This window comes from Hyla sarda, chromosome 7, assembly GCF_029499605.1.
Source record: "Hyla sarda isolate aHylSar1 chromosome 7, aHylSar1.hap1, whole genome shotgun sequence".
Classification (NCBI taxonomy): domain Eukaryota; kingdom Metazoa; phylum Chordata; class Amphibia; order Anura; family Hylidae; genus Hyla; species Hyla sarda.
The window spans coordinates 1,868,878-1,929,825 of NC_079195.1; the positions used below are offsets into that span (position 1 = coordinate 1,868,878).

General features: G+C 44.1%; 2 protein-coding genes across 3 annotated transcripts in view; one reads left to right on the forward strand and one right to left on the reverse strand.

The window, feature by feature from the left end:
• The window catches only part of LOC130282626 (oocyte zinc finger protein XlCOF7.1-like), a 20,047-nt gene extending 6,741 nt beyond the window's left edge, over nucleotides 1–13,306 (forward strand). The window contains exons 2-5 of the mRNA XM_056531065.1: nucleotides 4,779–4,876; nucleotides 6,891–7,019; nucleotides 9,858–9,969; nucleotides 11,998–13,306. Coding sequence (XP_056387040.1) covers nucleotides 4,784–4,876; nucleotides 6,891–7,019; nucleotides 9,858–9,969; nucleotides 11,998–13,112 — 1,449 coding nt within the window. The 5' untranslated portion in view covers nucleotides 4,779–4,783 and the 3' untranslated portion in view covers nucleotides 13,113–13,306. The remainder of the gene's footprint in view (nucleotides 1–4,778; nucleotides 4,877–6,890; nucleotides 7,020–9,857; nucleotides 9,970–11,997) is intronic.
• Nucleotides 13,307–27,719: 14,413 nt separating this feature from the next.
• Nucleotides 27,720–53,611, reverse strand: LOC130282617 (zinc finger protein 211-like). Of its 2 annotated transcripts, none has more exons than XM_056531043.1 (5): nucleotides 53,420–53,611; nucleotides 37,080–37,248; nucleotides 35,257–35,415; nucleotides 30,663–30,783; nucleotides 27,720–29,592 (listed from the first exon to the last, which is right to left on the reverse strand). In XM_056531043.1, the coding sequence occupies exons 2-5, from the start codon at nucleotides 37,137–37,139 to the stop codon at nucleotides 28,112–28,114; spliced, it is 1,821 nt and encodes a 606-aa protein (XP_056387018.1). In that variant the 5' UTR covers nucleotides 37,140–37,248; nucleotides 53,420–53,611; the 3' UTR covers nucleotides 27,720–28,111. The 2 variants fall into 2 exon arrangements, with proteins under 2 accessions (XP_056387018.1, XP_056387019.1); XM_056531044.1 differs by lacking the exon at nucleotides 53,420–53,611 and adding an exon at nucleotides 42,951–43,057.
• Between the last annotated feature and the right edge of the window lie 7,337 nt (nucleotides 53,612–60,948).

The window sequence follows — 60,948 nt, forward strand, 5'->3', positions numbered from 1 at the left end:
TATATCTGTATACTGTCCTGACTGCTGGTATATATAGCTGTATACTGTCCTGACTGCTGGTATATATAGCTGTATACTGCTCTGACTGCTGGTATGTATAGCTGTATACTGCTCTGACTGCTGGTGTATATATAGCTGTATACTGTCCTGACTGCTGATATATATAGCTGTATACTGCTCTGACTGCTGGTATGTATAGCTGTATACTGCTCTGACTGCTGGTGTATATATAGCTGTATACTGCTCTGACTGCTGGTGTATATATAGCTGTATACTGTCCTGACTGCTGGTATATATAGCTGTATACTGCTCTGACTGCTGGTATGTATAGCTGTATACTGCTCTGACTGCTGGTGTATATATAGCTGTATACTGCTCTGACTGCTGGTATATAGCTGTATACTGCCCTGACTGCTGGTGTATATATAGCTGTATACTGCTCTGACTGCTGGTATGTATAGCTGTATACTGCCCTGACTGCTGGTGTATATATAGCTGTATACTGCCCTGACTGCTGGTATGTATAGCTGTATACTGCCCTGACTGCTGGTGTATATATAACTGTATACTGCTCTGACTGCTGGTGTATATAGCTGTATACTGCCCTGACTGCTGGTGTATATATAGCTTTATACTGCCCTGACTGCTGGTATATATAGCTGTATACTGTCCTGACTGCTGGTATATATAGCTGTATACTGCCCTGACTGCTGGTATATATAGCTGTATACTGTCCTGACTGCTGGTATATATAGCTGTATACTGCCCTGACTGCTGGTGTATATATAGCTGTATACTGCCCTGACTGCTGGTATATATAGCTGTATACTGCCCTGACTGCTGGTGTATATATAGCTGTATACTGTCCTGACTGCTGGTGTATATATAGCTGTATACTGTCCTGACTGCTGGTATATATAGCTGTATACTGCCCTGACTGCTGGTATATATAGCTTTATACTGCCCTGACTGCTGGTATATATAGCTGTATACTGCCCTGACTGCTGGTGTATATATAGCTGTATACTGCCCTGACTGCTGGTATATATAGCTGTATACTGTCCTGACTGCTGGTATATATAGCTGTATACTGCCCTGACTGCTGGTGTATATATAGCTGTATACTGTCCTGACTGCTGGTGTATATATAGCTGTATACTGTCCTGACTGCTGGTATATATAGCTGTATACTGTCCTGACTGCTGGTATATATAGCTGTATACTGCCTTGACTGCTGGTGTATATATAGCTGTATACTGCTCTGACTGCTGGTGTATATATAGCTGTATACTGTCCTGACTGCTGGTGTATATATAGCTGTATACTGTCCTGACTGCTGGTATATATAGCTGTATACTGCCCTGACTGCTGGTGTATATATAGCTGTATACTGCCCTGACTGCTGGTGTATATATAGCTGTATACTGCCCTGACTGCTGGTATATATAGCTGTATACTGCCCTGACTGCTGGTGTATATATAGCTGTATACTGCCCTGACTGCTGGTATATATAGCTGTATACTGCCCTGACTGCTGGTGTATATATAGCTGTATACTGCCCTGACTGCTGGTGTATATATAGCTGTATACTGTCCTGACTGCTGGTATATATAGCTGTATACTGCCCTGACTGCTGGTGTATATATAGCTGTATACTGCCCTGACTGCTGGTGTATATATAGCTGTATACTGTCCTGACTGCTGGTATATATAGCTGTATACTGTCCTGACTGCTGGTATGTATAGCTGTATACTGCCCTGACTGCTGGTGTATATATAGCTGTATACTGTCCTGACTGCTGGTGTATATATAGCTGTATACTGTCCTGACTGCTGGTATGTATAGCTGTATACTGCCCTGACTGCTGGTGTATATATAGCTGTATACTGTCCTGACTGCTGGTATATATAGCTGTATACTGTCCTGACTGCTGGTATGTATAGCTGTATACTGCCCTGACTGCTGGTGTATATATAGCTGTATACTGTCCTGACTGCTGGTATGTATAGCTGTATACTGCCCTGACTGCTGGTGTATATATAGCTGTATACTGTCCTGACTGCTGGTATATATAGCTGTATACTGCCCTGACTGCTGGTGTATATATAGCTGTATACTGCCCTGACTGCTGGTATATATAGCTGTATACTGTCCTGACTGCTGATATATATAGCTGTATACTGCCCTGACTGCTGGTGTATATATAGCTGTATACTGCCCTGACTGCTGGTGTATATATAGCTGTATACTGCCCTGACTGCTGGTATATATAGCTGTATACTGTCCTGACTGCTGGTGTATATATAGCTGTATACTGTCCTGACTGCTGGTATATATAGCTGTATACTGCCCTGACTGCTGGTATATATAGCTGTATACTGTCCTGACTGCTGGTATATATAGCTGTATACTGTCCTGACTGCTGGTGTATATATAGCTGTATACTGTCCTGACTGCTGGTATATATAGCTGTATACTGCCCTGACTGCTGGTGTATATATAGCTGTATACTGTCCTGACTGCTGGTGTATATATAGCTGTATACTGTCCTGACTGCTGGTATATATAGCTGTATACTGCCCTGACTGCTGGTGTATATATAGCTGTATACTGCCCTGACTGCTGGTATATATAGCTGTATACTGCCCTGACTGCTGGTATGTATAGCTGTATACTGCCCTGACTGCTGGTGTATATATAGCTGTATACTGTCCTGACTGCTGATATATATAGCTGTATACTGTCCTGACTGCTGGTATATATAGCTGTATACTGCCCTGACTGCTGGTGTATATATAGCTGTATACTGTCCTGACTGCTGGTATATATAGCTGTATACTGCTCTGACTGCTGGTGTATATATAGCTGTATACTGCTCTGACTGCTGGTGTATATATAGCTGTATACTGCCCTGACTGCTGGTATATATAGCTGTATACTGTCCTGACTGCTGGTATATATAGCTGTATACTGTCCTGACTGCTGGTATGTATAGCTGTATACTGTCCTGACTGCTGATATATATAGCTGTATACTGCTCTGACTGCTGGTATATATTGCTGTATACTGCTCTGACTGTTGGTATATAGCTGTATACTGCTCTGACTGCTGGTATATAGCTGTATACTGCCCTGTAGTACCCTTACTGCTGGTATATATACTGTCCTGTAGTGCCCTTACTGCTGGTATATATACTGCCCTGTAGTGACCTTACTGCTGGTATATATACTGCCCTGTAGTGACCTTACTGCTGGTATATATACTGCCCTGTAGTGACCTTACTGCTGGTATATATACTGCCCTGTAGTGACCTTACTGCTGGTATATATACTGCCCTGTAGTGACCTTACTGCTGGTATATATACTGCCCTGTAGTGACCTTACTGCTGGTATATATACTGCCCTGTAGTGACCTTACTGCTGGTATATATACTGCCCTGTAGTGACCTTACTGCTGGTATATATACTGCCCTGTAGTACCCTTACTGCTGGTATATATACTGTCCTGTAGTGCCCTTACTGCTGGTATATATACTGCCCTGTAGTGACCTTACTGCTGGTATATATACTGCCCTGTAGTGACCTTACTGCTGGTATATATACTGCCCTGTAGTGACCTTACTGCTGGTATATATACTGCCCTGTAGTGACCTTACTGCTGGTATATATACTGCCCTGTAGTGACCTTACTGCTGGTATATATACTGCCCTGTAGTGACCTTACTGCTGGTATATATACTGCCCTGTAGTGACCTTACTGCTGGTATATATACTGCCCTGTAGTGACCTTACTGCTGGTATATATACTGCCCTGTAGTGACCTTACTGCTGGTATATATACTGCCCTGTAGTGACCTTACTGCTGGTATATATACTGCCCTGTAGTGACCTTACTGCTGGTATATATACTGCCCTGTAGTACCCTTACTGCTGGTATATATACTGCCCTGTAGTGACCTTACTGCTGGTATATATACTGCCCTGTAGTGCCCTTACTGCTGGTATATATACTGCCCTGTAGTGCCCTTACTGCTGGTATATATACTGTCCTGTAGTGCTCTTACTGCTGGTATATATACTGCCCTGTAGTGCCCTTACTGCTGGTATATATACTGCCCTGTAGTGCCCTTACTGCTGGTATATATACTGCCCTGTAGTACCCTTACTGCTGGTATATATACTGCCCTGTAGTGCCCTTACTGCTGGTATATATACTGCCCTGTAGTGACCTTACTGCTGGTATATATACTGCCCTGTAGTGCCCTTACTGCTGGTATATATACTGCCCTGTAGTGACCTTACTGCTGGTATATATACTGCCCTGTAGTGACCTTACTGCTGGTATATATACTGCCCTGTAGTGACCTTACTGCTGGTATATATACTGCCCTGTAGTGACCTTACTGCTGGTATATATACTGCCCTGTAGTACCCTTACTGCTGGTATATATACTGCCCTGTAGTGACCTTACTGCTGGTATATATACTGCCCTGTAGTGCCCTTACTGCTGGTATATATACTGCCCTGTAGTGCCCTTACTGCTGGTATATATACTGCCCTGTAGTGCCCTTACTGCTGGTATATATACTGCCCTGTAGTGCCCTTACTGCTGGTATATATACTGCCCTGTAGTTTACTGTTATTATTACTGTGTGCTCAGTGTCAGGCGGCTGTCCAGCAGATGACTATAACATTATGGTAGCTGTATGCACCGGACCATTATGACACCATCAGTACCGTACAGCGGGTTATGGCGCTTCATGTTTATTCTCCAGGTCCTATGGTGACGTCCAGTACGACCCCCGAGCGCCCTGTGGTGGTGGAGAAGATCCTGAGGGTGACCTTGGACATCATCCACTTGTTGACCGGCCAGGTGAGACCTTTGGGGATTGTTCTCTACTCTCCATTACCTCTGGCGGTGCTGCAGTGTAAATCATGGGGGACGGTGTCTAATAGGCTCCAGTAGATGATGCAGCTGGTTATATGTAATATTGTGAAGCTATAAACCCTGAAGAAGGTGAGCGGCGGCCGCGGCTGATACTTTGTTCGTTGCGCCGTGAGATTTTTATGGTAAAATGAAGATGTCAATACAAAGATTATTGGTGGCGCAAAAATAAAATTAACAAGCCCCATATGTTTTCCATCTGTGGATGGGAAAAATAACAGTAGGGGTAGGGTCACAAGAGCGAGCGTCGGGTGCAGCGCCGGAGTCTCGTGACATCACGGCCACGCCCCCTCAATGTAAGTCTATGGGAGGGGGCGTGACAGCTGTCACGCCCCCTCCCATAGACTTGCATTGAGGGGGCGTGGCCGTGACGTCTTGAGTGGGGCGTGACCGTGATGTCAGGAGCCTCCCCCTCGCATCGGCAGTCATGCGTCACGGAGCTAAGTTCACTCTGTGCACCGGATGTCTGGGGTGCCGCAGCCAAGATCGCAGGGGTGCTCTGCAATCAGACATCTTATCCCCTATCCTTTGGATAGAGATAAGATGTCTAGGGACGGAGTACCCCTTTAAAACACTGGTACATGACCAAAATGTGCAACTCTAGGGGGCGCTCCACGATATTTTGCAGCAATCCAGAACGTCACATATTCAGACAAATAGAAGAACATGCGGCACTCACCCCTTTATGTCGCTTTTCTTCAACTTTATTCCGTTACCAAGTTACGGGCGTGATGTAGGGGAGACAGGCAAGTGCGGAGGCAACAGACGTTTCGTGCTGGAAAGTGCTTCAGTCTCCAGACAACTTTTTAATGGAATAAAGTTGAAGAAAAGCTCCATAGGGTATGTTCACACTGCGGAATTCGGCGAGTAGAATTCCACGCAGTGAACATTCCAGTCAGCGTGAACGGGTCTTCCGCGAGACCCGATCACACTGTGGAATTTCAGCGCAAAGAAAGAACATGTTCATTCTTTGCGCGGAATTCTGCGAGTACTGCATAGCGGTCAATGGTGACGGTGCAGTGCCCCGCGGTCCTACCGCCGAAGTATCTTTGACGGCGGAGCCCCCCTGACGGAATTTGTTAGGCTGGGTTCACATCACGTTTTTGCTATACTGTTTTCGATCCGTTTTTCTAAAGAAATCCGTATGGCAAAAAAAACGATGGAACAGTATGGAAAAAGTAAGCCGTATGCGTTTTTAAAAATGTATACTGTTTTTAAAAGTGCATACAGTTCCGTCAGTTTTTATAAAAAAAAAAAAAAAAAAACATAAGTTTTTGAAAATGTTGTCCATTTTTAATGGGAGGGGTCTTGGGTGGGGACTTTAGGATTCAAATACGCATGTGCCAAGTAAAAACTTATACGTTTTTCCCATATGGATCCGTATACATGTGCGTTTCCCATTGACGTCCATGTTATAAAAAAACTTATGCGGTTGCAGTACCGTGGTTAACCACGATTTTGTCTCCGGTTTAAAAACCATACTGCAACCGCATACGTTTTTTTTTAACATGGACGTCAATGGGAAACACACATGTATACGGTTCCATACGGGAAAAATGTATACGATTTTACTTTGCACATGCGCATTTGAATCCTAAAGTCCCCACCCAAGACCCCTCCCATTAAAAATGGACAAAATTTTCAAAAACTTATGTTTTTTTTTTAATAAAAACTGACGGAACTGTATGCACTTTTAAAAACAGTATACTGTTTAAAAACCCATACGGTTTACTTTTTCCCATACTGTTCCATCCGTTTTTTTGCCATACCGTTTTCTTTAGAAAAACGGATTGAAAACAGTATGGCAAAAACGTGATGTGAACCCAGCCTTATTTGGAACGCATGGGGGGGGGGGGGGGGAGGCGGTACTGTCCATGTAGAAGCAAATACAATTTTATGTACATTTGGAACAACAGGTGAGTTGTCGTCTTCTTCTGCACAGGACGATGTTGTAGTGAAAAGGTCCGGTGGCTGCGTCGTCATCGATCCGCCGCCACCAGCACCGACGAGAAATGACAAAGAGAAGATCCTGGATCTCATCCACAAGATGGTGGAGCTGCTGTCGGGAGAGGTGAGAACTGCTGGGACATAATACACGGAGAGGAGGGGGTCGGGATCAGTGTGGTCAGGACATGTAAAAAGTTCTGATCAGTCGGGGTCTGAGTCCTGAGACCTCCATTGGTCGGCAGAATGGGCCAGGATAAGCGCACACTGCCCCTAGACATCTTATCCCCTATCCAAAGGATAAGATGTCTGATCGGCGCTGGCGACCCTCATGATCTCTGCTGCGACAGCCCAGACACGGATGACATGAGATTCTGGGCGGAGGCTTGAAACATCACGCCCCGCTCGTAAGGTCACGACCATGCCAGCTCAATGCAAGTCTATGGGAGGGGGCGTGACGACAGTCACGCCCCCTCCCATAGACTTGCATTGAGGGGGCGTGACCTCACGAGCGGGGCATGGCCGTGACGCCACGAGTCTCCAGCACTGCACCCGACGCTCTAAACGAACACCGGGTGCAGCAGGGAGATCCCGGGGGTCCCCAGCAGGACCCCTGCCATCAGACATTTTATCTAGTCTAGGGGCAAAGTATCCCTTTAAAGGGGTACTCTAGTGAAAATTTTTTTTTTATTTTTTTTTTTTTTATCAACTGGTGCCAGAAAGTTAAACAGATTTGTAAATGACTTCTATTAAAAATATTAATCCTTCCACTACTTATTAGCTGCTGAATACTACAGAGGAAATGATTTTCTTTTTGAAACATAGAGCTCTCTGCTGACATCACGAGTACAGTGCTCTCTGCTGACATCTCTGTCCATTTTAGGAACTGTCCAGAGCAGCATATGTTTGCTATGGGGATTTTCTCCTGCTCTGGACAGTTCCTAAAATGGACAGAGATGTCAGCAGAGAGCACTGTACTCGTGATGTCAGCAGAGAGCTCTGTGTTCCAAAAAGAAAACCATTTCCTCTGTAGTATTCAGCAGCAAATAAGTACTGGAAGGATAAAGATTTTTTAATAGAAGTCATTTACAAATCTGTTTAACTTTCTGGCACCAGTTGATAAAAAAAAAAAAAAAAAGTTTTCCACCGGAGTACCCCTTTAACCCCTTAAGGACCAAGGACGTATCGGTACGTCATTGGTCCTTCTCTCCTGATATAACGTGGGGTTACACAGTAACCCCGCGTCATATCATGGCGGGCCCGGCGTCATAGTGAAGCCGGGACCCGCCTCTAATAGCGCGCAGCGCCGATCGCGGCGCCGCGCGCTATTAACCCTTTAGCCGCGCGCTCAAAGCTGAGCCGCGCGGCTAAAAGTGAAAGTGAAAGTTCCCGGCTAGCTCAGTCGAGCTGTTCGGGATAGCCACGGCTAATCGCGGCATCCCGAACAGCTGACAGGACAGCGGGAGGGTCCCTACCTGCCTCCTCTCTGTCCGATCGCCCAATGACTGCTCAGTGCCTGAGATCCAGGCATGAGCAGTCATGCGGCAGAATCGTTGATCACTGGTTTCTTATGAGAAACCAGTGATCAACATAGAAGATCAGTGTGTGCAGTGTTATAGGTCCCTATGGGATAACAATGATCAGTATATGAGATCAGTGTGTGCAGTGTTATAGGTCCCTATGGGATAACAATGATCAGTATAAGAGATCAGTGTGTGCAGTGTTATAGGTCCCTATGGGATAATAATGATCAGTATAAGAGATCAGTGTGTGCAGTGTTATAGGTCCCTATGGGAGCTATAACACTGCAAAAAAAAAGTGAAAAAAAAAAGTGAATAAAGATCATTTAACTCCTCCCCTATTAAAAGTTTGAATCACCCCCCTTTTCCAATAAAAAAAAAAACACAGTGTAAATAAAAATAAAAATAAACATATGTGGTATCACCGCGTGCGGAAATGTCCGAATTATAAAAATATATCATTAATTAAACCGCTCGGTCAATGGCGTGCGCGCAAAAAAAATTCCAAAGTCCAAAATAGTGCATTTTTGGTCACTTTTTATATCATTTAAAAATGAATAAAAAGTGATCAATAAGTCCTATCAATGCAAAAATGGTACCGTTAAAAACTTCAGATCACGGCGCAAAAAATGAGCCCTCATACCGCCCCATACACGGAAAAATAAAAAAGTTATAGGGGTCAGAAGATGACAATTTTAAACGTATTAATTTTCCTGCATGTAGTTATGATTTTTTCCAAAAGTCCGACAAAATCAAACCTATATAAGTAGGGTATCATTTTAATCGTATGGACCTACAGAATACATATCAGGTGTCATTTTTACCGAAAAATTTACTACGTAGAAACGGAAGCCCCCAAAAGTTACAAAACAGCGTTTTTTTTTCAATTTTGTCGCACAATGATTTTTTTTCCCGCTTCACCATAGATTTTTGGGCAAAATGACTGACGTCATTACAAAGTAGAATTGGTGGCGCAAAAAATAAGCCATCATATGGATTTTTAGGTGTAAATTTGAAAGAGTTATGATTTTTTAAAGGCAAGGAGCAAAAAACGAAAATGCAAAAACGGAAAAACCTCCGGTCCTTAAGGGGTTAAGTATTTTAATCCCTGGCTCACAGCGATCTCTGTCCCATCATAAGTCTCTACGGGGCCGTAGAGAGGAGATCAGTGGAGTTTCTGACTAATCAAAACTTTTGACGTGTCCAAACTTTTATTTGTTTATTTGTTTTTTGTTTTATGATAGGTGCACGATAAACCTGAGCGACTTATTTATTTATTTGTATTTATTTAGATATTTATTTATTTAACACACATATATATACATTTATTTTATTTTTATTTTTTACTATTTTTTATTTATTAATTTATTTTTCTTATAGCTTTCTACGTAATTGTGTGTCTGTTCTCCTTGTCACATGGTGTCACCATCTTTCCATTTGTGTAGAGGTCGGTGGATACGAGAAAAGATATTTTGGAGGACGTAGCGCAGAATGATCGTCAGACCGTCCGCTCCTCGATCGGTAAGAAGCCATTTCTAGAGCGCGGCTCATCTCCAGGTCTTATAAATCTGCATTGTCCTTCTTACTCATCTTCCTTTCTAACATCCCGTAACAATGATAGAAGCCGTCATGTCACTAAAACAGCGATTTCCCACCAAGTGTTCCTCCAGCTGTTGCAAAACTACAAATGAAAAAAGTACTGGTCACAGGTGTGGGGCTTAAAGGGGTACTCCATTGGAAAACATTTTTTTTTTTTTTAAATCAACTAATGCCAGAAAGTTAAACAGATTTGTATATTACTTCTATTAAAAAATCTTAATCCTTCCAGCACTTATTGGCTGCTGAATACTACAGAGGAAATTATTATTTTCAGTCTGACCACAGTGCTCTCTGCTGACACCTCTGTCCATTTTAGGAACTGTCCAGAGCAGGAGAAAATCCCCAAAGCAAACCTCTCCTGATCTGGACAGTTCCTGACATGGACAGAGGTGTCAGCAGAGAGCACGGTGTTCGTGACAGAAAAGAGTTCCAAAAAGAAAATAATTTCCTCTGTAGTATTCAGCAACTAAGTACTGGAAGGATTAAGATTTTTTAATAGAAGTAATTTACAAATCTTTGTAAATTTTCTGGCACCAGTTGATTCGAAAAAATTGCACCAAAAACAGTGTAAGGCTGGGTTCACACTACGGTTTGCAACTACGGTTCCTGTATACGGCTGGGAGGAGGGGGGGTGGGGCTTAATCGCGGCGCCCGCACTCAGCCGTATAAGGGAACCGTAGTTAATGTATGTCTATGAGCCGACTGGAGTGAACCGCAGCCTCCGGTAAGCTGCGTTTTCGGCCGTATGCGGTTTCCCGACCGCAGGCAAAAACGTGGTTGAAAACGTGGCCAAAAAAAGCAGCCGACCGGAGGCTGCGGTTCACTCCGGTCGGCTCATAGACATGCATTAAATACGGTCCCCGAATACGGCTGAGTGCGGGCGCCACAATTAAGCCCGACCCCCCTCCTCCCAGCCGTATACGGGAACCATAGTTACAAATCGTAGTGTGAACCCAGTCTAAGATGTGCCAGATTTTCAAACAGCCTCTGTTAAAAAAAGAAGAAAAAAAAAAAAAAAAAGGACATTCCGATCTCGGGCACCCCTGCCCAACTCTCCTCCTCACCTTCCAAAATGGACTTGTCTTGGCAGGGGCGTCCGCTCAGCCAATCGCCAATTGAGGTGGGACACCGCTGTGGCTAGATGTTGATGAAGCGGCCCGTCGCTGTTGAGGCAGGTCTGGGTCTGTCTCAAAAGGTGGGAGCTCCTCAGCAGTTTAGAGAGAGATCCCAGGGATCCCAGTGGTTGGGCCCCCTTGTGATCAGACTCTTATCTCCTATCCAGTGGATGGCGGGGGGGGGGGTATTTTTTTGTAAGCTGGAATACCCCTTTATTGACATGACAAGTCCTCTTTAAAGGGGACCCCCTCAGCGCAAAACACTGTCCGAGCCACCTCAACAACATGAACACCCAGTGTGTACGGTTTTCCCGACCACTGTGCTCTCAGCTGTTGCAAAACTACAACTCCCAGCATGCCCGGACAGCCAACGGCTGTCCGGGCATGCTGGAAGTTGTTGTTTTGCAACAGCTGGAGGCACGATGCTTAGGATACACAGTAATAGAGACCCACAACATCCATGACTGCGGAGCAGTGACCCCAACAGCTCCCTTGCCAGGGCTTCATTTGTGGCGTTACGAGCAGGATACATGTTTCACGTGCTGGTTCCTAGAGAGCAGTGCATTGTGGGCGCTAAGGTTATACTGGAACTACTAGATTTGCAACAGCTGGAGGCACAATTCTTTGGATACACTGTCATAGAGAAACACAACATCCATGACAGCAGAGTAGTGAACCCAACAACTCCATGGCCAGGGCTTCATTTGTGGCGTTACGAGCAGGATACATGTTTCACGTGCTGGTTCCTAGAGAGCAATGCATTGTGGGAGCTGAGGTTATACTGGGAGTTGTAGTTTTGCAACAGCTGTAGGCCCAATGGTTAAGGAAACCCTTATCTAACATCAATTCTATTTCCATTTTGGTCCATCAGATGAGCCGGACATCACTTCTAGGTGCCCTGGAGATGTTAAGAGCGAGAAGAAATCTTCTTGGAACATAACGGTGACGCTGAATTCCTGCGGCGAAGGAAACCTCCAAGATGGTCTTACGGACAGATCTGCGGAATATACACAGGTTCGTGTTAAGGTAGGACAAGATGCGAACGATGGGGGTCACATCCCTACCACGTATGAAACGGAAGAACTATCGTCGCTCAACATTAAGGAAGAACCTGTGTCCGGGGACGAGGCTGAGGTCTCCTCCGCTCCGGCGGATCATTTTCGGCACATAACTAGTCAGATTAAGGAAGAATCTTTCTCGGATGAAGAGGAATCTGTCCTAAGGAACGTAAAGGAGGAAGAAATCCTTAGAGATACGGATAATTATTCATCCACGTCCCACGTTAAGGTCAAACCGGACCCCAGCGAAGAAGACGACCTACGTGACGTGGACAATGATGCCCCCCCGACACACGCGCTGAGCGAAGGTAGAAGACTGAACGTATCTGAGATGGTTCACCCCAACGCAGATGATGCGGATCAAGATGGTACAAAATGTTCCCCTAATGGGTTAAAACAGGCTCGGCACCAGACGGCACAGAAAGTGTTTACAAGCTCGGAGCGCGGTAAGCGCGTGTCATCGAAACCACCCGTCCTGGTCCACCAGAAGATCCAGAAGCCGCTGGTATGTTCGCAGTGCGGGCAACAATTCGTCTTCAAGTCTCAGCTCATCAGCCATCAGATGAACCACACGGGAAGGAAGACGTTCTCCTGTCAGGAATGTGGGAAATCTTTCGGCAGCGAGGCCGCCATCCTGGCGCACATGAAACTACACGCTGGAAAGGCTTCTTATTCGTGTGCCGAGTGCGGGAAATCTTTCGGGCAAAAGAACAATCTCCAGCGGCACCTCAGCATTCACACGGGAGAGAAACCCCACGCCTGCCCCGAGTGCGGGAAACGTTTTATGTCTAAGAGTAATCTCACGCAGCACTTGAGAGTCCACCGGCCGAAGACGAAGGAAACGTTCTGCTGCGCGGAGTGCGGGAAATGCTACAAGCGAGGGGCGGATTATAGGTGGCACATGTTAATACATCTCGGGGAGAAATGATCTCAGACCGGACTATAAGCCGTAATCTTCAGGACTAGACCTTTGTGGGGACACCGAATGTCATATCAGGACCCCCAACAGTCAAACCAGTTTTCAAGAAGCTCTCTGGGAAATGTTGTTGTTTTTCTTTTTTGTTTATTATTATTATTATTATTATTAGAGAATAATGTAGAGCAGTGGTTTCCAACCTGCGGACCTCCAGATGTTGCAAAACTACAACTCCCAGCATGCCCGGACAGCCAACGGCTGTCCGGGCATGCTGGGAGTTGTAGTTTTGCAACATCTGGAGGTCCGCAGGTTGAAGACCAGTGATGTAGACGTTCTTGTGTATGCCTTGTGCTTACCTGTTTTAGCTGAAGTGGCAGGCATGGAGTTTTCAGCCATACTGATTCCTATTCCTTTATGAAATAATTGTAGTAGTGTATAACTATATATCCTGATCCCATATAGATAGCAGCAGTATACAGATAGAGCTGGAGGGGAGGTGTATAACTACTATATATCCAGATCCCATAGAGATAGTAGCAGTATACAGATAGAGCTGGAGGGAGGTGTATAACTACTCGATATCCTGATCCCATACAGATAGCAGCAGTATACAGATAGAGCTGGAGGGGAGGTGTATAACTACTATATATCCTGATCCCATATAGATAGCAGTATACAGATAGAGCTGGAGGGGAGGTGTATAACTACTATATATCCAGATCCCATAGAGATAGCAGTATACAGATAGAGCTGGAGGGAGGTGTATAACTACTATATATCCTGATCCCATATAGATAGCAGCAGTATACAGATAGAGCTGGAGGGGAGGTGTATAACTACTATATATCCTGATCCCATATAGATAGCAGCAGTATACAGATAGAGCTGGAGGGGAGGTGTATAACTACTATATATCCTGATCCCATATAGATAGCAGCAGTATACAGATAGAGCTGGAGGGGAGGTGTATAACTACTATATATCCTGATCCCATATAGATAGCAGCAGTATACAGACAGAGCTGGAGGGGAGGTGTATAACTACTATATATCCTGATCCCATTGAGATAGTAGCAGTATACAGACAGAGCTGGAGGGGAGGTGTAGAACTACTATATATCCTGATCCCATAGAGGTAGCAGCAGTATACAGATAGAGCTGGAGGAGAGGTGTATAACTACTATATATCCTGATCCCATACAGATAGCAGCAGTATACAGATAGAGCTGGAGGGAGGTGTATAACTACTATATATCCTGATCCCATAGAGATAGCAGCAGTATACAGATAGAGCTGGAGGGAGGTGTATAACTACTATATATCCTGATCCCATACAGATAGCAGCAGTATACAGATAGAGCTGGAGGGGAGGTGTATAACTACTATATAAGAGAGAGAAAATAGTAGAACTAGGGTGCGTTCACACTATGGAGTTCCCCGAGTGTAATTCCGCGGTGTGAACTTAACATTAGTGTGAATGGGTTTCCACGAGACCCGTTCACACTGCAGAATTTCAGCGGCGGACAATTCCGCCGTTGAAATTGTTCCGCGCAAAGAAAGAACATGTTCGTTCTTTGCGCGGATTCCGCGAGCACTGCATAGCTGTCAATGGTGACGGCTCAGTGCCCCGCGGCTTTAGCGCCAAAGTAACCTCGTTGGCCGCCAGATGGAATCTCTGCTCGCGGAATTCAGCAGTGTGAACGCATCCTCAGAAAAAAATGAGAGAATCTTGGCCCAATCCTCATAAGATCCTGCTCTAGCTTTTCTCAGGTGTAAAGGTGTCTTCTCCAGACTATTGCTAAACTACAACTCCCAGCATGCCCTGACCGCCAAAGGCTGGAAGTTGTAGTTTTGCAACAGCTGGAGGCACACTGCTTTACATGCTGCAGTTTGACTTTGTCCTAGGCCGGAAGCCCAATAAGGTCGTAGGGTGAAGCTATGGGGCCCCTGTAGGGAATGCTGGGAGTTGTAGTTTGCACTAAACACGTCTCTATAGTCACATGACTTCCCATCTTCATCATGTGTCCAGGACATGTTCTCAGTAAATATTTATTATTATTGTTACTTTTCTGGGTTTCGGGTTATTTCAGGAGCTTTTTGTTTTTCGTCTTTAATGGAAGATTCCAACAATATTCTGTGCGTCTTTGACATATTTTGTACTGGACGTTGTGTGATACAGGACGCACCACAGGGATTTTAGTTTTTTTTTTTTATGCTGATGTTGTTTTAATGTTATTTATTATGTAATAAAAAAACAAACAAAACTTTAAGTAAAAAAAAAAAAAAAACTAGTAAATCGATTTGCAGCTGGAAAACGCGCAGAGCGCACAAACATATTTGCGTTTTGTAGGGTGTTTGTCTCCTTTTATATTACGTTCCTGGTGAATTATCGATGTGTTAATGCGGATTAACTGGCATAAAAAGCATCAGAATGTACCAAGTTCAAACATTATGGGGATGGGGGGGGATTGATCGTTGGTCCGAGGTCGTTTTCGTATAACTTATTTTTGGACTCAGGAATACGTCGCAAATAGTGGGCTTCTCGGCATAATTTAAAAAACTATCAGGTTCTTATACATTTTGATCAAAAAGTACAAGCCCACTCGCCACGTCAAGGCCACCTAGTCAGAGTGGGTCCCTAACCTAACATTGGCGTAGTGCTGGGCGGCGACCACTGCCTCCGAGACACCATGTCCAGCGGGGGAACGACCCAGTGGCCAGGCAGCCCCACTGCTGCCCGAACAAGCCCCTGGCTCCGGGCCGCACCACCTCACAGACAAAGCAGTGGATGTGCGGCTGTATTTCTCTTTGTGTTGTACATTTGTAGTCTCTCCCTTCTTCCATGGCCAGCGCTCCACTCCACCCATTCGGCCTAGGTGTTTTTAAAGGGGTACAACCGTGCTGACAACTTATCCCCTGGGGGCCCCCCGCGATCTCGCACGCAGCACCCCGCTCTCATCAGGCCCCAGAGCAAACATCACTCCGGGTCTGATGAATGCCGATCACGGGGACGGAGTATCGTGACGTCACGGCTCCGCCCCCATGTGCCATCATGGCTCCACCCCCTCAATGTAAGTCTATAGCAGGGGGCGAGACAGCTGTCTCGCCCCCTGCCATAGACTTGCATTGAGGGGCGGAGCTGTGACATCACGATCACCGGCCCTGTCATCAGACCGGGAGCGGATGTTCTCTCCGGGGCCTGATGAGTGCGGGGTGCTGCGTGCAAGATCGCGGGGGTCCCCAAAGGCGGGACCCCGCGCGATCAGGCAACTTATCCCCTATACTTTAGATAGGGGATAAGTTTCCAGCACGGTAGTACCCCTTTAATAAGCAGGAGATGCATAAGGGTTTCATCCTTATTTTGAACATTTGGGGGGGTTAAACCCACATTGCGTTCCTATTTGCATGTGTTTTTTTTATCTTTTTCAATCCCATAGATATTCATTGGATAAAATAAAACGCCAATTGAAAAAAAAAATACATAGTCTTAGCAGGCTGCAGTTTTTGAAATCTCTGCCAAAAAATAAAAAACGCCATTGAAGATTTAAAAAACATAACTAAATAAAAAAAAAAAAGCCAAGGGTGTTTAGCGTTTCACAGCTAACACTAGATGCTGGGTGCTTTTTTTTATTTTTTCTCCTCCTGCCCAAAAAAGCCATGCAGTGATTTCAGAGTTTTCACCTTTTAAGCTAAAAATAAATAACCTTACCCTGTTCTTTTGTTTTGTTTTGTTTAATTGCAGCACATTTTTTTCTGAATTGTGCAAACATTTGGCGACTTTTATGGGTACGTAAAAAGTAGTATCATTGAAATCCAAAGAGCTTTTACTGATGCAGCCTTAGCTGATTTATCGTTTGCCACAATTAACATTTTGCAAATTTTTGGCGCAATCTAAATCCAGCCCGGACCTCACTTTTATCATGCTTGGTTGGAAAATGTTAACGAAGCACTCCGGGAAGTGTGTGTTTTTGTCCTTTTATAAAGTGCAGCACATTCTATTATTAAATAATGTTGAGGTTCTTGTGCATGACTTGTACGTTCCTGTCTTAACTGATGTGGCAGGCACGGGAGTTTTCAACTTACGGTAACTGCAATTCCGTCACTGAAATGATTTCCTAATGCTGGCTAGATTTTCCATGAATCCTCTGGCTTTGCAAAGAGAGGGAGGTGGAGTCTGATCACTGCACCTGGTCATCTATTTAGGCTGCTTGAGATCACGCAGGGACACTTGAGTTGGTTGGGATCAGTTCACATTATGTGCAGTTTTAATGTATTTTCTTATTTAAAGTGTTGTTGTTAACAGCATACAAAATGAGTGTCGTCTCCCCAGGTAGCAGTGTGGGCCGAGACATTACATCACTAATCAGGTGATCAATGGAAGCTTGCCTGCTTTAACTGCTTGATTGACCGCTGGGTGGGAGCAAGATTATTCTGCAATGAAGTGTAGTTATGCAACAGCTGGAGGCACCCTGGTTAGAAAATACTGGTCTATTGTTCACAGCGCACATGGAAAGCAGCTCAGGTGTGCTTTAATGAGTGGGGTGGCTGATATGTGGGAGGGAGAAAAGTGACCTCACACTTACAAACAAGGAATCCTGGGACTTGCAGTTGGAGGGAGCGAACTCTAACAAGAACTAGCCTTTTCACAAAAAGATAACCTCAGCGTTATGGTAATAGCACAACATAGCCATATAACCCCAGGACAACTGCAGATTCGATCTAAGAATGTCCATTACTGTCTGGCAGGTAAGTACTAAGATCACTTTATGGTGGAGAACCCCTTTAATTATCTATTAGGCCATGTTCACACAGCATCAAAAGTTTGGAATGCCCACAAAGAAAATTCCACACATTTGAATAATCCGGCGGGTCCTAGGACTGCTAGGAAATGCGCCTTATAAGCAACAACGCATTCCTGAGCGAAATCCACAAAAACCAAGCCCATTCTTTTTGTGTATGTCAGAATCTGTATTTCCAAAGCATAAATTCCACCGTGTGAATAGTGCAGCAGACACCTATTGCTGCAGCGGAATGTCCGTGTGGAATATTCCGGCAGAATTCCGCACAGACGTTCTGCCGTGTGAACATAGCCTTAGTCTTTTTATTTATTTCCTATGTTTCGTTTACTTTAGTTGCCACCAATTAGTGTCTTTTATGCACAATTTACCAATATGTCGCTTGAAGGTTTAGCGCACGATTGTCAGGTAGATGTAATTTCTCAGCTGCTCATATCGGCCATGATACATCACTTGTGGTTTCCATCTATCTGATGGTTTTTATGTAGTGAGGATAAAGGTGGCACCACCTATCACGATCCTCTCGATTCTGCCGTTGTACGAGGCTTAGATGATGCGGTGACAGTTGTCGGTGGTTTTCTTTACACGGAGGATTATGTCCAATTCACCAGAGGTCCCTAACCAAGACCTCCAGGCTACACCGAGAATCCACCGTCATAATTCTTCTCTGTTCTTTTCCAGTTGAGTGACTGAAAAGAATCTAAGTGTTGGAAGCCTTGAGGACTGGGTTGGGGACCACTACTGATACCATTTTTAAACTAATAAAACTATAGGACTAGAACATCTAATACACTTTGTATAATCAAGTAGCAGCCGCCACGGTAGATGTTCTGTCCTGCACGTTCCATAATGATGCGTTTTGTAGACTGAACGCAACACAAGGTTGTGTGTGTCCAATATGGCATTTGTTGTCCTTACAATTTTATTAAACTTCATAGTCATTGTCAGAAGTTTGTATCAGGGGGTCTGGGTGCTGAGACCCCCCTTCACCATAATAAAGGGGCTATTTGTGCCGCTCACCAGATGTCTCATAGACTTTGTATTGTGGTTATTGTATTTCTGTACCCTGCTCCCTTTAGTCACCTGAAGTGTGGCGAGAAAGGGGCACAGCGCATGCCGCTTCATTCTAGCAATTGGTGGGGGTCTCGGCTTCCAGATACAAAGCTTCTACGTCAGTAGAATGTGTAGAAGTTTGTTGAATTGATAGAAACATTTTAAAGGGGTACTCCGCCCCTAGAAATTTTATCCTCTATCCAAGATGTCTGATCGCGGGGTCCCGCAGCTGGGGACCCCCGCGATCTCCCTGCTGCACCCTGCATTCTTTTAGAGTGTCGGGTGCAGCGCCGGAGGCTCGTGACGTCACGGCCACACCCCCTCAATGCAAGTGTATGGGAGGGGGCGTGATGGCAGCCACGCCCCCTCCCATACACTTGCATTGAGGGGGTGTGGCCGTGACATAACGAGCCTCCACCCTGCATCCCCATTCATCTGGGACAGAGCGAATGATGCAGTAGGGACCCCCGCGATCTCCTTGCTGCACCCTGCATTCTTTTAGAGCGTCAGGTGCAGCGCCGGAGGCTCCTGACGTCGCGGCCACACACCCTCAATGCAAGTATATGGGAGGGGGCGTGATGGCTGTCCCACCCCCTCCCATACACTTGCATCAAGTGGGTGTGGCCGTGACGTCAGGAGCCTGCACCCTGCATCCCCACTCATCTGAGATGGAGCGAAGTTCGCTCCCTGCACCGGATGTCTGGGGTGCCGCAGATAGGGGATAAGATGTCTAGGGGCGGAGTACCCCTTTTAAGATAGTTGTATTAGGATTGTAACAGATAAATAATCTATATAAATGTACATTATCGGTATTCGAGGATCTTCTGTGATCAGTCACCTCGGAGGTTGATGTAGGGTCCTCACCTTTCTGGCGGGATACCAGGTTTGGGATCTTCGTTAGTTAGTAAAAAGATGATCTTCCATGTTGAATACACAGGTAATTAGGAATGACGCTGCCATGTCTCTGCCTCAGCCTGTGTGTCTGGCAGTTGATAGTTCTGTCCACACGACCATCAGAGGGTCCTGCAGATTACGACCCTGCACTATTCTTCCTGTCAGAACAGTGGCCAGCTCAACAGACTCTAATGGACCCTACTGGGAACTGGGTCCTGTAGGGCAGATATTGTCAGTGGGCAGGTCAGGAGCTGCCATAGTGGTTTGGATGTAATAGAGGCCATGACAATAAAGACTTCTACACTAGGAAGAGGCTGCACTACATCTAACATACGTCTACCGCTACCCAGGGAGTGAAGATGGGTTCGCACTAGCCTAATGTGGGCAGATATTTATGTCCTTAAAGGGCTACTACGCTGCTCAGCATTCGGAACAAACTCGTGATGTCCTAGCCCTGCCCCCTCAATGCAAGTCTATGGGAGGGGGCATAACATCACGCCCCCTCCCTTAGACTTGCATTGAGGGGGCATGGCTATGACGTCACGAGTTCCCGTCGCCGGCTCCAGCGTTCAGAACAGTTTGCTCCAAACGCTGAGCAGCGGAGTACACCTTTAGGTCCTGACCCAACCAAGGGTCTTTGGATGGGTCTAGCAGCTGTTTGTGTGGGTCACCACCCCTTTGGGGTTCTTCTGTGCTTAAACATCTTATCCCCTATCCTATCCCCTATTTCTGCAAACTGCATCAATGGGACGGTAAGTTTCTTGGCAAAGGTATAAGTGTTCTTCGCAGGACAACAATTCCATACTGCGAGGTGAAACAGGAACTGTAAAGGTCTAAAATCTACATTATAAAATTATGAATGATGCCTTGGTCACGTGATTCTCCCAGAAAATGGTTTTGGTAGAAGATCCTAGTCAAACCTCCTCTACCAGGAGAAAGAGTGGACCCACACCTGTTAGTCTGGGACTGGCCCTGGCCATAACAACATCTCCAAGTCCTGCACCTTGCCGGGTATCCAGATAGTTAGTAAAGTGTACATGTTTTCTAGCCCTGCTATTGCTAATCATACCAACACCGAGGCCACATAGTTTTGGGCATTGGTTCACTTACTACCTGTCCGCTTTCAAATTGCATTGATTTATTCCTCCAAGAAAGGACTCTTGCAGCCCCATAAAGCATTGTCGCATTTCACCTGGGAACCCAATTTTATTTTCCTTACCCTTGAGGTTACATTATTGTACTCTAATATTGACTTGGCTTGTTTAAGCATTTCCTAAACAGTGACAACAGATTAAAAGATTAAGAAATACAATTCCTTCTAGATGGATTAGAATTCATCCTCACGCACAACATCTTATGATGGTGACCACCATTAAAAAAAGGTACAGCCATGGGGACTTAAAAGGGGTACTCTGCTGCTCAGTGTTTGGAACAAACTGTTCTGAACGCTGGAGCCGGCCACAGAAGCTCGTGACGTCATAGCCATGCCCACTTATATCACACCTTGTCCCCTCAGCCGTCACGCCCCCTCATATAGACTTGCATTGAGGGGGCGGGGCTGGGACGTCACGACGTCCAAACGCTGAGCAGTGGAGTATCCCTTTAAGCAGCTCCTAGTTATACTAATCTTTTTATGAGTGGTTTCAAATCTGAATTCATCACAGGGTCCCCTACATTCAGCCACCGCATCACCTACTACGAACAATACATCGACGACTTGTTGAGTATTCGTGCAACATCATTAAGCCGTTAGCATCTGTTAATTGACCCGTTATTAAACGTCCGCTAACAATACATTATAACGTCTGTTTATTAACGGGTGAACTTTATAGTGTGAAAGCAGCCTTTAAAGGAACAGTTGGGGCCTTGAGTTCAAGCCAATGTTGCATTCTATAGTCTTTTTGGACCTAAATGTCAGCCATACAATATGATCACCACTTACGCCCATTTAAAAAAAGTGGATACAAACCGCTTCCTCGATTTCAGGAGCGCGTATCATAAAAAGTGACTGAACAACATCCTGTTCGGCCAATACAGAAGTATCCGAAGGAACTAAACAAAAACCTCTGATTATAGATCACAATCCAAAATCTTCAAAAAATAAATTCCAACAAAAAGGGCCGTTCCACTGCAATTCTAAAAGAAGCCTTCACGGCAAAACCGGACGGCACATCTGAATCACCATACAAGGTGACAGAAGGAAATGCTCATAATTACAACCTCGTTACAACCTATAACCAGGAACACGGCCAAATGAGTAAAATACTCAATTACTTTGTGTTATCAAATAGTCCATTTTGGTTCGGTGAAAGAGTTTTTGAAAAGATAAAATCACTATTGAGAGATATAGAAGGGAAGAAGACGACCAAGGATTAAGTTGGAACAGCTAATGAAAGATGACAATTACGGAGGAAATGGAGTATTTAAAGAAAGAGGTGGATTATAGTGGTAAAAATTGTAAAAACATATGGGAATGGTTGGAAAGGGGTCCAACAAACACACAAGAAGGTAAAAGGGTCATCACTAATACAATTAACACACAAACTTTGGGCACAAAAATGGGCAACACGGTTCAGTCCACCATTTGATAACAAAAGATTTAGTTAAATTAGTAAAAGTCAATTTAAAGAATTTTGGTTTAAATATAATATATAAGATTAGTGGCACTAATATTTGAGGAGGGAAAATTGAAGTCATTTCAAAATATATGTAGGGGAATATAGGGTACCCCAAAATCAAGTTTTTCGTTATTGGCAATTAAAACACGCAGTGAGAGCAGTGGGGGGAATAAAGAATTATTTATGATACAGGAGGAATCTATAGTGAATGTATTAATGGAGAGGGATATAAAGAATTAAGAAAGGCAGAAGATGATGAAGGACATCTGCAGCAAAAGACAACTTATCCCCATCCACAGGATAAGAAATAAGTATCTGATCGCGGGGGGTCCGACCAATGGGACCCCCCTCGATATCCTGCACGGGCACCCACATTGCCGCTCTATGTGAGCGGCTAATGCGCGTAGCGTCAACCTCTCTGAGACCGACGGTACGCGCCCCCCCCCGTATACAGTTCTATGGGAGAGGCAGGAACGCTGCCTCCCTGCCTTTCCGATAGAGATACATGGAGGAGGAGTGTGGGCCGCGGCGTCATGCTGTGACTGGCACATTTCCTGCATGGGAGAGCTGCGACCCTGTTCAGGAGATCGCGGCGGGTCCCAGCAGTCGGACCCCCGCAATCAAACACTTATCCCCTATCCTGTGGATAAGTTGTCTTTTGCTGCAGATGTCCTTGAAAGGGTTACTCCACCCCTAGACATCTTATCCCCTATCCAAAGGATAGGGGATAAGATGTCTGATCGCGGGTGTCCCGCCGCTGGGGACCCCCGCAATATAGCATGCGGCACCCACCTGTTTCTTGTCCGGAAGTGCTGGAGGGTCTGTGTCCCGTCCACGGGGATGGGGCGTGACGTCACACGGGGGCGGAGTCGTGACATCACGCCCCGTCCCCTCAATGCAAGTCTATGGGAAGGGTCGTGACATCACAGACTTCCGTTCTCGTTGTCGGGACCAAGACCCTCCAGCGCTTCCGGACAAGAAACAGGTGGGTGCAGCATGCTATATTGCAGGGGTCCCCAGCGGCGGGACCCCCGCGATCAGACATCTTATCCCCTATCCTTTGGAGAGGGGATAAGATGTCTAGGGGTGGAGTAACCCTTTAAGGGAATTCACGTGAGTAGAAGACAATGGGGTTAAGAGAAATAAGTGAAGAAGAGTGGAAAGTTATTTGGAGATAGGGAAAAATGGGATAAGGAATAGGACTCACCGAATGACACAATTGTTTATTAATTATAGGTTGTACTATATACCCAATAAACTAACCCAAATAGCAAAAGGTAAAGAATATAGCTGTCCTAAATGTGGAGAAATAGATGCCAATTTTGTCCATATGTATTATAAATGCCCACGGGTCCAAAAGGCGCCAGGTGATAAAGGAAATAGAAAAAAGACTGAAAATTTAATTGATAGAAAACCCTAAAATATTGTTATTGGGCATGGTGGATGAATGAAGGCCTATAACCTTTCTGAATTCTATTCCAGGAAAAAACTTTTTTTTTACATATCAACTGGCTCCAGAAAGTTAAACAGATTTGTAAATGACTTCTATTAAAAAATCTTAATCCTTTCAGTACTTATGAGCTTCTTAAGTTAAGGTTGTTCTTTTCTGTCTAAGTGCTCTCTGATGACACCTGTCTCGGGAAACGCCCAGTTTGGAAGCAAATTCCCATAGCAAACCTCTTCTAAGCTGAGCGGTTCCCGAGAAATGTGTCATCAGAGAGCACTTAGAAAAGAATAACCTTAACTTCAGAAGCTCATAAGTACTGAAAGGATTAAGATTTTTTAATAGAAGTAATTTACAAATCTGTTTAACTTTCTGGAGCCAGTTGAGATATATATATATATATATATATATATATATAAATATATATATAAAAGTTTTTTCTTGGATAACCCCTTTAATTATATACAGTCGGAGGGAAGGGGATGTGGTACTGGGAGAGAGGTTGTTTTTTCTTTTTTTTTCTTGTTTGGCTGGAGTTGAAGGACAGAACAGATGAGAAGAGAAATTATATAAAATAAAGATATAAGAAGTGGGAAAAAAGGTGGGAAAAAGTAACTAAATCATGCCAGATTCCTCGCACCACTGACAGCCTTGGATGAGTTGAGCGCCATCTTTGAAGGTCAGAGGAGAGTCAGTCAATGACTGGAACCCTAATAGGTACGGCCTGGGGCTGGGACGTCAGGGTGAGGCAATAATGAAAGTGTAAAAATGAGAAACGATAAAGGAAAATAAAAAGATAAAAGTGAATGTTTAAGAGTGAGTGTATGGAAGAATGAGGGTTTTATTTCTTCTCCTCTCCGCTGTCTCTTCTCCCTGTTCCATCTTCTCCTCCCCATTTTGGCCCCAGCCTTTTGTCGCAGTTATAATGATAATAAAATAATTGTAGAATATTGAGTTATACATCATTAAAGAACAAAAGAAAATCAGATTGTAAGTAGAGGATGCTAGAAGTAGGCCCCAGGTAAAAACTACTGTATTACGTAAAAGGGAAGGGTTAAAAAATCAGGAATGGTTATGGGCTGGTAAGATTGAAGCTTTGGTGAATGGTTATATATTTCTTTTAGTTTTTTTGTATTGCAAGATTATATAAAATAAAAATACTTAAACATTGGGGAATACTACTCCACGACCCCATTCTTAAGTCTAATTTCCAAGAAACCAAACCTTCCGAAGACCCAAAACTTTGTAGAACGTCTTGGGCCCCAGTCACCTAATGAGAAAGAGACTACAACAGTCAAGTACATCTACTCCGGGCACCTATAAATGTGGTCATACAAGCTGCTTGTGTTGCCTTACAGGGGTACTACCATGCTGGAAACTTATCCCCTATCTAAAGGATAGGGGATAAGTTGCCTGATCGCGCGGGTTCCCGCCGCTGGGGACCCCCGCGATCTCGCACGCAACACCCCGCACTCATCAGGCCCCGGAGCGAACATCCACTCCGGGTCTGATGACGGGGCCGGTGATCGTGACGTCTCAGCTCCGCCCCTCAATGCAAGTCTATGGCAGGGCGCGAGACAGCTGTCTCGCCCCCTGCCATAAACTTACATTGAGGGGACGGAGCGTGACGTCACATGGGGGCGGAGCCATGATGTCACGAAACTCCGGCCCTGTAATTGGCAGTCATGAGACCCGGAGCGGATGTTCGCTCCGCGGCTGATGAGGGGGGGGGGGGGGGTGCTGCGTGCGAGATCGCGGGGGTCCCCATCGGCGGGACCCCGCGCGATCAGGCAATTTATCCCCTATCCTTTAGATAGGAGATAAGTTGTCAGCACGGTAGTACCCCTTTAATATCCAACATCATACATAGAAAGACAAAAAGGTAACCGCACTCACAGCGAGGAAAGAGCAGACTGACTTCTATGGCATCTCGGACAGATCCGACTTCAGGCTGACAGCAGGGCACTCAGAGTGGAGGCGGCTGCCGGCAAAGTTACGCGCAGATCTGTCCGAGATGCCATAGAAGTCGGTCTATTGTTTCCTTGCGTTGAGTGCGGGTACCATTTTGGCTTTCTATGTATGCTATTGAGAGACTTCGGGTTTCTTGGTTCCCAGTACCTCCGGACCCACAGGCATCAGGACTCCGCGTTGCCACAGTGACAGAACGCTAGCCTCCACAGTATATGCTGACATAATTGGTCTTTCTCCACAGCAGTGCCCTCTAGCTTGTGTTAGTATTAATATCCAACATGGTTGTAGAACTTTCACCTCAAACTCTTCTTCCACCGCATTTCGCAGCTCCACATGTCATTTATTTGCTTTAATTGCTTGGCCGAGGACTACGCTACATAGGGAGGACTACCCAGACCTTTCGAAAACATCCAAACGGTCACAGATAGAACTGCTTTTTGGGATATTTCAAACACGGTGTATCCCGACATTTATGCCGAAAAACATGGAAGAGACTTCTCATACACCACAATTGCTCCTATAGAACCGATTGCCGCAGCAGCTGAGAAGACAAAAGTCTTATTGAACAAAAGACAAACCTAATTTCATTCCATTTGAACCTCTTTCTTGATCTCAGTTTTGCCATTTATTGGTGCTCACTTTTTTTTTACATCTCTTCCTCTCGGTCACTATTTTTTTTCCGGTCTCCCCTTCCTAACCCACTTTTTTCCCTGTCCCACCTTTTCGGGACTCCCTTCCTCTTGTTCCATCTTTATTCAGCCTTCTCTTCATGTTTTCCGCTTTACTCTCAGCACGCCGGCCGGGATATGACATTACACCCGGGATATGACATCACACAAGATGTCAATAGTGCTATCTGACTACTGGTGGCTTTTACTCTAATACATGTTGATCCCATGTCTTGTATGTATACTGTTCACACTATGTACATTGGAGATCATATCTTTAGCATCGCATTGACTATTATCACTATTTCTTGCAGTTGTATGCTTTTTACTGTTCTATTTTCATGTTAAAGCGTACCTGTCAGATCCCCCCCCCCAAAAAAAAAATTATAATAATAAATATATATATGGTTCTCAGTACCTGATCACATACATGTACGGTAATTTTTATGTGTCTACGACATATATTTCTCTCAAAATTACCTTTATTACCTTGCCATCATTGATCAGTGAGGTTTCTGTCCATGCAGAGGCAGGGGGCGTGTCCCTCTCTTCTCCTCACTGTGATGACTCTTCCCCCTCCCTCACTCTGCTATGACTCACAGAGGGCCCCGGACCTGCCTGCAGCCCTGTCAAATATTATTGTATCTGACAGTGCACATTCAAGCATACATATCCATCTGGATAAACACAGTAGGGTTTTAGGTTGAACTTGATGGACTCTTTTTTCAACCTTACAAACTATATTACTATAGCGTCTTTATGTTATGGCTGGTTTATGTAAATTTCATGTTAAATTTGGCAGTTACATATATTTATATACTTTATTTGTTTTAATATTTATTGTAGTGCTTTTATGTTTGGCCTGAGGAAGGCATATGTGAGCACCTAAACGTGTTAAGCATTTTATTTCTTCTAACATAAATCCTGTCCTATGTAACTGAGGTGGGTAAGGTTTTTTGTATTCCCAAACAGCAGCACTCAGCAAGATCCCCCTTTTTCTCTCTGTTGTGTTTGTCTCCATATCCGTACCCCAGGGAAAACTGACGAGGCCCCCTGAGCCTCATACTGTGTATACCTTCTGACTTACATGCCTCCATAGAGTTGTGCCTATCGTCTAGCCAAACTCTGCACTGGAGTTGAATGGATCGTTCTAGTTTCACCTTTTAAATAAATCCCAGACCTATAAGGTTATTATTTGGTTTATTTACACAACTTTGTCCCTTTTTTGTATTTGTAAATGAGGTTTCCATTTTTATTGCCTTTTATTTTATTAACATTCCTCAAATGAACATATAAAGACAGCATATAAAACAATACCGGTACTAAAAAAAAGTTAATAAAATGACTCGCACCCAGAACCAAAAAAGAAATTAAAGAAATAAAAAAAAACTTTTTTTTTTATCATCCACGCCATTGACTGTTTCATAAGTTCATTAAAAATTGATTAAAAACATATTTTTGTTCCAATAATTTAATATAAACTAGCTAACGTTAAAATAATGTGCCGCTCAACATCTCGACGTGGTCCCAGCGCAAGAACGCTGGTACTTTTTTATTTTCCTTACATTTTAAAAACGGCTCGCTTCTTTTTTGTGGATTTTCACGTGTCTATTAAAATGGCTCTTACTTCCGAAGCATTTCCCGCAGCGGGTGCAGGAATAAGGCCTTTCGCCCGTGTGAATGCGGTTGTGAGTCGTTAGATTGGATTTTTTAGTAAAACACTTTCCGCAATGGAAGCAAACGTAGGGGCGCTCCCCCGTGTGTATCCGCTGATGAGTGACCAGGGTGGAGTTGTGTGCGAAACGCTTCCCGCAGACAGAACACGCGTACGGTCTCTCTCCTGTGTGGATTCTCTGGTGGGTGACGAGATGCGTATAATACACAAAGGTCTTTCCGCAGTACGAACATTCAAAAGGTACATCCGAATTACTGATCCGATGATGGTTGAAAAGAGCCGAAGGTTCCGAAAAACATTTGCCATATTTGTACAATGGGTATTGCTCTGCTGGGATTTTTTCGGACTTTACGCGCTTAGAATTAAAATATAAGGGGTTACTGTATTCGCTGTAGTTGTGTGTAGTTCCGTGTATACTTATGTATTCTATAAGTTCTGTACCGTTAATATCCTGAGGAGACGTATAATCGAACTGTGCATTGCTTGATGGTATGGTAAGACTTTCTTCCTTCCAGAAGTCCGGTTCCTCCTTGATATGAATGAACGGATAAGGTGAAGGATCGGCGGATGTGTAAATGTTGGGATCGGTGAGGTTTTCCTCGTCACATGAGATTGGCTCCTCCTTAATACAAGGAGCTGGATATTGAGGTTTAGGATCTGTGAGCGTATAAATGGTGGTGAAGTTTCCTCCGTCGCACGCATCTGGCTCTTCCTCGATAATAATAGAAGAGTAGCGGTGACTAATGTCTGTGGGCGCGTAATTGTCTACATCGATGATGCTTCCATCACACGAGATTGGTTCCTCCTCAATACGAATAGAAGGATATAGTCGTGTTTGATCGGTGGGCGACATAAACTCGTGGTTATTGATGCGTCCACGTAAGACTCTTCTCTCCCTAATACGAGGAGATGCGTTCTGCAGTCTATTATCTGTCTGTGTATAAATCTCGGTGTCCACCATGTCGTCGTCTTCCTCATCACATGAGATCGGTTCCTCCTTTATATGGAGCACTGGATATTCTTGTGTATAGTCTGTAGGTTTGTAGGTGTCGTGGTCGGAGAGGTTTCCTCCTCCATCACATGAGTTTGTCTCCTCCTCGATATCAGTAGATGAACATTGTGGATTTGACAATCGACTTGTAGAAGCGGATGAATTTCTGTACACGTCTGGGTCAGACAGGGTCGTCTTCCCTTCACTCCCTGGTTCTTCAGGATTAGCGATCTGCAGAGTTTTCTTCTGTTTTTTCTTACCCAGCCATAAGTCTCCTGCTTCCACCTCACAGTCAGATTGACCTTTATGACAATTACTACTACTATCAGGGGGACTGGCAGCGGCACAAGGTGTTCTTGGGGTTTGTCCTTTGTTGGATTCATCTGATGGACAAAGAACAATTTGATTAGATCACGAGGTCAGGTGCTCAGACACCGTCATCTTTATATACTGTATTGTAATTGTAAGGGTTAAGACAAAAATATACAAGCTTCCTAATATATAACAGACACATTAGAGAGCTGAGCGTCCGCGTTACAACTATCTGTCCCGATCCTTGGCTCGGCCATGTGTCCATGTGTCTTCAGTGGGGAGTAAAGCTATAGTCAGACTCCTCTAGTGGAAGCTACCTGAGAACAAATGGATGGGGCGTGCCTAAATTCGCATATTCACTTATTCCCAATTTCAACTGTGCCCATATGAGAAGCCCCAAGAACTTTAGATAACGGGTTCAGCCGACATTTATCTAATCTGTATGGAAAGCTTATGACTGTTCTAAAGGTTTAGAGTCCAAAACGGAAGCATGAAAAATACAATGTGCAAATTATCAGATCACTTCTCCCCATAAGATCACTAACACTGGTCATAGAAAGCCACTGCCAGACTGTCCTTCTCCCCCAGACTCCTCTGTCCTCCTCCTTCCCCAGACTCCTCTGTCCTCCTCCTCCCCCAGACTCCTCTGTCCTCCTCCTCCCCCAGACTCCTCTGTCCTCCTTCTCCCCCAGACTCCTCTGTCCTCCTTCTCCCCCAGACTCCTCTGTCCTCCTTCTCCCCCAGGCTCCTCTGTCCTCCTCCTCCTCCAGGCTCCTCTTTCCTACTCCTCCCCCAGGCTCCTCTGTCCTCCTCCTCCCCCAGACTCCTCTGTCCTCCTTCTCTCCCAGACTCCTCTGTCTTCCTCCCCCACACTCCCCTGTCCTCCTCCCCCACACTCCTCTGTCCTCCTCCCCCAGACTCCTCTGTCCTCCTTCTCCCCCAGACTCCTCTGTCCTCCTCCTCGGTAAGTAGAGCATACGATTATTTTATGTTAACCGATTAGCCACATGTGAGAATACATAACATCTGGTTATGTATCAACAGTTTAAGTATCTCTAAAGTAACTAACAGATCTCTGACAAGGAAAAATTATCTGGTGACAGAACGGAGATCCTCAATCGCTGATAATCATTATCCTTACCTTGTGATGTGCGGGGCCGGGAGTCCTCCATAATGTCCGGGTACAGATCCTTGTGTCTTTCTACATACTCCCACTCCTCCATGGAGAAATAGACCGCCACATCCTGACACCTTATAGGAACCTGACACACAATGATACCGTCATCACCAGACCCCTCCATTACTGTATAATGTCCCAGCAGGGTCACCTCTCTAATCATCACCAGACCCCTCCATTACTGTATAATGTCCCAGCAGTGTCACCTCTCCAGTCATCACCAGACCCCTCCATTACTGTATAATGTCCCAGCAGTGTCACCTCTCTAATCATCACAAGACCCCTCCATTACTATATAATGTCCCAGCAGTGTCACCTCTCCAGTCCTCACCAGACCCCTCCATTACTGTATAATGTCCCAGCAGTGTCACCTCTCTAATCATCACCAGACCCCTCCATTACTGTATAATGTCCCAGCAGTGTCACCTCTCTAATCATCACCAGACCCCTCCATTACTGTATAATGTCCCAGCAGTGTCACCTCTCCAGTCATCACCAGACCCCTCCATTACTGTATAATGTCCCAGCAGTGTCACCTCTCCAGTCATCACCAGACCCCTCCATTACTGTATAACGTCCCAGCAGTGTCACCTCTCTAATCACCAGACCCCTCCATTACTGTATAATGTCCCAGCAGTGTCACCTCTCTAATCATCACCAGACCCCTCCATTACTGTATAATGTCCCAGCAGTGTCACCTCTCCAGTCATCACCAGACCCCTCCATTACTGTATAATGTCCAGCAGTGTCACCTCTCTAATCATCACCAGACCCCTCCATTACTGTATAATGTCCCAGCAGTGTCACCTCTCCAGTCATCACCAGACCCCTCCATTACTGTATAATGTCCAGCAGTGTCACCTCTCTAATCATCACCAGACCCCTCCATTACTGTATAATGTCCCAGCAGTGTCACCTCTCTAATCATCACCAGACTCCTCCATTACTGTATAATGTCCCAGCAGTGTCACCTCTCCAGTCATCACCAGACCCCTCCATTACTGTATAATGTCCCAGCAGTGTCACCTCTCTAATCATCACCAGACCCCTCCATTACTGTATAATGTCCCAGCATTGTCACCTCTCTAATCATCACCAGACTCCTCCATTACTGTATAATGTCCCAGCAGTGTCACCTCTCTAATCATCACCAGACCCCTCCATTACTGTATAATGTCCCAGCAGTGTCACCTCTCCAGTCATCACCAGACCCCTCCATTACTGTATAATGTCCCAGCAGTGTCACCTCTCTAATCATCACAAGACCCCTCCATTACTATATAATGTCCCAGCAGTGTCACCTCTCCAGTCCTCACCAGACCCCTCCATTACTGTATAATGTCCCAGCAGTGTCACCTCTCTAATCATCACCAGACCCCTCCATTACTGTATAATGTCCCAGCAGTGTCACCTCTCATCACCAGACCCCTCCATTACTGTATAATGTCCCAGCAGTGTCACCTCTCTAATCATCACCAGATCCCTCCATTACTGTATAATGTCCCAGCAGTGTCACCTCTCCAGTCATCCCCAGACCCCTCCATTACTGTATAATGTCCCAGCAGTGTCACCTCTCCAGTCATCACCAGACCCCTCCATTACTGTATAATGTCCCAGCAGTGTCACCTCTCCAGTCATCACCAGACCCCTCCATTACTGTATAACGTCCCAGCAGTGTCACCTCTCTAATCACCAGACCCCTCCATTACTGTATAATGTCCCAGCAGTGTCACCTCTCTAATCACCAGACCCCTCCATTACTGTATAATGTCCCAGCAGTGTCACCTCTCCAGTCATCACCAGACCCCTCCATTACTGTATAATGTCCAGCAGTGTCACCTCTCTAATCATCACCAGACCCCTCCATTACTGTATAATGTCCCAGCAGTGTCACCTCTCCAGTCATCACCAGACCCCTCCATTACTGTATAATGTCCAGCAGTGTCACCTCTCTAATCATCACCAGACCCCTCCATTACTGTATAATGTCCCAGCAGTGTCACCTCTCTAATCATCACCAGACTCCTCCATTACTGTATAATGTCCCAGCAGTGTCACCTCTCCAGTCATCACCAGACCCCTCCATTACTGTATAATGTCCCAGCAGTGTCACCTCTCTAATCATCACCAGACCCCTCCATTACTGTATAATGTCCCAGCATTGTCACCTCTCTAATCATCACCAGACTCCTCCATTACTGTATAATGTCCCAGCAGTGTCACCTCTCTAATCATCACCAGACCCCTCCATTACTGTATAATGTCCCAGCAGTGTCACCTCTCATCACCAGACCCCTCCATTACTGTATAATGTCCCAGCAGTGTCACCTCTCTAATCATCACAAGACCCCTCCATTACTATATAATGTCCCAGCAGTGTCACCTCTCCAGTCCTCACCAGACCCCTCCATTACTGTATAATGTCCCAGCAGTGTCACCTCTCTAATCATCACCAGACCCCTCCATTACTGTATAATGTCCCAGCAGTGTCACCTCTCATCACCAGACCCCTCCATTACTGTATAATGTCCCAGCAGTGTCACCTCTCTAATCATCACCAGATCCCTCCATTACTGTATAATGTCCCAGCAGTGTCACCTCTCCAGTCATCCCCAGACCCCTCCATTACTGTATAATGTCCCAGCAGTGTCACCTCTCCAGTCATCACCAGACCCCTCCATTACTGTATAATGTCCCAGCAGTGTCACCTCTCCAGTCATCACCAGACCCCTCCATTACTGTATAACGTCCCAGCAGTGTCACCTCTCTAATCACCAGACCCCTCCATTACTGTATAATGTCCCAGCAGTGTCACCTCTCTAATCATCACCAGACCCCTCCATTACTGTATAATGTCCCAGCAGTGTCACCTCTCCAGTCATCACCAGACCCCTCCATTACTGTATAATGTCCAGCAGTGTCACCTCTCTAATCATCACCAGACCCCTCCATTACTGTATAATGTCCCAGCAGTGTCACCTCTCCAGTCATCACCAGACCCCTCCATTACTGTATAATGTCCAGCAGTGTCACCTCTCTAATCATCACCAGACCCCTCCATTACTGTATAATGTCCCAGCAGTGTCACCTCTCTAATCATCACCAGACTCCTCCATTACTGTATAATGTCCCAGCAGTGTCACCTCTCCAGTCATCACCAGACCCCTCCATTACTGTATAATGTCCCAGCAGTGTCACCTCTCTAATCATCACCAGACCCCTCCATTACTGTATAATGTCCCAGCATTGTCACCTCTCTAATCATCACCAGACTCCTCCATTACTGTATAATGTCCCAGCAGTGTCACCTCTCTAATCATCACCAGACCCCTCCATTACTGTATAATGTCCCAGCAGTGTCACCTCTCCAGTCATCACCAGACCCCTCCATTACTGTATAATGTCCCAGCAGTGTCACCTCTCTAATCATCACAAGACCCCTCCATTACTATATAATGTCCCAGCAGTGTCACCTCTCCAGTCCTCACCAGACCCCTCCATTACTGTATAATGTCCCAGCAGTGTCACCTCTCTAATCATCACCAGACCCCTCCATTACTGTATAATGTCCCAGCAGTGTCACCTCTCATCACCAGACCCCTCCATTACTGTATAATGTCCCAGCAGTGTCACCTCTCTAATCATCACCAGATCCCTCCATTACTGTATAATGTCCCAGCAGTGTCACCTCTCCAGTCATCACCAGACCCCTCCATTACTGTATAATGTCCCAGCAGTGTCACCTCTCCAGTCATCACCAGACCCCTCCATTACTGTATAACGTCCCAGCAGTGTCACCTCTCTAATCACCAGACCCCTCCATTACTGTATAATGTCCCAGCAGTGTCACCTCTCTAATCATCACCAGACCCCTTCATTACTGTATAATGTCCCAGCAGTGTCACCTCTCCAGTCATCACCAGACCCCTCCATTACTGTATAATGTCCAGCAGTGTCACCTCTCTAATCATCACCAGACCCCTCCATTACTGTATAATGTCCCAGCAGTGTCACCTCTCCAGTCATCACCAGACCCCTCCATTACTGTATAATGTCCAGCAGTGTCACCTCTCTAATCATCACCAGACCCCTCCATTACTGTATAATGTCCCAGCAGTGTCACCTCTCTAATCATCACCAGACTCCTCCATTACTGTATAATGTCCCAGCAGTGTCACCTCTCCAGTCATCACCAGACCCCTCCATTACTGTATAATGTCCCAGCAGTGTCACCTCTCTAATCATCACCAGACCCCTCCATTACTGTATAATGTCCCAGCATTGTCACCTCTCTAATCATCACCAGACTCCTCCATTACTGTATAATGTCCCAGCAGTGTCACCTCTCTAATCATCACCAGACCCCTCCATTACTGTATAATGTCCCAGCAGTGTCACCTCTCATCACCAGACCCCTCCATTACTGTATAATGTCCCAGCAGTGTCACCTCTCCAGTCATCACCAGACCCCTCCATTACTGTATAATGTCCCAGCAGTGTCACCTCTCCAGTCATCACCAGACCCCTCCATTACTGTATAATGTCCCAGCAGTGTCACCTCTCTAGTCAGCAGCTCCACCATCTTGTTGGTGAGATCCAGGATCTTCTGCTCATTGGTCTTCTCATTGATCACAGATGGAGGGGACCCTGTGATGGGGATCTGGGTCCTGCTCTTTTTTCCACATTCCCCAGATGTTTTCTTCAATGGTCCATAATCCTGTGTATGGAAAATATTTGCACATTTCTGTATATATTTGTATTGCCTCAACTTATTAAAGGAGTAGTCCAGTGGTGACTCAGTGGTGAACAACTTATCCCCTATCTTAAGGATAGGGGATAAGTTGCAGATCGCGGGGGGGTCCGACCGCTGGGGCCCCCTGCGATCTCCTGTATGGAGCCCCGACAGCCCGCGGGAAGGGGGCGTGCCGACCTCCGCACGAAGTGGCGGCCGACACACCCCCTCAATACAACTCTATGGCAGAGCCGAAGCGCTGCCTTCGGCAATCTCCGGCTCTGCCATTGAGATGTATTGAGGGGGCGTGTCGGCCGCCGCCTCGTGCGGAGGTCGACATCCGCTATCAGGCCGGAGAGACGGGGCCCTGTACAGAGAGATCGCAGGGGGCCCCAGCGGTCGGACCCCCCGCGATCTCAAACTTATCCCCTATCCTTAGGATAGGACTACCCCTTTAATGTCTACACTGATAAACGATGACATTAATGCCACCTGCCTAATTATGTGTCCTCCACTCATGCTCTGACCTGTCAAGGCCCGGCCCTTATAGACCTCTGATAAGATTGATGGGTGTGACACATTTCCCACAATCCCTCACCTCTCCGATCATGTCCTGTATTATCCCTAGAGATAAGAGGTCATGTGACCATTTCCCACAATCCCTCACCTCTCCGGTCATGTCCTGTATTATCCCTAGAGATAAGAGTGAGGTCATGTGACCATTTCCCACAATCCCTCACCTCTCCGGTCATGTCCTGTATTATTCCTAGAGATAAGAGGTCATGTGACCATTTCCCACAATCCCTCACCTCTCCGGTCATGTCCTGTATTATCCCTAGAGATAAGAGGTCATGTGACCATTTCCCACAATCCCTCACCTCTCCGGTCATGTCCTGTATTGTTATTCCTAGAGATAAGAGTGAGGTCATGTGACCATTTCCCACAATCCCTCACCTCTCCGGTCATGTCCTGTATTATTCCTAGAGATAAGAGGTCATGTGACCATTTCCCACAATCCCTCACCTCTCCGGTCATGTCCTGTATTATTCCTAGAGATAAGAGGTCATGTGACCATTTCCCACAATCCCTCACCTCTCCGGTCATGTCCTGTATTATCCCTAGAGATAAGAGGTCATGTGACCATTTCCCACAATCCCTCACCTCTCCGGTCATGTCCTGTATTATCCCTAGAGATAAGAGGTCATGTGACCATTTCCCACAATCCCTCACCTCTCCGGTCATGTCCTGTATTATCCCTAGAGATAAGAGGTCATGTGACCATTTCCCACAATCCCTCACCTCTCCGGTCATGTCCTGTATTATTCCTAGAGATAAGAGGTCATGTGACCATTTCCCACAATCCCTCACCTCTCCGGTCATGTGATCATTTCCCACAATCCCTCACCTCTCCGGTCATGTGACCATTTCCCACAATCCCTCACCTCTCCGGTCATGTCCTGTATTATTCCTAGAGATAAGAGGTCATGTGACCATTTCCCACAATCCCTCACCTCTCCGGTCATGTCCTGTATTATTCCTAGAGATAAGAGGTCATGTGACCATTTCCCACAATCCCTCACCTCTCCGGTCATGTCCTGTATTATTCCTAGAGATAAGAGGTCATGTGACCATTTCCCACAATCCCTCACCTCTCCGGTCAGCAGGTAGATGATCTCTAGGGTGAGGCTCAGGATCCTCTCACTCTCCATCTTTATTGTGGCTCCTGGTGAACTCTCTGTAGTTGATCTCGTCTTCTCTATTCTCTTTCTTTACCATCATCCGTTCCTCGGCCGCGCTCCATCTCTAATTCATAACAACCTGAGGAACAAAGAACGAGGCGGCCGATGACTGAGCTGGAATATCTGTTATAAGAATAACTGCACATCATCCCCCTGTCCCCCCACAGAGAAGGGATCGGTGGCCTCCCCGGATCTGTGGCTTCTCCCCGAAGCGCTCTCGAAACGCGTTGTCTATGTGAAATAAAAGAACCTTGTTTAATCCACAGCATCCCTGGTCCACTGTATCCCGCGGCGTGCGCCGTGAATCACCTGACTTTTCACTCTGTCCGGCCACTACCGGCAAGAATACAAGCAGCTTCCAGCCACAGGTGGATCCGGACCCGGAGGCAGCCCCGCACATTAACTTCATGCGATCATAGAAGTGGAGGTCTGAGCCCAACATCCTCAGGTACGTAGGGAATCAGCAGCATTGATTTAACCCCCTCCTACCACTGGTAATGGCACTAGGCAGCGCCTTCCCCTGTCTGTTCTTTTTGTCTCCGTATATATCTCTTCTCTTGATCTGTGGCCTCCCCTGATCTATGACTTCTTTTGGCCTGTGGCCTCTCCAGACCTGTGGACTCCCCTGATCTGTGGCCTCTCTTGACCTATGACTTCTTTTGACCTCTGGCATCTCCAGACCTGTGGACTCCCCTGATCTATGGCCTCTCTTGACCTCTGGCATCTCCAGACCTGTGGACTCCCCTGATCTATGGCCTCTCTTGACCTATGACTTCTTTTGACCTGTGGCCTCTCATAATCTGTCGACTCCCCTGATCTGTGGCCTCTCTTGACCTATGACTTCTTTTGACCTCTGGCCTCTCCAGACCTGTGGACTCCCCTGATCTGTGGCCTCTCTTGACCTATGACTTCTTTTGACCTGTGGCCTCTCTTGACCTATGACTTCTTTTGACCTCTGGCCTCTCCAGACCTGTGGACTCCCCTGATCTGTGGCCTCTCTTGACCTATGACCTCTCATAATCTGTGGACTCCCCTGATCTGTGGCCTCTCTTGACCTATGACTTCTTTTGACCTGTGGCCTCTCTTGACCTATGACTTCTTTTGACCTTTGGCATCTCCAGGCCTGTGGCCTCTCCTGATCTGTGGCTTCTGATAATTTGTTGCTTCTGGCCTTTGGTCCCTCCTGACTTGAGTGTTACCGATCCAATAATTCTGGAGCATCTTCTCTCATGGATCCGTGTTGTGCCGATACCAATCACAGTCATGAGAACAAGTAAGTGCGCCCTGTTTTATATATGGAATAGGTGGGTACACTTGGAAGGAGAAGGTGGAGGAGGATTACCGGAATTTAGGTTATATTTTGTGGCAAAAAAAACCTCCAGAATATTAGATGGGGGTGGAGTGAAGCACTTTGGGGGGAGCTATTTAAGGATTATAGAGGGTATTATGAGAGTGTTTTTGAATTTGTTGAAGCAGGTCTTCCAGTGAGGAAGGAATTAGGGCATAATTCATTGATAGGTCTACTTAGGAGAACCTGGCTGTTACGCCGAGCGCTCCGGGTCCCCGCTCCTCCCCGGAGCGCTCGCAGCATCCTCTCATTCGCAGCGCCCCGGTCAGACCTGCTGACCGGGTGCACTGCAATATCACTCCCAGCCGGGATGCGATTCGCGATGCGGGAGGCGCCCGCTCGCGATGCGCATCCCGGCTCCCGTACCTGACCCGTTCCCAGTCTGTCTTGTCTGCTCCTTAGGGCGCGCGCGCGCCGGGTCTCTGCAATTTAAAGGGCCACTGCGCCACTGATTGGCGCAGCAGGCTTAATCAGTATGTTCACCTGTGCACTCCCTACTTATACCTCACTTCCCCTGCACTCCCTCGCCGGATCTTGTTGCCATTGTGCCAGTGAAAGCGTTTCCTAGTGTGTTCCTAGCCTGTGTTCCAGACCTCCTGCCGTTGCCCCTGACTACGATCCTTGCTGTCTGCCCTGACCTTCTGCTACGTCCGACCTTGCCTTTGTCTACTCCCTTGTACCGCGCCTATCTTCAGCAGTCAGAGAGGTTGAGCCGTTGCTGGTGGATACGACCTGGTTGCTACCGCCGCAGCAAGACCATCCCGCTTTGCGGCGGGCTCTGGTGAATACCAGTAGCAACTTAGAACCGGTCCACGCCAATCCCTCTCTGGCACAGAGGATCCACCTCCAGCCAGCCGAATCGTGACACTGGCAATATGTTAAAAAAAGATGTAATATAGAGGGAAGTATAAGAAATACGGTGTTATGCGATAATATAGATTTGGTACTTTTTAACCCCTTAAGGACTCATTTAAGGCCCATTTTGGCCTTAAGGACGCAGACAATTTTATTGTTACGTTTTCGTTTTTCCTCCTCGCCTTCAAAAAATCATAACTCTTTTATATTTTCACCCACAGACTAGTATGAGGGCTTGTCTTTTGAGCGACCAGTTGTCGGTTTAAAATGTATGGCACAACCAAAAAAATACTAATTTGTGTGGGGAAATTAAAAAGAAAACCGCAATTTTGCTAGTTTTGGAAGGTTTCGTTTTCACGTCGTACAATTTACGGTAAAAATGACATTTGTTATTTACTCTATGGGTCAATACGATTAAAATGATCCCCATGATGACATACTTTTCTATTACTGTTGCGCTTAAAAAAAAAATCAAAAACTTTTTAACCAAATTAGTGCGTTTAAAGATCTATTTTGAAGACCTATAACTTTTTCATTTTTCCGTATAAGTGGCAGTATATCATTTTTTGCGCCGTGATCTGTACTTTTTATTGATACCATATTTGCTTATATAAAACTTTTAATACATTTTTGGGGAATAAAATGTATAAAAAAGCAGCTATTTTGGACTTTTTTTTTTTTTTACGTTCACCGTACGGTATCATTAACATTTTATTTTAATAGTTCGGATATTTACGCATGCGGCAATACCAAATATGTATATAAAATATTTTTTTTTAACACTTTTTGGGGGTGAAATAGGTAAAATGGGACAATTTACGTTTTTATTGGGGGAGGGGGTTTTTCAAAAAAATTTTACTTTTATTTTTATACTTTAATAGTCCCCATAGGGCACTATTTATAGCAATCATTTGATTGCTGATACTGTTCAGTGCTATGTATAGGACATAGCACTGATCAGGGTTATCGGTCATCTTCTGCTCTGGTCTGCGGGAAGGCAGTGAAGGCAGGTGAGGGGACCTCCGGCTGCCGTGCTGGATGATCGGATCGCCGCGGCAGTGCTGCGGGCGATCCGATCATCCATTTAAGTGACCGCGATGCTGCAGAAGCCGTGATCTGTATTGATCACAGCATCTGAGGGGTTAATGGCGGACATCCTCGGGACTGCGGGTGTCCGCCATTACCGGTGGGTCCCTGGCTGCGATCAACAGCCGGGACCTGCCGCGCATGATCTGGGCATCGCTCCGATGCTCGCGGTTATGCTTAGGATGTAAATGTACGTCCTGGTGCGTTAAGTACCACCCCACCAGGAATTAAATTTACGTCCTTCGTTGTTAAGGGGTTAAAAGATAAGGGGGTGATTTTTGGAAAGGTAAAAGGGGTTAAATATGTTTCACAAATTTTTCAAAATGGAGAGATTAAAAAAATCTGAAACACTAAAGAATGAGTTTGGATTGCGGAATGAACATACATTTTGGTATATTCAATTGTGCGAAGCAAATAGATGCACTGAAAAGAAGAAATGTAGGAAATGTTCACATAAGGTGATAGATTATATCAATTCAGAAGGAGGTGGGAAGATTATATATATATATATATATATATATATATATATATATATATATATAGGTAGGTTACTTCTTAAAACTGTCCAGGAAAATAAAAAAAGGAGGTGGGAGGAAGTACTAGGTCCGATTTCTGGGGATGTAAGGGAAGGTATACTGACCAATGCTAAAAAGTGCTCAATTAATAAAAGATATGAAATTATGCAATTGAGAATAATCTACCAGCTGTAAAAAAGCTGGGATGTTGGAGGAAGGCAGAAGGTCCTAAGTGGCATAATGGACGTTCACCCAATCCACTTGCTATGGATTTGCCCCAAGGTTAAAGAATCTTGGTCTAAGGTATTTCAGACCATTGAAAAGAAATGGAAGTTCGAGAAGGATTGGTCGGCGATGGAAGCCATAGGGTTAAGAAGGGCCGAGAGTCACTGAATCGTATTCTTATGTTGGCTAAGGTGGATCCTTAGAGGGCTCTTTGGTAATAATGGGCCAAACGTAACTGAATGGGAGAGGGGAGTTCAAAAAATTTGGAAATATGAAGAAGAATGGAGAAGACTGAACAATTATAGATCGATCCGGGCGGATTGGGAAGACTGAGAATAATAAATAAAAAATGTCCTCTCTTCTGTCAGGGGGGGGAGGGGGGGATGGGAATGTAATGTTCTTTGTGATTTTGTGGCTTACGAGATGTGAATTTAGATGTTTAATGGAAACAATAAAAATCTATTTTGAAAAAAAAAAGTGCGCCCTGTTTTATGTGTCGAAAGCAGAATAAAAAAACACCTGTCCCCCTAGAGGTTGTAAAATAAGGTAACTACAACCTCACATGAACAACAACACCCAGCAGGATTCACCATTTCATTATGTAACAAAAATCTCCGCCAAAATGCAGAAGCTGTTTTCAAAAAATGAGATTCATTCTAACGGCTTCCGTAGAAATTAAAGGGGTATTCCAGGAAAAACCTTTTTATATATATCAACTGGGTCCAGAAAGTTAAACAGATTTGTAAATTACTTCTATTAAAAAATCTTAATCCTTCCAATAGTTATTAGCTTCTGAAGTTTTCTGTCTAACTGCTCAATGATGATGTCACGTCCTGGGAGCTGTGCATGATGGGAGAATATCCCCATAGGAGCTGCACAGCTCCCGGGACGTGAGTCATCAGAGAGCAGTTAGACAGAAAACAACAACTCAACTTCAGAAGCTAATAACTAGTGGAAGGATTAAGATTTTTTAATAGAAGTAATTTACAAATCTGTTTAACTTTCCGGAGCCAGTTGATGTAGAAAAAAAAAAGTTTTGGCCTGGAATACCCCTTTAAGAGGGTAAGTATCATCCAGGTGCTGGCAGTAAAATGCCCAAGAATAAGACTGAGCAGGTATAGACTGCCCAGAGAAAGACTCTTCTTTATAAATAAATAAAAAAACATGGCAGCACGGCTTAAAGGGGTCTTCTGGTATCAGAATAAAACTATTATCCCAAGATATTTAACTTTATAATAATATAATGTATCCACACATTGTACTGGCCTCAGAATGGTTTTGTGTAACAGACAGGAAGTTCCCCTGACAGGAAGTTGTGCAGTCCTCTCATTGTCAGTGTAGTGTTATCTCAGCAGCTTCCCAGCTCCTCCCACTCTCCTAACAGGAAGTTGTGTAGTTCTCTCATTGTCAGTGTGGTGTTATCTGAGAAGCTTCCCCACTCCTTCCCCTCTCCTGACAGGAAGTTGTGTAGTCCTCTCATTGTCAGTGTGGTGTTATATGAGCAGCTTCATATATTAATATATATATATATATATATATATATATATATATATAGATAGATAGATATATATACATATCTCTTCCTACTCTCCGCAGTCCCCTCATTGTCAGTCTTGGGTTGTCTTAACAGCTGTCTGGCTCCTCCCTCTGTTCTGACAGGAAGTTGTGTAGTCCTTTTTAGTGCTGGGTGGTATACCAGTTCATACCGAATACCGGTGTGTTTTTTCTTTACGATATGAATTTTTCACATACCGCAATATCGTTTCCATAGCAACCAACTCTAATGCGTGATGGCGTAGAGAAACGTCCGGCCGCACAGCGTCTCTGGGAAGTGTAGTCCGAGCCGCACTGAACTGATTGTGAGGAGCTGGGAGGGGACTACAACTCCCAGCGGGCACGTGACCTCCAGGTGGGCGCGGGAAACTCGAGCAGAACTGCGGAGACATGGAAGAGAGTTACTGGGTGGGCTGACCGAGACCCCGGGTACCATGGTGAGGACCCCCGACCACCTAACGCTATACTGGAGGAATCCCCCCCCCCCCCCCACCAAAAAAAATTCCATTAAATACCGTGAAACCGCCATAATTTAGAAAAATACCATAATACCATGGTATCCATTTGTGGTCATACCGCCCAGCACTAGTCCTTTTATCATCAGTGTGGTGTTGTCCTGATAGTAAGTTGTGTAGTCCTCTCATTGTCAGTACTGTGTAGACTCAGCAGCTCTCTGGCTTCTCCCTCTCTCCCGAGACAACGCATCATCTTATACCGTTTCAGGAGGGGTGGCTCTGAGATCTAGCCCCACCCTCTGAGTGATGTCACCATCTTCCTGTAATACTTACATATACACACAGACATTTAGAGGGTTTTACCATGTAAATAAATACATGATGATTATGTGAAATGTAACATATTTGCGGATACAAGTAATTATCAGAAATCAATTGTTTTTGAAAGGCGACCCTACCAATATAGTCACGATGAAAAAGGGGAGGGTACAAAGAGATAAGATCATGTCTGTGTTATTTGTCGGAGGCAAAAACCCCTTTAGGGAAGAATGAGGTGTATACAGCATGCTGCCTTGTGCTGCGCAATGACACAGGCAGAGGAGCAGTCAAGGAATGAATACAGGAGTGCCCATTGTAATAACAAATCACTAGACTCATGTAACAATGTCCTCTGGACAGATGGAAGATGTTTGTCCGTAGTGACAGATTTACCAATGTACCGAACCGATAGCGACCAGATGACCCCGATAACTATTTTTCCTTATACACGGCGGTATGAGTGTCATTTTTTTGCACCATGATCTGTAGTTTTTATCGGGACCATTTTTGTTTTGATAGGACTTTTTCCATCACTGATAAAGTGACCAACAAAACGCATTTCTGGCATTTTATATTATTTTACGTTTACGCCGTTTACCGTGTAGGATCAGAAACATTTGGCTTTAATAGTTCGGACATTTCCACACTCTGCGATACCAAATTTGTGAAAAATCAAAAAATATTTTTATATTTTTTTTATTGGGGAAAAAGGTGTTATTTTATAAGGGGAGGGGCTAATTTATAAAAAAAAATATATATATAATTTTATTGAGACCTTTTAAGTCCCCATGGGGCACAATTATATACGGTCCTTACACTGCACACACTGAATAATGTTGTACTACGCCACAGCAATGTTTCTGCTATACATCTTATCCCCTATCCAAAAGGACAGGGAATAAGATGTCTGATCGCGGGGGTCTGATCTTCCGCAGCACCCGATGTTCTCAACAAACACTGGGTTCCTATGGCAGTGGTCGTGACGTCATGGCCACACACCCCTCGTGACATCACGGCCTTGGGCTCTGAGCGTTCTGAACAAAATGTTTAGCACGCTGGAGCACCGGAGTACCCCCTTTAACCCCTTAAGGACCAAGCCCATTTTAAACTTAAGGTGGCGTTTTCATTTTTTCCTCCTCGCCTTCTTAAATCCATAACTTTTTTTTTTACTATAAAATGTACGGCGAACCCAAAAATATATTTTTTTAGGGAGGAAATTTAAATGAAAACCACAATTTTGCTCTTTTTGGAGGATTTCGTTTTCACGCTGTACAATTTACGGTAAAATGACGTGTTCTTTATTCTGTGGGTCAATACGATTAAATGACGAGATACTTTTATATTTTTGTACCGCTTCAAAAAATAAATTAATAAAAATCTAAAACTTTTTGTACAAAATCAGTCATCTAAAATCGCCCTATTTTGACCACCTATAACTTTTTCATTTTTCCGTATATAGGGCGGTATGAAGGCTCATTTTTCGTGCCGTCATCTGTACTTTTTAACGATACCACATTTGCACATATAAAAAACTTTTAGATCATTATTTATAAAAATTTTTGGGAATAAAATGTGAGGTTTTTTACGTTTACGCCGTTCACTATACAGGATCATTCACATTATATTTTGATAGTTCAGACATTTAATCACGCGGTGATATCAAATATGTTTATTAAAAAATATATATTGGGGGAGGGGATTTTTCACATTTTATTTTTACATTTTTCAACTTTTTTTTTTTTTTTTTTTCCAATTACACTTTTTATGTCCCCATGGAGGACTATCATTTGATTGCTAATACTGTCCAGTGCTATGCATAGGGCATAGCACTGATTATCTTCTGCTCTGGTCTACTCGATCTCAGACTAGAGTAGGAGACGCCGGGAGACGGCCAGAGGCAGGTGAGGGGACCTCCGTCCGCCATTACAGATGATCGGATCGCCGCGCCAGCGCTGCCGGCGATCCGATCATCTATTTTAACATGCGCATTGCCGCAGATGCCGCGATCTGTGCCGAGAAGACATCCACAAGATCACGGATGTCGGCCATGATAGCAGCTGGAACCTGCCGTGTATGACGCGAGCACCGCTCTGATGCTCGCGGTCATACACAGGACGTAAGTGTACGTCCGGGTGCACGAAGTACCGCCTAACCAGGACGTACATTTACGTCCGTGGTCGTTAAGGGGTTAAAGTCTCTTCATGTACATTGTATACTCCCGCACACTTTTCTTTATCTTTGTGTATGTTTTTGTGCTCTCTTTATACCCATCACAGTGATACAAAGTATTCACAGTGTTTAGATACCAGTTATTGTCTTTAACCCCTTAACAACTGGCCACCCTAAATATATCTGGGGTAACAGTGTGGGTTCCGGTTACTATCATCAGCTGGGACCCGTTGCCTAATGCTGGACATCGCCGTTCAGGTGTTCATACCAAAGTTCAAGTGCCAGTAGCCCAGTAAAGCTGATTAGGACACCTGCTGCAAAGTCATGGGGTCCCAATCAGCTGAGAGGCCGAGCGGAGGGTTCCTACTTGTCTCCTTCCGTTTGATAGGTACTATAATAGTGCAGACAGTCTGCAGTCATGGAGCACCGATAACACTGATCAATGCTGTGCTATGGCAGGCTGCAGTAATGGAGTGCTGATAACACTGATCAATACTGTTCTATGGCAGGCTGTAGTAATGGAGTGCTGATAACACTGATCAATGCTTTTCTATGGCAGGCTGTAGTAATGGAGCGCTGATAACACTGATCAATGCTTTTCTATGGCAGGCTGTAGTAATGGAGTGCTGATAACACTGATCAATGCTGTTCTATGGCAGGCTGTAGTAATGGAGTGCTGATAACACTGATCAATGCTGTTCTATGGCAGGCTGTAGTAATGGAGTGCTGATAACACTGATCAATGCTTTTCTATGGCAGGCTGTAGTAATGGAGTGCTGATAACACTGATCAATGCTGTTCTATGGCAGGCTGTAGTAATGGAGTGCTGATAACACTGATCAATGCTGTTCTATGGCAGGCTGTAGTAATGGAGCGCTGATAACACTGATCAATGCTGTTCTATGGCAGGCTGTAGTAATGGAGTGCTGATAACACTGATCAATGCTTTTCTATGGCAGGCTGTAGTAATGGAGTGCTGATAACACTGATCAATGCTGTTCTATGGCAAACTGTAGTAATGGAGTGCTGATAACACTGATCAATGCTGTTCTATGGCAGGCTGTAGTAATGGAGTGCTGATAACACTGATCAATGCTGTTCTATGGCAGGCTGTAGTAATGGAGCGCTGATAATACTGATCAATGCTGTTCTATGGCAGGCTGTAGTAATGGAGCGCTGATAACACTGATCAATGCTGTTCTATGGCAGGCTGTAGTAATGGAGCACTGATAACACTGATCAATGCTGTTCTATGACAGGCTGTAGTAATGGAGCGCTGATAACACTGATCAATGCTGTTCTATGGAGGCTCCATTGTTAATTAAAGTAAATTACTAAAATATATTAAAATATAACGTTATAGGGGTATTCCAGGAATTATTATGTGACTATGCTACAGGGGCTGTAAAGTTAGTGTAATCCATAATATAGTGTCTGTACCGGTGTGTGACGGTTTTCTCACAATATTTATTTTTACCAGAATACAAAATGACTGTTGTCTCAGATTTTTCCCAGGTTGCAATGCGGCCGAGACCTGACATCACTAGTGAGCTGATGACAGGGAGCCTGTCTGCTTCAATGGGTGGAGCGATCAATCTGCAACTAATGCAACAGCTGGAGGCACCCTGATTGCAAACCACAGGTCTTTTGTTTCAATGGGTGGGGTGGCTGATGTGTGGGAGGGAGGAAAATGGAATCATGGGATTTGTAAGCAAGAAAAGAAAAGTCAAACAGGAAATACCAGTTCACAAGCAGCTACCACAGTGTTCTGGTAATCTCACAGCATAGCCATTTATCCCCAAGACAAGCGCAGATCCTTCCTAATCATGTCCATTACTGCCTGCAGGGTAACTACTAAATCACCTTATGGGGGAGAACCCCTTTAATTTAACCGCATGGTCAATGGCATAAAAAATACCAGACTCAAGAATTGATGATTTTTGGTCACTTCATATACCAGAAAAAAATATAATAAAAAACAATCGATCAAAATGTCCAATCACAACAAAAATAGTAACAATAACAAAAACTACAGATCACGGCACAAAACATGACCCTCATACATCCAAAATGACCCCCCACACGTCCAAAATGACCCCCCACACGTCCAAAATGACCCCCACCACGTCCAAAATGACCCCCCACATCATACATCCAAAATGACCCCCACACGTCCAAAATGACCCCCACCACGTCCAAAATGACCCCCACACGTCCAAAATGACCCTCATACGTCCAAAATGACCCTCATACGTCCAAAATGACCCCCCACACGTCCAAAATGACCCCCCACACGTCCAAAATGACCCCCCACACGTCCAAAATGACCCTCATACATCCAAAATGACCCCCATACATCCAAAATGACTCCCATACATCCAAAATGACCCCCCACACATCCAAAATGACCCTCATACATCCAAAATGACCCTCATACATCCAAAATGACCCCCCACACGTCCAAAATGACCCCCCACACGTCCAAAATGACCCCCCACACGTCCAAAATGACCCTCATACGTCCAAAATGACCCTCATACGTCCAAAATGACCCCCCACACGTCCAAAATGACCCCCCACACGTCCAAAATGACCCCCCACACGTCCAAAATGACCCTCATACATCCAAAATGACCCTCATACATCCAAAATGACCCCCACACGTCCAAAATGACCCTCATACATCCAAAATGACCCCCACACGTCCAAAATGACCCCCACACGTCCAAAATGACCCCCCACGCGTCCAAAATGACCCCCCACGCGTCCAAAATGACCCCCCACGCGTCCAAAATGACCCCCCACGCGTCCAAAATGACCCCCCACGCGTCCAAAATGACCCCCCACGCGTCCAAAATGACCCCCCACGCGTCCAAAATGACCCCCCACGCGTCCAAAATGACCCCCCACGCGTCCAAAATGACCCCCACACGTCCAAAATGACCCCCCACACATCCAAAATGACCCCCCACACGTCCAAAATGACCCCCCACACATCCAAAATGACCCCCCACACGTCCAAAATGACCCCCCACACGTCCAAAATGACCCCCCACACGTCCAAAATGACCCCCCACACGTCCAAAATGACCCCCCACACGTCCAAAATGACCCCCCACACATCCAAAATGACCCTCATACATCCAAAATGACCCCCACACGTCCAAAATGACCCCCACGCGTCCAAAATGACCCCCCACACGTCCAAAATGACCCCCCACGCGTCCAAAATGACCCCCCACGCGTCCAAAAGGACATCCAAAGTGACCCCCACACATCCAAAATGACCCCCACGCATCGACGTAAATGGAAAAATGAGAGCGTTACAGGAACAAACAGTAATTTTTTTAAAGTAATAAAATAAAATAAATCCTATATAAAATGTTATCGCTCAATCGTACGGACGCAGAGAATATAGATACTGCGCCATTTATACCGTACAAGGTCCTGTGTAGAAGCAGAATCACCCAAAATAAAAATATTAGTTTTTTTATTTGTCCCACAAATAGTTTTTCCTTCTTGTTTCACCGCAGGTTTATCCTGCATAAATGAGTTCAGCTTTCCGGTGCTCCGGTGGCTGGAAAAGCTGGATACAATCCTAGGAAAGAATCTCCAGCCACCGGAGCACCGGAAAGCTGAACTAATTTACGCAGGAAAAGTCATCAACTGCCGAGCCGAGAAGTTCGTGACGAATCAAATTTACTGTAAGTTCACTCATCTCTAGTGATGTCATTACAAAGTACAATTGGGGTTAACAACAAAAACAACAAGACTGAAGGAAAGTACAGGTAATATAAGGGTCATACACTGTATATAAGGATAGTACAGGTAATATAAGGGTCATATACTGTATATAAGGATAGTACAGGTAATATAAGGGTCATACACTGTATATAAGGATAGTACAGGTAATATAAGGGTCATACACTGTATATAAGGATAGTACAGGTAATATAGGTGTCATACACTGTATATAAGGATAGTACAGGTAATATAAGGGTCATATACTGTATATAAGGATAGTACAGGTAATATAAGGGTCATACACTGTATATAAGGATAGTACAGGTAATATAAGGGTCATACACTGTATATAAGGATAGTACAGGTAATATAAGGGTCATACACTGTATATAAGGATAGTACATATAATATAGGGGTCATATACTGTATATAAGGATCATACAGATAATATAAGGGTCATATACTGTATATAAGGATAGTACAGGTAATATAAGGGTCATATACTGTATATAAGGATAGTACAGGTAATATAAGGGTCATATACTGTATATAAGGATAGTACAGGTAATATAAGGGTCATACACTGTATATAAGGATAGTACATATAATATAGGGGTCATATACTGTATATAAGGATCATACAGATAATATAAGGGTCATATACTGTATATAAGGATAGTACAGGTAATATAAGGGTCATATACTGTATATAAGGATAGTACAGGTAATATAAGGGTCATACACTGTATATAAGGATAGTACAGGTAATATAAGGGTCATACACTGTGTATAAGGATAGTACAGGTAATATAAGGGTCATATACTGTATATAAGGATAGTACAGGTAATATAAGGGTCATATACTGTATATAAGGATAGTACAGGTAATATAGGGGTCATACACTGTATATAAGGATAGTACAGGTAATATAAGGGTCATAGACTGTATATAAGGATAGTACAGATAATATAGGGGTCATACACTGTATATAAGGATAGTACAGGTAATATAAGGGTCATATACTGTATATAAGGATAGTACAGGTAATATAAGGGTCATATACTGTATATAAGGATAGTACAGGTAATATAAGGGTCATATACTGTATATAAGGATAGTACAGGTAATATAAGGGTCATATACTGTATATAAGGATAGTACAGGTAATATAAGGGTCATATACTGTATATAAGGATAGTACAGGTAATATAAGGGTCATATACTGTATATAAGGATAGTACAGGTAATATAAGGGTCATATACTGTATATAAGGATAGTACAGGTAATATAGGGGTCATACACTGTATATAAGGATAGTACAGGTAATATAAGGGTCGTATACTGTATATAAGGATAGTACAGGTAATATAAGGGTCATATACTGTATATAAGGATAGTACAGGTAATATAAGGGTCATACACTGTATATAAGGATAGTACAGGTAATATAAGGGTCATACACTGTATATAAGGATAGTACAGGTAATATAAGGGTCATACACTGTATATAAGGATAGTACAGGTAATATAAGGGTCATATACTGTATATAAGGATAGTACAGGTAATATAAGGGTCATATACTGTATATAAGGATAGTACAGGTAATATAAGGGTCATATACTGTATATAAGGATAGTACAGGTAATATAAGGGTCATATACTGTATATAAGGATAGTACAAGTAATATAAGGGTCATATACTGTATATAAGGATAGTACAGGTAATATAAGGGTCATATACTGTATATAAGGATAGTACAGGTAATATAGGGGCCATACACTGTATATAAGGATAGTACAGGTAATAAAGGGGTCATACACTGTATATAAGGATAGTACAGATAATATAGGGGTCATATACTGTATATAAGGATAGTACAGATAATATAGGGGTCATACACTGTATATAAGGATAGTACAGATAATATAGGGGTCATACACTGTATATAAGGATAGTACAGATAATATAGGGGTCATACACTGTATATAAGGATAGTACAGATAATATAGGTGTCCTACACTGTATATAAGGATAGCACAGATAATATTGGGGTCATACACTGTATATAAGGATAGTACAGATAATATAGGGGTCATATACTGTATATAAGGATAGTATAGATAATATAGGGGTCATATACTGTATATAAGGATAGTATAGATAATATAGGGGTCATACACTGTATATAAGGATAGTACAGATAATATAGGGGTCATACACTGTATATAAGGATAGTACAGATAATATAGGGGTCATACACTGTATATAAGGATAGTACAGGTAATATAGGGGTCATACACTGTATATAAGGATAGTACAGATAATATAGGTGTCATACACTGTATATAAGGATAGTACAGATAATATAGGTGTCATACACTGTATATAAGGATAGTACAGATAATAGAGGGGTCATACACTGTATATAAGGATAGTACAGATAATATTGGGGTCATACACTGTATATAAGGATAGTATAGATAATATAGGGGCCATACACTGTATATAAGGATAGTATAGATAATATAGGGGTCATACACTGTATATAAGGATAATATAGGGGTCATACACTGTATATAAGGATAGTATAGATAATATAGGGGTCATACACTGTATATAAGGATAGTATAGATAATATAGGGGTCATACACTGTATATAAGGATAATATAGGGGTCATACACTGTATATAAGGATAGTATAGATAATATAGGGGTCATACACTGTATATAAGGATAGTACAGATAATATAGGTGTCCTACACTGTATATAAGGATAGCACAGATAATATTGGGGCCATACACTGTATATAAGGATAGTATATATAATATAGGTGTCCCACACTGTATATGATGATAGTATAGATAATATAGGGGCCATACACTGTATATAAGGATAGTATAGATAATATAGGTGTCATACACTGTATATAAGGATAGTATAGATAATATAGGTGTCCCACACTGTATATAAGGATAGTATAGATAATATAGGGGCCATACACTGTATATAAGGATAGTATAGATAATATAGGTGTCCCACACTGTATATAAGGATAGTACAGATAATATAGGTGTCATACACTGTATATAAGGATAGTACAGATAATATAGGGATCCTACACTGTATATAAGGATAGTACAGATAATATAGGTGTCATACACTGTATATAAGGATAGTATAGATAATATAGGTGTCATACACTGTATATAAGGATAGTACAGATAATATAGGTGTCATACACTGTATATAAGGATAGTATAGATAATATAGGTGTCATACACTGTATATAAGGATAGTATAGATAATATAGGGGCCATACACTGTATATAAGGATAGTATAGATAATATAAGGGTCATACACTGTATATAAGGATAGTACAGATAATATAAGGGTCATACACTGTATATAAGGATAGTATAGATAATATAGGGGCCATACACTGTATATAAGGATAATATAGGGGTCATACACTGTATATAAGGATAATATAGGGGTCATACACTGTATATAAGGATAGTACAGATAATATAGGTGTCATACACTGTATATAAGGATAGTACAGATAATATAAGGGTCATATACTGTATATAAGGATAGTACAGATAATATAGGGGTCATACACTGTATATAAGGATAGTACAGATAATATAGGTGTCATACACTGTATATAAGGATAATATAGGGGTCATACACTGTATATAAGGATAGTACAGATAATATAGGTGTCATACACTGTATATAAGGATAGTACAGATAATATAAGGGTCATATACTGTATATAAGGATAGTACAGATAATATAGGTGTCCCACACTGTATATAAGGATAGTACAGTATTATAGAGAGGCTATACATTGTATATAAGGATTATTCGGCTATTGCTGGGCGCACACAATGTATATACATCCGGAATCTCTACTACCGGGGATTAGATTCTCTCTATTAGACGCTGCGGCTCTAATACACCGGGACTCACCCCACACTCCTTTGCTTCTTATAAACCTGAACCGGAAGTTGTTTACCGGAAACACCCTGCTTGCGTTCCACGGCTTTTCCGTGATGTGCGGTCCACGTCCTCCCACCTCCAACAAGACGATTTTATCCGTATGATTCGCAACTTCCGGGTCCCGTCCAGTGTCACTGGAGGGAGGAGCCTATACAGCACGCTCTTACCTGCCAGGACCTGCGCTCTGTGCGTGGTGACGTAGGCGTCATGTGATCAGCGATCAAAACTGTGCTGCCAGAGCTGTTGCCCATAGCAACCATCAGAAAAATCCTGTGAAAGATGAAATCTGATTGGTTGCTATGGGCGACTGCCTAAATCTCCTTCATTATTATATTGTGTTTTCTCTCTTTGCGGACATAATAATTATAACAGTATAATATTAACCCCTTAAGGACGCAGCAAATTTTCACTTTTTCCTTCTTTGCCATATCTCTTGGATACGAAGTTATAATTATTTTAAATTTTTTAAAGTAGTAAAATTACAATAAATTCTATATAAATTGGTATCGCTGTAATCATACGGACCCACAGAATGAAGATAAGGCGTCATTTATACCGAAAACGTCACTGTGTAGAAACAGAAGCCCCCGAAAAATACAAAAAAGGCTTTTTTTTTTTTTCAATTTCACCCCACAAAAATTTTTATTTATGGTTTTGCTGCTGATTTTGTTATGAAACAAACAAAAAAAAATAATATATATATATATATATATATATATATATATATAACAACTGTGTAGAATGAGGAGCACCGTGATGAGGATTCGAGATCCGGTGGGTGCTCAGCTCCGGGAACAGACCAATTCCCAAACAATAACAACTGAAGGTAGAAGCGGCACTCCAATCTTGATTGAATCAAACTGTGTTTTTATTCACACATCTGTGCAAAACAGCAACGTTTCGGCTGAGCAATAAAGCCTTTCTCAAGCATAGTGAACAGCAAAGCATAGTGCATATATATAGGCCCCCTGATTACATATGCAAATAAGAGGGGGGTGTGCCCAGTATAAATCACAACAAAGTATAAACATACTCAAGAGACCACAATCGGTCATTACAATTTGTGCTAAATACAAAATCAAACAACTATCTGTGTATAATACACACATTATAAGTGATTACATAATCAATAATAGTGCATAGTGTATAAACTTCATATAAGTCCGATATCCAAGGCGGCGCTCACCTGCCGACACGAACACAGGGAACCAATCAGCTTTGTTTCTTCCTGGAACACGTTGTGTTTGTATACACGGTCAGTGCGCAAGTGCCGTGAGTTCATGTCCGGTCACTGCCGGAAGACGTCAGGAGTCACATGATTTCGGGTACGGCCGGAAGGCATCAGTGGTCACATGATTGCTTAACGTAATTACTTCATTTACTCTGGCACGCATGCGTGGCCTCATTGCTACTCCACCTCCATGGTTAATCAATACGCATGCGTAGAGGCCCACACAGTGTCATATGAATGTTATAGCGCCATATTGAATATGGGCAAACAATAGGTGGATACAGCATAGCAATGTTGCAGCCCTGTAGATGACCATACTACCATAAATAAAAGAAGGCAAGGCATATCATGAAAAAAATGATTCTATATACTAACAAGAGAGGTTTTATCCATTGTATATGGTTTGCGGAATTCATTATAGGGGTCCATCCTATGGACGGAAACCAGTATACTTAGACAGATTACTTCCAGAATACACCTTATCAGGCCAGGATCCCTATATACAACTGGGACCATATTGGTCGCCACAATGTTTTGGTCCATATCCAGGACTCATATATCCACCGTAGCAAAATTAGAGGCCCCTGTGTTTTTAAACTGGAGCTGTCTTACTGTAGGGTTTACCTATAAAAAGGGTTTACCTATAAAAAAGATTTTGTATATATATATATTTATTTTTTACTTACACTTTGTGGATTTCTATTTTTACATAGATACTCTTCATCAGGATCGGAATACAAGACGGCGACTCACTGCTGATCACATGAACAAAATCTTCTGGAACACGGTATCAATGGGCAGTTAATACGCTATGTCCCTTACTATTTTCTTTTTTACAGCATAGCATGTTTTGCAGCACAGTGGATTACCTTAAGTACGTGTAGTTTTGAGCAAGAGCTTTATAGAGTTAATTGCATTGTATTAGGGAGTGAATATTAGGGGTTATGCAATATCCAGTAAGACAGCTCCAGTTTAAAAACACAGGGGCCTCTAATTTTGCTACGGTGGATATATGAGTCCTGGATATGGACCAAAACATTGTGGCGACCAATATGGTCCCAGTTGTATATAGGGATCCTGGCCTGATAAGGTGTATTCTGGAAGTAGTCTGTCTAAGTATACTGGTTTCCGTCCATAGGATGGACCCCTATAATGAATTCCGCAAACCATATACAATGGATAAAACCTCTCTTGTTAGTATGTAGAATCATTTTTTTCATGATATGCCTTGCCTTCTTTTATATATGGTAGTATGGTCATCTACGGGGCTGCAACATTGCTATGCTGTATCCACCTATTGTTTGCCCATATTCAATATGGCGCTATAACATTCATATGACACTGTGTGGGCCTCTACGCATGCGTATTGATTAACCATGGAGGTGGAGTAGCAATGAGGCCACGCATGCGTGCCAGAGTAAATGAAGTAATTACGTTAAGCAATCATGTGACCACTGATGCCTTCCGACCGTACCCGAAATCATGTGACTCCTGACGTCTTCCGGCCGTGACCGGACATGAACTCACGGCACTTGCGCACTGACCGTGTATACAAACACAACGTGTTCCAGGAAGAAACAAAGCTGATTGGTTCCCTGTGTTCGTGTCGGCAGGTGAGCGCCGCCTTGGATATCGGACTTATATGAAGTTTATACACTATGCACTATTATTGATTATGTAATCACTTATAATGTGTGTATTATACACAGATAGTTGTTTGATTTTGTATTTAGCACAAATTGTAATGACCGATTGTGGTCTCTTGAGTATGTTTATACTTTGTTGTGATTTATACTGGGCACACCCCCCTCTTATTTGCATATGTAATCAGGGGGCCTATATATATGCACTATGCTTTGCTGTTCACTATGCTTGAGAAAGGATTTATTGCTCAGCCGAAACGTTGCTGTTCTGCACAGATGTGTGAATAAAAACACAGTTTGATTCAATCAAGATTGGAGTGCCGCTTCTACCTTCAGTTGTATATTATATATATATATAATATATATATATATATATATATATATATATATATATATATATATATATATAGATTAGTTAGGAATAGCCGTATTAGTCCAGTGATGCAAAAAGCAAAATCATGTGTAGTTGCAGAATCTTGTAATAACCTTTTTTATTGGACTAACAAGATTATGTAGAGACAAGCTTTCGGGATTCCTCCCTTTATCAAGTCCCGAAAGCTTGTCTCTACATAATCTTGTTAGTCCAATAAAAAAGGTATTACAAGATACTGCAACTACACATGATTTTGCTTTATATATATATATATATATATATATATATATATATATATATATATATATAAAACCAAAGAATAAGTTGGCCAGCACTATTGATTCCAAACTATTATATGGACCTGGCTTACAGGTGCAGGCTGCTGGGCTAAATATACAGCAACAGGAGAATACAGCAGCACACTGCCAGCACAAAGATATAGATGAAACATGAGTATATAGATAAAACATGAGTATATAGATAGAACGTGAAAAGCTATACAGCTGTAATGCAATAAGTGAAGATATGAAATTATGAGGTACTTAGCTTGCAAATTTGGTGCCAAATAGCGTGGACCGTCCCACCACGGTAAGGTGACCTCATTCTGGGACGGACCCTACACTGTGTATATGCCTCTGTGTGAACAGTACAACAGGCATTGCAAGGTCTGAAACATACAAGGCACCTTATATACACCTAATAGAGGTGGGTGGGGTGCAGGAGCCAACATGGAGGTAGCATGAGGTCACCTTACCGTGGTGGGACGGTCCACGCTATTTGGCGCCAAATTTGAAAGCTAAGTACCTCATAATTTCATAGTTTCATATCTTCATTTATTGCATTACAGCTGTATAGCTTTTCACGTTCTATCTATATACTCATGTTTTATCTATATACTCATGTTTCATCTATATCTTTGTGCTAGCAATGTGCTGCTGTATTCTCCTGTTGCTGTATATTTATATATATATATATATATATATATATATATACAGTGGTGCCTCAAGTTACAATATTAATTGGTTTCAGGACGACCATTGTATGTTGAAACCATCGTATGTTGAGACCATAACTCTATGGAAACTTGGTAAATGGTTCTGAAGCCCCAAAATGTCATCCAAAAATAGGAAACAGTGAGGATTAAAGAAAAATAAGTAGATAACTAATATAGATAAAGCAAATCCTTATATATAAAAGTAAGAAAGATCTGCTGGGAGCTGTAATCACTGTCTATTTCAGTGTTTCCCAACCATGGTGCCTCCAAATGTTGCAAAACTACAACTCCCAGCATGCCCGGACAGCCTTCGGCTGTCCGAGCATGCTGGGAGTTGTAGTTTTGCAACAGCTGGAGACACCCTCTTTGGGAAACACTGGTCTATGTAGAGGACAGAAGCGTCTTCAGGGTCCTGTACAGAACACGCAATGTCCTAAAAAAAGGAAAATGGAGCCGCCCTCACCTGGTGTCCAAAAGGAGCAGCTAACCCTGGTACAGGTAAAGTGTACAGAACATGTGTGGTATCCCGGTACCGTATGGTATACCGTACCTTGTATGGTGGTCCCCAAAGTCAGAGTTACTTCGTTCCAGTAGGGTCCTCCTGGTGGGATAGCCCCAAGTTGTCTCTTCCTTCTTCAATTTTGTGATCTTTACATGTATATGTAATTATATATTTAATGTTGTATATACAGTGGGGATCAAAAGTTTGGGCACCCCAGGTAAAAATTTGTATTAATGTGCATAAAGAAGCCGAGGAAAGATGGAAAAATCTCCAAAAGGCATCAAATTACAGATTAGACATTCTTATAATATGTCACCAAAAGTTACATTTTATTTCCATCATTTACACTTTCAAAATAACAGAAAACAAAAAAATTGCATCTACAAAAGTTTGTGCACCCTGCATAGTTAATATCTTGTACTGCCCCCTTTGGATAGTATCACAGCTTGTAAACACTTTTTGTAGCAGCCAAGAGTCTTTCAGTTCTTGTTTGAGGTATCTTTGCCCATTCTTCCTTACAAAAGTCTTCCAGTTCTTTGAGATTTCTGGGCTGTCTGTCACGCACTGCTCTTTTAAGGTCTATCCATAGATTTTCCATTATGTTGAGGTCAGGAGATTGTGAAGGCCATGGTAAAACCTTCAGTTTACGCCTCTTGATGTAATCCCCCGTGGATTTGGAGGTGTGTTTAGGATCATTATCCATTTGTAGAAGCCATCCTCTCTTTAAGTTCAGCTTTTTCACAGAAGGCATCAAGTTAGCATCCAAAATTTGCTGAAATTTTATTGAATCCATTTTTCCTTCTACTCGTGAGATATTCCCTGTGCCACTGGCTGCAATACAACCCCAAAGCATGATTGATCCACCCCATGCTTAACAGTTGGACAGAGGTTCTTTCCATTAAATTCTGTTCCCCTTCTTCTCCAAACGTACCTTTGCTCATTCCGGCCAAAAAGTTCAATTTTAACCTAATCAGTCCTCAGAACTTGTTTCCAAAATGCATCAGGCTTGCCTATATGTTCATTTGCAAAGTTTAAACACTGATTTTTGTGGTGAGGACGTAGAAGAGGTGTTACGCCGAGCGCTCCGGGTCCCCGCTCCTCCCCGGAGCGCTCGCTTCACTCTCTCCGCTGCAGCGCTCCGGTCACGTCCTCTGACCCGGGGCGCTGCGATCCCGCTGCCAGCCGGGATGCGATTCGCGATGCGGGTAGCGCCCGCTCGCGATGCGCACCCCGGCTCCCCTACCTGACTCGCTCCCCGTCTGTTCTGTCCCGGCGCGCGCGGCCCCGCTCCCTAGGGCGCGCGCGCGCCGGGTCTCTGCGATTTAAAGGGCCACTGCGCCGCTGATTGGCGCAGTGGTTCCAATTAGGGTAATCACCTGTGCACTTCCCTATATTACCTCACTTCCCTTGCACTCCCTTGCCGGATCTTGTTGCCTTAGTGCCAGTGAAAGCGTTCCTTGTGTGTTCCTTGCCTGTGTTTCCAGACCTTCTGCCGTTGCCCCTGACTACGATCCTTGCTGCCTGCCCCGACCTTCTGCTACGTCCGACCTTGCTTCTGCCTACTCCCCTGTACCGCGCCTATCTTCAGCAGCCAGAGAGGTGAGCCGTTGCTAGTGGATACGACCTGGTCACTACCGCCGCAGCAAGACCATCCCGCTTTGCGGCGGGCTCTGGTGAAAACCAGTAGTGGCTTAGAACCGGTCCACTAGCACGGTCCACGCCAATCCCTCTCTGGCACAGAGGGTCCACTACCTGCCAGCCGGCATCGTGACAGTAGATCCGGCCATGGATCCCGCTGAAGTTCCTCTGCCAGTTGTCGCTGACCTCACCACGGTGGTCGCCCAGCAGTCACAACAGATAGCGCAACAAGGCCACCAGCTGTCTCAACTGACCGTTATGCTACAACAGTTACTACCACAGCTTCAGCAGTCATCTCCTCCGCCAGCTCCTGCACCTCCTCCGCAGCGAGTGGCCGCTCCTGGGATACGCTTATCCTTACCGGATAAATTTGATGGGGACTCTAAGTTTTGCCGTGGCTTTCTTTCCCAATGTTCCCTGCATCTGGAGATGATGTCGGACCTGTTTCCCACTGAAAGGTCTAAGGTGGCTTTCGTAGTCAGTCTTCTGTCCGGAAAAGCCCTGTCATGGGCCACACCGCTCTGGGACCGCAATGACCCCGTCACTGCCTCTGTACACTCCTTCTTCTCGGAAATCCGAAGTGTCTTTGAGGAACCTGCCCGAGCCTCTTCTGCTGAGACTGCCCTGTTGAACCTGGTCCAGGGTAATTCTTCCGTTGGCGAGTATGCCGTACAGTTCCGTACACTTGCTTCAGAATTGTCCTGGAATAATGAGGCCCTCTGCGCGACCTTCAAAAAAGGCCTATCCAGCAACATTAAAGATGTTCTGGCCGCACGAGAAATTCCTGCTAATCTACATGAACTTATTCACCTAGCCACTCGCATTGACATGCGTTTTTCTGAAAGGCGTCAGGAACTCCGCCAAGATATGGACTCTGTTCGCACGAGGCGTTTCGTCTCCTCGGCTCCTCTCTCCTCTGGTCCCCTGCAATCTGTTCCTGTGCCTCCCGCCGTGGAGGCTATGCAGGTCGACCGGTCTCGCCTGACACCTCAAGAGAGGACACGACGCCGTATGGAGAACCTCTGCCTGTACTGTGCTAGTACCGAACACTTCCTGAGGGATTGTCCTATCCGTCCTCCCCGCCTGGAAAGACGTACGCTGACTCCGCACAAAGGTGA

Excerpts from the sequence above, each read along its gene's own strand:
- LOC130282617 (XM_056531043.1), bottom strand. The coding sequence starts at position 37,139 with ATGGAGAGTGAGAGGATCCTGAGCCTCACCCTAGAGATCATCTACCTG. Across the intron at positions 35,416-37,079 it reads TCTACCTGCTGACCGGAGAG|GATTATGGACCATTGAAGAA; the intron begins GTGAGGGATTGT and ends TTCCATACACAG. Across the intron at positions 29,593-30,662 it reads CCGGCCCCGCACATCACAAG|ATGAATCCAACAAAGGACAA; the intron begins GTAAGGATAATG and ends TTTGTCCATCAG.